This window comes from Crotalus tigris, unplaced genomic scaffold (genome assembly GCF_016545835.1).
Source record: "Crotalus tigris isolate CLP2741 ecotype Arizona unplaced genomic scaffold, ASM1654583v1 scf7180000017601.7605149639:7615979, whole genome shotgun sequence".
NCBI classification, from domain to species: domain Eukaryota; kingdom Metazoa; phylum Chordata; class Lepidosauria; order Squamata; family Viperidae; genus Crotalus; species Crotalus tigris.
In genome coordinates this window covers 3,135,441-3,204,272 of record NW_024096505.1, presented here as the reverse complement: position 1 = coordinate 3,204,272, position 68,832 = coordinate 3,135,441, and the positions used below count along the sequence as shown (strand labels likewise).

The 68,832-nt window shown below is 39.7% G+C and overlaps 2 protein-coding genes across 3 annotated transcripts; both read left to right on the top strand.

Moving 5' to 3' along the window:
• Positions 1 to 18,816: 18,816 nt before the first annotated feature.
• Positions 18,817 to 55,585, top strand: LOC120319961 (beta-1,3-galactosyltransferase 5-like). Of its 2 annotated transcripts, XM_039369365.1 has the most exons (5): positions 18,817 to 18,955; positions 47,269 to 47,308; positions 49,662 to 49,719; positions 50,807 to 50,852; positions 52,966 to 55,585. In XM_039369365.1, exon 5 carries the CDS (start codon positions 52,966 to 52,968, stop codon positions 53,920 to 53,922), a length of 957 nt encoding a protein of 318 aa, XP_039225299.1. In that variant the 5' UTR covers positions 18,817 to 18,955; positions 47,269 to 47,308; positions 49,662 to 49,719; positions 50,807 to 50,852; the 3' UTR covers positions 53,923 to 55,585. The 2 variants fall into 2 exon arrangements, with proteins under 2 accessions (XP_039225299.1, XP_039225303.1); XM_039369369.1 differs by lacking the exon at positions 49,662 to 49,719.
• Positions 55,586 to 59,080: 3,495 nt separating this feature from the next.
• On the top strand, positions 59,081 to 63,452 carry LOC120319255 (beta-1,3-galactosyltransferase 5-like). The gene is made up of 3 exons (XM_039367917.1): positions 59,081 to 59,207; positions 59,584 to 59,685; positions 61,999 to 63,452. The coding sequence occupies exons 2-3, from the start codon at positions 59,641 to 59,643 to the stop codon at positions 62,962 to 62,964; spliced, it is 1,011 nt and encodes a 336-aa protein (XP_039223851.1). The 5' UTR covers positions 59,081 to 59,207; positions 59,584 to 59,640; the 3' UTR covers positions 62,965 to 63,452.
• Positions 63,453 to 68,832: the final 5,380 nt, after the last annotated feature.

Below are 68,832 nucleotides of genomic sequence, written 5' to 3'. Positions count from 1 at the left end.
AGTCGACAGGTTCTAAGACTCCTTGCTGAATCAATTTGTCCAATTCGGTATCAATTTTACCTTTCAAAGCAAAAGGAACCCTTCTTGCTTTAATTCTAATAGGGGTGACAGTGGGGTCTAGTTTTAATGACACAGGGGGTCCTTTGTACGTGCCCAGCTGTGGGCTGAAAACTTCTGCAAATTCTTTTCAGACTTCCTGTAGGTCTACTGTTTGCAAGCTATTGAGACCTGTGACGTGTATTCCCAAGGCCTCAAACCAATCGAGTCCTATGAGACTCGTTCGCTCACCCCCTACTACTATTACATCTAATGGACCTTCAAAATCCTTGTACTGCACGTTAAGGGTGGCCTCCCCCTTAACACACACTCTGGAGTTTTGAAAGTCTGTTAACACAATGTCGGAAGGCCTCAGTTTGGCCTGAAATCCGCTGCCAGAACAAATCTTCCTGAACGTGTGCATGGAAATGATTGAAAGTGCAGACCCCATATCCAGTTCCATAGCCAATGGAACCCCTTGTAACTTCACTTTAAGTGACAGCTTTTTCTTAATGGGCTTGTGTGTGCCTGTCCTATAAATGCTTCTTCGCGAAGCACAGAAACCCACCCTGTTTTGGCTGGGGACCCTGGTACCTTTCAGGCGCAATTCTTCTCGAGGTTGTACCTTCTGATGGCCCAGACACACAGCTGCAATGTGGCCCTGTTTTCCGCATGCTCTACAGATAGCAGAGCAAAATCTGCAGTCGGTCCTCTTGTGACGACCTCCACAACCGAGGCACTTGGGGACAGCTGAAGAGCTTTCCTTCTGCTTCCCTTCTTTTGTGGGGTAGAGATGGTCTACTTCATCGTCAGGATCCTCCTCTGGGTTCCTTTGGACTCCTTCCTGGTGCACGGACACAGCTTCTGGAGTACTTCTGATCGGCCTCATGTTCTTGATGGCGCCACCTGCTGCCTCTTCTGCAGTAACCTCTCTCAAGGCATCTTGGAATGATAAGTCTTCTTTAGCGAAAAGTCTCTGCTGCAATTCTTTATGTCTCAGTCCGCATACAAATCTGTCTCTCAGCCGTTCTTCTAGATCTTTGAACTCGCAGTGTTTAGCGGCTTTTCTCAGCGCAGCAATGTACTCTTTGGCTGATTCTCCGGGCCGCTGATCCCTCTGTTCGAAGGTGTGGCGCCAAGCGATGACGCGCAGCTTGGGCTGGAAGTGTTCCTTTAGTAGTTTTTTGAGATCTGTGTAGTTAACAGATTCTAGAGGTGCAGGTGCTGCTATGTTTTCAGCAATCTCAAATGTGTCTTGACCGCAAACGCACAGCAGGGTGGCGGCTTTTAAACTATCTTCTCTTACTTGATTGACTTTAAGATAGTTTTCTACCCTGGCTACGTAGGACTCCCATCTTTCCGGATGCGAGACGTCGAATTCTGAAAGTCTTCCAACTTTTGCCATTTTTGTAGTACAGGAAGGGTCTATCAGCCAGCTTACCCCCGATGTTCGCTGAATTGGCGGGCAGCTGCTGAGTTTAACGCCGTTTCCTACTGCTCAGGACTCTTGGGTAAGCTTACAACTTGTCTGCGGTCGTTGTAAGGCATCCCATCCTCGTCGCCAGTGTTAAGTCCTCAGCGAAATGGCAATGACGCGAGAAGCAGTTGTAGTTCTCAGGAACCTCTTTATTTCTGTTCAGCATACTGGTTACAAGACGCCGACAACGCCCAAGTCTCCCTGCCCCTTTTATAGGCGATCCCCGGGCCAAACTGTAACATTTGGTGCGCCTGCACCCCGCGCATGCGTGCGAGTGCTGGCGACAGCCAGTCTGGTCCCGGGCAGCTTGCACCTGCCCGGGACCATTGCAATGCCCTGAGCCTGCCTTCACAGGCTCAGGACATAACACCTCCAACCATTCTTCATATGTTTTAGTCTCCAGTCCCTTAATGATCTTTGTTGCTGTTCTCTGCACTCCTTCTAGAATTTCAACATCTTTTTTATATCATAGAGACCAAAACTGGATGCAGTATTCCAAGTGTGATCTTACCAAGGCACTATAAAATGTTACAAGCACTTCATATGTTCTTGATTCTCTCCCTCTTGTGAATGCAGCCTAGGACTGTGTTGGCCTTTTTTTGGCAGCTGCAACACACTGTTAACTCTTAGTTAAGTGGTTGTCTATTAGGACTCGTAGATCCTTTTCACAGTTACTACTATTGAGCCGGGTACCACCTATTCTATACCTGGCAATTATTTTTGAGTAGATGCTTTTTGGAGCTGATTTATATTCCGTTAGTTAAGAGTATTTTTAAAATGTTGCTTATTTTAATGTTCTTTGCCACAAGCCCCTCAAGGTTTTTATTTTAGTTTCTCCTAATAGCTTCCCATTTTCAGGGCAAAACTTATATTCTCACGATTAAAAACTCTTACTTTTTAAAACTGTTTTTTACCCACTATGGGTTACTTGTCATATTTCCATCACCCCCTTTTGTTGACTCCAACCATTAAAAGTTCTGCCTTGCAGTGAATGAGTTTGTATAATATAGTAGGCTAAAATATGGTTTGTGGCATAGTATGTCATACAAACCTAGGCTATGTAGTTAAGTTATAATTCACCATATCAAGCAAATGCAGATTGATAGGTTAATTGCCCTCACAGGTACAAATTCCAGTCCTTTGGGATTTCAGAAAATGGTTTTCCGTGGCAGAATTCAAATTTGTACAAAGATTCTTGTTTACCAATGATGGACAGACTCTATTATCTTTCACTATAACGTAAATCTGAAGCACCGAAAACCACCTGAGACAGTACAAAACCATTTTTCAAAAACAAGGTATCATACAAGCATAATGCTTTTTACCAACTGAGCTTACTAGTCCATTTAGCTCAATATTATGCCCACAGATGTGTGGATAAACTGGTGAGAATTTTCAAGGTTCTACATGAGACACGTTTTCAGTCCTTCTGGGAAAAGATTGAGGCCATCCCTTTTTTCATGCCATGGAGGCATTTCCCATAGCCTTTCTCTTGTCAGCTTAAGTGTAACTAATAAACTTTCCATTTTTCGACCACTCTATTTATGGCATGTATTATTTTAAAGTGCTAAGTCCTAAATATATAGAATCACCAGTGGAAAAAATCTGATTCTTTGTTTCTAAATTCAATTGTTGTTTTTATTACGACAGTTTACTAGTCCCCAGAAAGCTCTACAATTATTCAGTGATTCTTGAACTTCAACTGTTCAGCAAGATTGTCATGATATATATTACCCAGTCATTGTCTGTTTATTTTTCCACTCCTTCTTGTGGATCTTCCATCTGTTCAAGCCATGCTTTAGGCAGTGTTGCTTTCTACAGTAGGTGTTGATGTGAAAATGTGGCTTTGCTACTTCAGTGGAATCCAGAGACTAAAAGGACTCCCAGATAAGGTTGCAAGACTTTGTGCCAATCACCATTTTAGATTTCATCCCTGAAGAGTTAAGACCTCAGCGAACATGACTTTATGGCCCCAAAAGCCAAAGAGGTCTGAGGCAGGCTTTCTCATCTGTGTCTCCATAACCAAGAGCAAGTCACCTTAGTCCATCAAGGCATTATGGGTAGAGAAGTGCAAGCAGCTCAGTACTCTTAGCACTATTTCTTTTTTTCTTCTGTTCAATCATGTGAGCTCAAGAAGACTACTTGGACAAGTCCCTGCAATTTTCTTGGCAATGTTTTTCAAAAGTGGTTTGCCATTTCCCCCTTTCTAGGGCTGAGAAAGTGGCCGAAATTTATCCAGCTGGCTTGTGCCTAAGATAGGACTAGAACTCACAGTCTCCCAGTTTCTAGCTGAATGTGAAAACCACTACTTCAAAGTGACTTTCATTATAATATAGGGCAGTGATGGAGAACCTTTTAGAGACCAAGTGCCCAAACTGCAACCCAAAACCCACTTATGTATTGCCGGGTGCTGGGTGGGCTTGGTCCATTGGATGGGTGTGGCTCATTGACTGGGCGTGGCCCATTGGGTGGGTATGGCTGTGGTGGTCACGGCACACTGGGTGGGTGTGGCCAGGGTGGGTGTGGCCATCTTGATGTTACTCGTGGGGAGGGATGCCTGTGGGGGCTGGGCAGGATTGGGGAGATCCAGGGGGTCTGGCGGGTGGGATGGTGGGCAGGAGGCTTGTCCTGAGGGGTGAGGTGAGGCAGGGGGCAGGTCAGGGGTGCCATTGCCACAGGGCAAGGTAAGGCAAGGTAGGGGCCAGTGCGGGTGCTGCCTGACACCATTGGCCCCTGCACAAAGCAAGCACATGGGAGCCAACTGTGTCCATCAGCAGCCACAGCCTGCCGGGCCCTCGGTTTTGGTACAACATGGCTGTTTGCCACTGGTGGCAGCCATTTGCCGCCTCGCACATCAAACCCAATGCCGCTGCCATGAGGCCACAGAACAAGCCGGGCGGAGGTAAGGAACCGGTATACCGGTTTCTTACCACTGCCTGGCTTGTTCCGTGGCCTCATGGCAGCGGCACTGGGCAGGAGGCTTTCCCCTCACCTGCCCATTCAGCTACAGCTTTTGTGGCTCTGTAGACAGAGCTGCAAAGTTCTCTTCCTGATAGAAAAGAGAACTTTGCAGCTCTGCCTACAGAGCCACCAAAGCAGCAGGTGGAGCGCCGGAGGTTCGGGAAGGGAGGGCGCTGAAGTGGGCGGTCGGGCCATTGGCAAGAGCAATGCGTCTGAGCAGAAAGTGGCCTTGGAAAGAAATCCTCACTCCCCCCAGAAATTGCCTTTCTTTCCTTACCTGACTTCCAGCCCCGTGCCATTTCTCCTTCACAAGCTGCCACCGCCGCCACGTGCAAGGAAACAAAGGAAGGTTTTTTTGGGGAAAAAAGGTCAATGAATCAATTCTAACTTCTCCTGAAAGATTGCAAAGTTGGAAATGATTGACTAACCTTTTTTTTTCTCCCAAAAACCTTCCTTTGTTTCCTTGCATGCGGCGGCAGCGGATTGCAAAGAATAAGCGGCACAGGGCTGGGAATCAGGTAGGGAAAGAAAGGCAATTTCTGCGGGCAGCAAGGATTTCTTTCTTCACCTGCCCCACTTGTTCCAAGGCCGCTTTCCATTCAGACGTGTTGCTCTTGCACATGGCCTGACTACCCATTTCAGCGCCCTCCCTTCCCGATCCTCCGGCGCTCCACCTGCTGCTTTGGTCGGCCTGCCGGCCCCCACCTCAACACCCTGCCCACTGCCGCCCAGCATGGCCACCCCGGGGCTGCAGGGGCTGGCCTGGCATGAGAAGGGCAGGAGCCCCACTCTTTCACCACCATGCAAGGTAAGGTTGCCATGCCAGCACCTGCCCAGATGCCCTCGCCTCCCTCAATTGTTTTTTTTTTTTTACTAACCTGCCTTTCAGCTGCATTTCATTTCTCCATTCACTTCTTAGCCTTTGGCACGTGTTTGTGGGACTATCAGTAAAAAAAAAAAGTTCTGTTAGTCTTTCTAACTTCTTGAGATCTCGCGAGAAGTTAGAAAGTTTGACGAACTTTTTTTTTTTACTGACAGTCCCACAAACACATGGCAAAGGCTAAGAAGTGAATGGAGAAATGGAATGCAGCTGAAAGGCAGGTTAGTTAAAAAAAAATGCTTGGGGAGGCGGGAGCGGGCACAGCAACCTTACCCTGCATGGGTATTGATGCAGGTTGCTCATAAATGGGACTGGCCTAGAACTGGGGCGACAGTGTGCGTGCCCACAGAGAGGGTTCTGCGTGCTGCCTGTGGCATGCATGCCATAGGTTCGCCACCAAGGTATAGGCTCAAAACTGGCTCAGGTTCCTAGGTCAGGTTCTCTCATTGTGTATCTGTGTCAGACATGGGTAATATTGTATCCAAAGACTCCCCTCTCTTATCATTCCCAAGGACCCCTATTTCAATTGCCTTTAACTGGATTTTCAATTTAAACTACAAATGAAATTATGTAGGAATTATGAGCTGCTGCATTAATATATTTAGTACTTTGTAATACAGTTTGTCTATTTACCAAAGGAGAAATAAAATAAAGTGGACAGAAATAATTGCAAATATTATAAGATTTGTATATTTTGGTGAACAATCAGCCCCATGCTTTTACTCCTCATCAAGAGGTATTGAGGAAATACTGCTATTCAGTCTTCTCTGACACCTGGGTGGTGAGGTTCAGATCCATCCCTCCACTATCAATACATGCACTTTCCAAGACTTCATTAAAGGTTTGCAGAGTCTTGGTCAGACTTTTAATGATATGTTAACATTTCCAAGTGAAAAATCCTAAATATACTTATAAACTAGTTTAACAGGAGTGACTTCAAATGATACAATTGTGTTGGCTAATCCATTGCTGACAAGTGGAAAATCCACCATGTTTACCTTTGCCCATCCCATTATCTACAGTAGCTGTTTTGGGGCACAGTGTGTTGTTGCACCGCATGGGAACTGTTCTTTTGCACCCACATAAGCATACAACAGTTTATATATCTATTCCGTGCTATTTCAGCTATCTTTGCATCTTAACAATGAAATCTGTTTGGGTAGGGCTAATCCTCTTTATTAGAACTAAATTCTTTATGAATCCTCAAGTCCCTCTGGCTCATTCATATCTTAATTATGGAAATTCTTGATGCTTTAGTATGCAACTTTTTTATTAGTAGTGGAAATTATGAGCAACAAAGTTTGCCTGTTTCTTTGGTTCAAAAAATTGTGAAGTAAACTGCTGAAATGAACAAATTTCAACTTCAAATCTTTATTCAGTCACAGACCAAATATAGAAAGCATAGTTACTAAAAATAGAATACAAGAGAAAATATACATACTCTCTCTCTCTCTCTCTCTCTTTTACACACACACAAGAATATATCTTTTCTCTTGTATGTGTGTGTGTGTGTGTGTGTGTATGTATTGATAAAAACAGGGGGCGTTCACCAGGAGATAAAACAATACAGTTTTAATAGATAAAACCAAGCTTTCGATGGCTAGGAATCTGCCATCATCATCAGGGTACAAACCAACCGGTAAGAAAACTTGCTTATGAGTACCGCAAATAGGAGGCGGCACACTTGGATCGCGGTTGTAAGAGATGGAGGAATTTGACAGTGAGATCAAGGAAGAACTGCACCCCCCCAAGCATGGTGTCATATACGCGAGGATGAGGGGGGAGGGGAACAATTACCATCGGCATGTAAAGGGAAAAGAACTCCCTCTGCCCCTGGGGTTAACGAGGAGAACATTTATGGTAAAACACGGAGGAGATATGGGAAAACATCATACATTGACGGAGGTAATGCATCTGAGATACAGCACAAACAGCTGGGTCCAATAACACGTTCTAGAAGCCAGATACAGGCTGCTAACATCGTATAAAGGCTCTTTCCCAGGGACTACTTTTAAAACCCTGATGATGTTGGGTGATCCCAACGAAAGCTCGGCTCATTAAATTTTTTACTACTTTCCTCTTGGTGATCGGTATTTATTGGTTTTATATATATATATATATATATATATATATATATATATATATATATATATATATATATGCTAAAATGGCTAAAATATTCAAAAGGGGTTAGAATCAATCCTATGGCATAAAGACCCAATTACTATGCTTGGCGATGGACAGAGAGATAGAATCAGACTGATCTGGTAAGAGCATTTTAAGGTAAAATAAATTAGAATGACCAGGGTATTGAATAAGAAGTGGAAATAATAACTCCTGGTATGCTCCTGCATAGAAGGGACAATAGAGCATGTGTTCCATTGATCCAATTATTCCACCATCATATGGATAGTCTTTGTTTGAAGGGGAGTTTTTGTATCTTTCTTCAGTAAAGGCTATTGGAAGGGCATTGAATCCGGCTAAAGAAAGAACCCTTCTGAATTTTGGGATACTTGGCTTTTTGGAGAGGTGTGCAGAGGGGGTCTAGGAGACATTTCTGAGTAGGATGAAATGAACAAGTGTTTTTCTGTATGAACAAAAGTGTAGTCCAATCTGGAGGGAAGCATATACCTCTGAAAATAGGCTTGCAAACTGAGGTTGCCCACTATCACCACTGTTGTTTATATTATCTCTTGAGGTGTTAACTAGAGTAATCCAGCAAGATGAACAGATCCAAGGTTTAGAAATCAAGAAAGAGACATTTAAAATAAAAGCCTTTGCAGATGATTTAGTCTTTATAATTGAAGAACTACTACAATCAGGGACAAGACTGATGGAAACACTGAATAGATACGGGGAAATAGCAGGTTTAAAGATAAATAAAGAAAAAACTAAAATGCTCGTCAAAAATATGACTAAAATACAGAAAAATGAATTGGTTGACAGAATAGGTGTTCAAATCACAAATAAAATTAGATATTTAGGGATACAATTGACTGCCAAATGCGCTACACTTAAAAGGGATAACTATGATAAGTTAATAGAACAGATTCAAAAAGACTTTGATATTTGGACTAACCTACAGCTCTCTCTTATGGGCAGAATTGCAGTGATTAAAATGAATGTGTTGCCAAAAATCTTATTTTCGTTCCAATGTATACCTATAAAATTAGACAAGAAATATTTTCAAAGCTTTTTACAATACAAGCTTTTACAATAAGAGGTTTCAGATTGCTGCACAAGATGTTATAATTTTAAAGGAGATCCCATCTAAAATTTTAAGAAGAAGAAAAGAATTTGCTTTTTTAGCAGATGAACTTAAAAAAAGGCTGATGCCATTTAGATGGGATATTCCGATTGGAATCGTGGTGAGCCATGTGGGGACACGCTATAGACTTAATACTGTTTCTAAAGCAAAGGAGTTTTATATTTCGGTCCTGGGAGCATGCTCATCACCACCTACAATGTTTAAAGTCTTGGATGGGAAGGAGGTTGAACAGCAGTCTGAAGAAGCTGTATTGATGTAAGCTGGAAAATCACAGGCTGAGTGGTTTCAACAAGCTGAGATGAAAGAGCAAAGAATGACTCGGGCAGCGCATAGACGTAAGGAAAAGGAACAACAAAAGAAAGATGTTAAAGAAATTCCACAAGAATTTGTTTCTGAGCCTGTGGGAGGAGCAAGACCTAAGAGATCTTTGGTACAATCTTCAATGGCAGATCTTTAAGCAGTCTTCTCCAGGCTTTTGGATGAGGGAGATGGTAAAGCTCCTGACATGGAATGCTAATGGCCTTAATTCCCCTCAGAAGAGAAAGAAAATATTTCACTATTTGAAGCAACATAATAATGACATTATTTGTTTGCAGGAAACGCATATTATCTCTAAGGATCAAAAATATTTAGTTAATGCTCGATTGGGATCTCACTTTGTATCTTTTGCTCTTGGGAAAAAAGGGGGTGTAGTTATCTATGTTAAGCAAAATTTATCAGCTCGTTTAGTAGATTCTGATCCTCAAGGGAGATATGTTATGATTGAAGTGGGATTGTATGGTAAGAAAATACTTATAGTAGGTTTTTATGCACCAAATCAACAACAGGAACAATTTTATAGGTTGCTACATCAAAAAATGATTTTACTGGATTATAGATCTGTTATATTAATGGGAGATTGGAATGGAGTTTTAGATACATATAGAGATAAAAAAGGACTTTCTACTTCTTTTAAACAGGCCAAATTACCTAAGGCCTTTTTTGATTTGAAAGAGGACTGGGAGTTGCGAGACTATTGGCGAGAACATAATTTGGAAGACAGAGATTTCACCTTTTTTCGGACAGACATCAATCTTTTTCAAGAATTGACTTTTTTCTGATCACAACGGATTTATATTTTAGGGTAAAGAGAAATCTTAGTAGTAAGGGTTATTTTTGAAATAGAAAGCCTTTCCATTTTATTCCCTTATGAGTCATGAAAATTAATGCATTCCATTTTTTCAGCCATTTGCTATTGCCACAATTCACAGCCTTTGAGAATGATTCTGAAACTGTCAACCGATCAAAGTACTCTGCTATAATACTAAACTATAGCATTAGTACTAGATATTATAGGAGGCTTATACAGGGCCTGTTGCAATCTTTTATACCTTCACTAGGCGCATAACAGAAGGCCAAAATAAGTGTAGGTGAGGCAAAGAAAAATTCAAACAAAGTGATACAAATATATTGGAGAATTTAAAGGTGCTGAGCCAATAAAATGCCAGTGAAATTCAAATAGCAGAGAAATAGGAAAAAGGAGAATGTGGGTTAGACGTTGATCTATATATCAGATGCCAATACACATAAAAGCTCAGTCACCAAACCAAATAAGTGTGTTTTCAGTAGTTAGTTTTTTCTGACTAGTATCCATAGCCTCATTTATTACCGGCTCAATAGTGGAGGTGTTACGCAAATGGAAATTTGTAAGTACTATAGCAAAGAGATCTGGTAAGACAGTGGATAGATAGTTCTGTTAGTAAAACAGTTGCATATGCATATACGTATACGTGAGGCATTCTTTGTATGAAGAAACAATTCATCTTTTTATTCTCTGAACTTATGAGGGCACAATTTACTGTTGTGTAATACACAGTAATCTTGCTTTTTGCTGTATGAGATAAGGCAAAATGATTCCTAGCAGTGTAACTGAGCTCTACAAAGCTTTTTTAAATGATAGCCTTTTGCTGAAGATTAGAGAGCTTTCCAGAACATAGAATCATACTGACCATTCTAATATTCCTTCCATCATCCCAGGCTGCACACAGGTAAAAATGTTACAAGATGTCTCTGAAAAGACTATCACATTGTCTTTATCTGTATATTTGTATCCCAAATGCTGTGCTGCCACATTTCAACAAATAGATATTCTGATGAATTAATTAGGATAATTTTAATATGTGTAAAATTTATACCCTAAACCCATTGAATACAGTCTTCTAAAGAAGGAAGGTTAGGTTAACAATGTAAACAGCTTCTTTTTCTTACAATGTTATGAATTTATATTTTGTACCTAGTCTGGCTTAAATATATTAATGGTCAAATTCCGTAGAATTTGGAAGCATATTAAAATGTTTGGAAGAAATGTTATAGAAGTGATTCAAGAATTCCATTATGGGCTATTCCATGGCATGCAATAGAAGGAATAAGGAGAGGAGTTAAGATGGATACTATTTCTTTTTTTTTATTATTGAAAATTTTTTGAAATTTTACAGAAAAAAAAATTCCCCTCCCCAAACCCTCCCAACCCACCCCAACCCTCCCCCAACCTTCCCAGAGCTGAATACAGGCTTAATTAAAACTTAAAGGAAAAAATTTTAAACACATGTAAACCATAAGCAATTAATTACAATAATTAAACAAATTATAAAATACTTTAAGACCAATATATAAAAAACAGAAAAAATTATGATTACAATCATTAAACAAATTATAAAATACTCAAACACCAATATAAAACTGAAGAAAAATTAAAAAAAAATAAAAAATAAAAAGAATTAAAAAAGAAAAAAAACCAAAGAAAATTTTATAAGAAAATTAAACCACCCTTAAAATATTATAAACAGTATAAATTATTCAAAAAGCTAAACACTATCTAATATCTAAACATACACTACCTATCTAGAATTTTCATTTAATCTCCATAATATCATACTTATATTATATGAAATCTATCCCTATTTCTTTGTCATCAAACTCAAAAATACACATATAAACATTAATTGTACCATTAAAACAAAATATTCTTTTAAATACTCCTTCAATTATTAAACTTAAACTTCTTATCTAGAATTTTCATTTAATCTCCATAATCTTCTCTCCTCTTTGTAAATTATTCAGGAAAAAACCTAAACATTTTCTAATGTCATTCTTATATTATTTAAAGTTTATCCATCATTCTTTATAAACACCCTCAAAAACACACATATAAACATTACTTATAACATTAAAGTTCCCTTATACATATTTAAAACAAAATATTCCTTTAAATGCTCCTTAGATATCTAAACATACACTACCTATCTAAAATTTTCATTCAATCTCCATAATATCATACTTATATTATATAAAATCTAATCTATCCCTCTTTCTTTATCATCAAACACAAAAATAAACATATGAACGTTAGTTATACCATTAAAACAAAATACTCCTAAAATTACTAAAGTTAAACTTCTTATCTAAAATTTTCATTCACTCTCCATAATCTTCTCTCCTCTTTACCAATAACCAATTCCATCCACAGTGAACTGTAATCTATCAATAACCTAAAAACAATCTATACATTCTTAATCAATCTCTCTTATCCAAGAACCTCGAGAGAAGTGCTTGGAAATCTGCCCTTAAAGGTTGCTCCAAAAAGTTTGTAGATCTTGCTTCTCCCGCTGACTCGGAAACAAATACTTGTGAGGCTTCCTTAACATCCTTCTTCTGTTGCTCCTTTTCTTTACATTTATATGTTACACAGGTTATTCTCTGCTCCTTCATCTCAACTTGTTGAGGCCCCTCAGTCTGAAATTTCCCAATTTTCATCAATATAGGCTCTTCAGACTGCGATTCTACCTTCTTCTCTTCCAAAGCTTTAGACATGATAAGTGGCGATGAACATACCCCCAGGACCGAAGTGTAAAACTCTTTTGCTTTGAAAACAGTATTAAGTCTATAATGTATCCCCAGATAATTCACCACCATTCCAGTCGGAACGTCCCATGTGAACAGCATTCGCCTCTTTTTAAGTTCATCTGCTAAAAAAGCAAACTCCTTTCTTCTTCTTAAAATTTTAGATGGGATCTCCTTTAAAATTATAACGTCTTGTGAAGCAATCTGAAACCTCTTATTGTAAAAAGCTTGTATAATTTCATTGCGCAGGGATCTTTTCCCAAAATAAATAACCACATCTCTTGGCAGGTTTCTTTGCTTTGCCACCACAGAGTTAACTCTAAACGTTTTTTCAATTTCACTAAATATTTCCTCTTTTTCTCTGTCCAGAATCACAGCAAAGTCCTTTGCAACCATCTCTCTCCTTGCAGAGACTCTGTCAAGCCTCTAATTCTTAAAGCATATTCCATTTCTCTATATTGAAGCATAAGAATCTCATCTTGAGAATTTTCCATCTCTTTTTCCATACCTTCAAATTTTCCCTCCATGAGCTCCACTTTGTCTTCAACCTCTTCTACACAAAAGTTCAACTTTTCAAGAACAGAGGCAAATCCTTTTAAAGCCAAAACTATATCTTGCCTCAGAATCCTATTATTTTCCACTAAAATCTCTTTCACTTCACCCCTGATTTGAGATATAGCATTTCCCATTATGTCTTGCAAATCCTTTACCATTAATAACTGTGCCAAAGGAGAGGGTGAAGCTATTGATTTAGATTGTTGCACTGATGATATCGCCGAAGAAGAAGCCACCTTAGGAGCTGTGGGAATTACTGGACGCTTTGGAGCCATCTTAGAAAATCTTTACTTCTTCTTAAAAATTATCCAAAAAAAGGAGGGAAAGAAAAGTTAAGCAAAAAAAAAAAAAGGGGGAGATTGACTCCAAAAAATCAAAAATTCCTTCAAAAGGGGATCATTATAATAAAGAGAAAAAAATAAAAAAAAAGAAAAGGAAAGAGAAAAAAAATTAAATAAAAAAAATCCGTTCCATTGTTTTTTAGAAGTACAAAAAACAAAAAACCTCCAAAAAATAAAAAAATTAAACAGAAAGGGAAAATAATCCTCCTAAAATCTAAACCCAACATCAAAAAATCATTATAAATAATCAAATCCATTCCATTCCAATCATTTAAAAAAAAAACACCAAAAAACCTACCGATCGCCATTTTACTTTCCCTTTCAACAAAAGAAGAAAACAAAAAGAGGGAATAAAAGTAAATCTTTAAATTTAAAATCCAAATAAGATCGGAAAAAACAAAATCCTCTATTCAGCTCTGTCCGCTTTTTTTAAAAAACTCACCAGGTCACTTTAATCGCGGAGGTGGTTGCAGCGGCTTGTTTTGTCCCTAGAGACAAAAACAGCTGGGAAGCGGAGACAATCTGAACTCCGTGGGAGCACTCTTTTCACCCCCCAAAAGAAAACCTTGGGGGTGCATAATAGGCTGTATCACTATTCAGATGATACTCTTCTCCCTCCCTCCTTCCTCCCGGGAACGAGATTTTGAACCGCAGAACAGCTGATGTCTGCTGTTCATAGCGGTTCTAACACTTTCCCAGGAGGACGGCTACAAAGTAGCCGCCATCGCGCACGCAGATCCACCGGAAGAGGATGGATACTATTTCTTATACACAATTACTTAAGTGTGATGGTAAAAATTGGCAATTAAAATCTAAGAATGAATTAGCACAAGAAAATATTATTTATTCATGGTTTCAGTATAGACAACTATTGGAAAGGTGGAAGATAGATTATAAGGTGGGCTTGCTTAGAGAGGATGAGAATTTGTTAAAACAAATTAGAGATCAAAGTCGAACCCATATTAAAAGAATTTATGGTGTCTTGGTGGAATTGGATTCAGAAGCAGAGCTAGTTAAAGACTGTATGGTTAAGTGGGCACAAAATTTTGATGAACCAATTTTATTAGATACATGGGAGATTATTTGGGTGAGGAATGTTAAATTTACGCAAGCCCAAAACTTACGGGAAAATTTTTATAAAATGTTTTATAGATGGCACCTTGATCCACAAAAAATGTCTCGTATGTATCCAAACCTGCAGCCTAAATGTTGGAGATGTGGTTGCTTGGATGCTACTTATTATCATATCTGGTGGTCATGTAAAAGTATAAAAGCTTTTTGGATTAGGATATGGTGGAATATTCAAAGAATTTTTAAAAGAAGGATAAAATTTACTCCACAATTGTTCTTATTGGGTATTGTTCCGGATTGTGATGACAAAGAGATTATTTTAATGTTAAATTTAATTACTGCGGCTAGGTTGTTAATAGGGCAATATTGGAAGAAGGAATTTTTGCCTACTTTGCAAGAATGGTTCTTTAAAGTTTCTTACTTAGCGGAAATGGCAAAAATTTCGGCTTTCTTGAAAGATCAATTGCAAGAGAAGTATCTCTTGGTGTGGAAAAGATGGATAAATTTTATACAATATAAGTATAATATAAGAAAATATTATCTAGCTTTTGAATAATTTATATCTAAAGTTTAAGATATTATCTAGAAGTGTAATTATTATTATTTTTTAATTTTTTTATTTTTTTTATCTTCTCTTTTTTTCCCTCTTTTTGTTTTTTATATATAATGGAGTTAAAGTATCTTACAACTTGTTTATTGAGTGTAATTATATTTGCTTAAGGCTTATTTGGGCTTAAAACTTTTTTTCTTTTAAGTTCTAGTTAAGCCTGTACTCAGCTCTGGGAAGAATGGGGGAGGGTTTTGGGGTGGGTTGGGAGGGATTGGGGAAGGGGCTTTTATTGTAAAATTTAAAAAAAAATTAATAAAAAAATATTTTCAAAATTTGAATAAAATGATGTATAAATTCATCTGGCAAGGAAAAAGAGCAAGGATTAAATTAAAATTATTGCAGGACTCAAAGGAAAGGGGGGGGGGATTTGGTCTTCCAGACTTGGAGAAATATTACCAGGCTACAGCATTAGTATGGGTAAGAGATTGGATATTACTAAAAAACAGGAGACTATTATGTCTGGAGGGCCATGACCTACAAATAGGATGGCATGCCATATTATGGGATCATAAATATAAAGTACATAAATATTTTCGAAGACACTATATTAGGCAAGCTCTTATTGATGTATGGACAAAAATCTGGCAACCAAATTATACCCAAGTACCTAGTTGGATCTCACCGTTAGAAATATATGTACACCCAAAATTTACCCAATTAGACAAGACCATAACATATAAAAATATCTTAGATGAAAGAGGGGAATTGAAATCCAGGAAAACCCTCCAGGATGAAGGGATAGAATTAGAATGGTGGGCATACCTGCAACTGCAGACGAGATATTGGAAAGACAAAAAAGAGTTAGGCATTAAATTAGAACCAACAGAATTGGATAAAATAATATTGGGGTCGGAGGATAAAATGATTAAAAAATTATACAACTATTCGTTAGATCAGGCAATGTACGAGGAACAAGTAAAAGTGACTATGTTGAATTGGAGCAAGGACTTTGGTCTTAATTTTGATCTGCACATCTGGCAAGAACTATGGGCAAGAAACAAGAAGCTTACTTTGGCCACCTCTTACAAAGAGAACCTTTACAAAATGTGTTATAGATGGCATCTCCCACCCACAAGATTGGCTAAAATGTGTACCAATGTCTCCCCTAAATGTTGGAAATGTAATTTGACAAGTGGAACTTACTATCATATGTGGTGGGAATGCACGCGAGCTCGTGATTTTTGGAACAGGATTAAAGTATGGTTGGAAGAAATATTAGAGCAAGTGGTAGAACCAAAACCAGAACTCTTTCTATTAGGTTTAACTACGCAAAAGCATGACAAAGGCGTACTTTATTTAATGCTACACATTTTAACGGCTTCCAGACTGGTTTTTGCTCAAAATTGGAGGAATAAGGGAACCCCAACAAAAGAAGAGATCCTGCATAAAATTTTATCATGTACTGAGATGGACAGGCTTACAATGATTATGAAAGACAAGAAAGAACACGAATACTTCGAAATCTGGGGCAAATTTTATCGTTGGTATGAATTAAGGAGAACTGCTCGGACTATAAGTTAATGGTAGAATTAAAAGATATATATAACTGTACATATAATTGTATATATAATTGTATTGTATAGAAGATGAGGCTTATATAGAGGTTAAGAATGATGTATTAAGCTTTTGTACCATGATAGGAACTGATAGGAAAATTCATTCTGGAATGTCATGTTTGTCCATTGTTGTTTTAATTGTATTATGAATAAAAATATTTTTTAAAAAAATAGGCTTGCAAACTGACAGGTGGGAGGCTTGTTATCTACCCTGGAGAATGGACAACTTAAAACAATAAACCAGGAAAAAATGTTGCTATCCAAATGCAGGGCAATGCACATCCCCGACAGCAGAACAGAAACATATGAACTCCGTGAACTAGGACCCCATTCTCGCAAACTTGTAAACTGCTTTCATTTTGTAGAACTGGTTAAGTTTAAAGCAAATTCCAATTGTAATTCTCAGAAAACAAAAAAAATGGTACATTAATGTCTCCTCACCAACATAAGCCTTGGGATATTGGGTTGTTTGCAAAAAAAAAAAAAAAAATGAAGTTCTTTGGAAAAAATTTCCTCAAAGGTTTTATTAGCCTGTCTTCAGGGAGACTCACCCTCTGCTAAATTGATACCATTTGATGCTCCTTCCATGGCAGAATCTCTCTCCCGCTGCACGCCTTCAGGTGACCACGTGTTTCTCCCTCTCCCCCCCCCCCGTCTCTCTTACTCTTGCCTTACAGGCCTAGTGGCTCCGGCTGACTTTGTTCTCATCTTGAGCCTGTTTCTCTACACTTCTCTCCCACTCTCCTCCTCTCAGTACTTCGCTGAGCGCGCAGGCGTTCCGTTCGCTTGCTTTGCCTTTTGGAAGAAAGCAAAACCAATATAATATATAAAACAAAAGGGGTGAAACTTTAACCAGCAAATACATGCTTTCTCACAAACAGGTTTCTCCCCCCCCCCAAAAAAAGCCACCATAAGGCCAATTTAAACTGATCAATCTAAATTCTTGGGAGGTATTTCCTCTATGCCACTTCTTGTTCCTCTAGTCTATGACATCTCCAGGGCATCAGTTAATCAGTTATAGTAACCAGGTGTTACTCCATCCACCCAAGAGCATACTTCTATTCATCCAAGAACCTCCAAGCTCATGGGATTTTAAGAACATGCCTTGTCTGTGAGTTGATTCAGGGGGGAGAGAGTTGCAATTCATCCTCTAGTGAGCAAGGTTCAATATTTAGGAGTTTTAAAAATGTCTCAGCCTCCTTTGAATAAGCTATACTTGCTGTGCTTGAGCATTTTTCATTCTCGTAAGTGCCCCCGAATGTTTCTCTTACGGTTCTTGCCTAGACAGCTGTCAACGAAAGCTCAGTTTTTCCTCGTTTTCTTTATGGCTCGGTTAGTCATAAATTATGACCTCACAGTCTGGATTCTTTAAAAGGTGGTTGACGAGGTTGTGGTTTAGTATATTGATCTGGGGACGTCTTTAAGACTGGAGGTGAGGGATGAAGATGCACAAAAAGTGATTTACAGAGAAACCCAACTTCTGTTTTCGCTTGACTTCTAGACAAATGCAGGATGATGAAGATGCTTTCAGGGAAAACCATGGAATATTGCCTGGCAATAGCTAAAGGTGGCCCACCTTAATCTCTCATTTTTCCCTTGAATACGAAGTGAGAATATTTGCGGGCAGTTGCTAACTCCTCTTTTACTGCCAATCAGAGGTTGCCGCTACAGGAGCTGCTACCTGGGACTACAGACAGCACAGGTTTCATAGCTTCAATTTTATTGTCTGGATGGAGTGGATTTATCTACCAAATCCAATCGGCTTAAAGGGCTGTTCCTGGTGGAATTGGCCCCGAGATGGCACCAGGAGCTCCTGGAACTGAATGTCAAAAATGTAATTTTCTGGTTTTTCAGGTTTGGGTCCTCTTTGAAGAAAAATCTGAGACTAACCACATGAGACTTTATGCAGCATAGGTAACCGGGGATGGGATTGGGGGCCGCATTGCATAAAGAGAAGGGAACAAGAAGCAACCTGGAATTTGCTCCAATTGGTACATGTCTGCCTGTGTTTTGAGAGGTGGTGAAATACTTCAAAGACTGAGCTCTTGTGTTTTCATGTATGTAAAAAGCTGACTCATGCTTTGATTCAAAGGAAACCTGATTCATGCTGAACTTTTTTTTTATTTGCTGAAGAAAAAAAAAGGAATTAATATGCCAGCTTCCTTCAAAAGGAAAGCTAAAATGCTCTAACTGAGAATGGGGGAATTACTAATGAATCAACCAGGAGAGGAGAAACGATCTTTTGTATGAAGAGTGCTGCAGTTTCTGGATTATTATTGGAGAATTCAGAAAAGCTAAACCTGGGAAACATTCTCTCTTCTGTAAGTTATGCAAAGAAACAAGGGCTTTGTCTTCAGGTCTGGCTAGGAAGCACCTAAATCTGAAAAGCTGTTCTCCCTCTTTTCTCCTCCAGCTTTTCAGTTTCTGATTAGGGTTTGTTGAAAGAAAAGTCTTCATCCTGGTTCACCCAAGCCGTGGATAAATAAACAACATGGCGACTGCTTTGGGAAGAAGGTTGCAGTTTATTGAAGAGCCAGACCAAAAGATGGTTCTGGCAGGAAACAGGAGAGAAAAGAAAGGCTGAGCACATGTGGGAAGGAGGTTTTTATACTCACTGAAGCCTTTTGTTTGGAATAGTTTCCTGTTCCTGTGTTGAGGCTTTGTATTCCTGTGTCATGTATTCTGACCTGAGTCTGGGTGTGCTTTCTGGTATTCTTGATGGTGATGGGTTAATCCTATTATGTCCCAAGGGTTATATCTTGCTTCCCTGGTGATGGGGCTAATGACTCCTAGAGTTTGGGTGGGGTATACAGATTTTAGGTATCTTTGTCTTCTTGATCTCCTAGCTGGGCCCTTTCTGATGGTTTACATCTGCATTTGTACAGAGCTGGCTTCTGCTTGGGACAGAGAGACTTGGGGGCAGGGTTGGTTTCTGCTTTTAAAATCCTTTTGAGGAAATATATTTTTCTGCCCTTTTAATATTTCCTTCTCTGGGGAGCTGACTTCCCTCAGGTTGGTCCTATTTAAAGGGCATGCTCATAATTACCAAGAAAGATAGGAACAGAACATCCAGAAATAAATTGAAGAAAGACTAAAGTTTTAGCTTTCCTAGATGCATATTGATCCTTCCTTCACAAAGATTTCTGAGTTGACCAACTGGTTGCCTTTTTGCTCAGGAAGGGCAGAGACTTGGAAATGGTTCATTGAATTTCAGTTGATTGTACTAACTAAACAATCAGTTTAGAAATATCTAAGATATTTGCATACATTAAGGCAGGGGTGTCAAATTCAATTTCATTGAGGGCCGCATCAGCATTGCAGTTGCCCTTGGGGGGCCAGGGGTGTGTGGCCAGGGTAGGTGCAGCTTACTGGGTGGGTCTGGCCTACTGGGTGGGCATGGCCAGCTCTACATCGTTCGCGTCAAGGGTGCCTGTGGGGGCCTGGGCAGGAGTGGGACAGATCTGAGGGTCTCTGGCAGAAGGGGGTGGGACCGGGGCAAGCACCAAGGTATGGTGCATTTCTTCATTCCTCACAAAGGGTGACACCTCCACAGCATGCACCCAGGGGGCAGGGCCAACGCAGCAGGAACTGGTTCCTCACTTTTTCTGGACAGCCTTGTGGAGCTAAGACTGAATACATTTCAGAATAGATGGCTACCACATCATTGTACATTGGCTCCCTGCCAGTCTGGGCCAGAGTCAAGGCAGTGGGGGCCATTCCCTCACTGTTTCCAGGATGGTTTCACGGGCCACATGAAATCACTTCGTGGGCTGCATCTGGGCCCCAGGCCTTGTGTGTTTGACATATCTGCATTAAGGAAAAAAAGGATGTGGGTGTGTTCTTTTGCTGAATAATCTTTATAATATTTTTGTCATCTATACTCATATCCAATAAATATACTGCTTAGCAAAATATAATCAAGATTTCCTGTGTCACGAATTCTGACCTGAGTCCGGGTGTGCTTTCTGGTAGTCTTTTTTTTTTTTTTTTTTTTTGTAAAAAAGTTTTATTAATTTTTTTCCATTTTTATAAAAGCTTAGGACACAACATGGTGGTCAGGGTGACAAATCACTCGAAGACAAAATCATATAAATATAACTCAGATTAATTATAAAAAATTTCCTCTCTATTTCCTAAATATAATGTTGCTTATTAAAATTAATAGAGTTTTAGGTAAAATTCAATCAAGCAAAAATCATCAATCACATTGTGATTATAATAATCTATATCCTGTTTTTAAGCGTTACTAATTACAGTTCTTATACTCCAATTATGTTTTAATAAACATATAGTTGGGATTTCAGGTATCCTTAATGATAGATCATTCCTTGAGACTAATTTTTTTTCCTATCACAAATAGCTCTTCCTCTCTCTCTCTATTACAACATGGTTATCATATTAAAAATAATAATAAAATTCCAACAAATACAAATTTTTAAAAATATATTCTGTCATTTCATCAATCTACATCTGGAAAAAATCTTTTTAACCCCTTTAATAAAGTTTAGACCTTCAAATACTTACCAACTATAATATCAAAAAATTCCCATCCTTCATTCATTATTAAATCAGACAAAATCTCTCTATTACAGCATAATTATCATCTTTAAAATAATAATATAAGTCCAACAAATACATTTCTATTTTTAAAAATATGTTCTATCATTTCGTTAATCTACATCTATAAAATCTTTTTAACCCCTAATAAAGTTTACTCCTAATAAAGTTTACTTCTTCAGCTATGATAACAGTAAATTCACATTCTTCATTCATTATTAGACAAAATCTCTAAAGCCTTTTTAACACATCAAGTAACATTTTATATCACATTTAAACCTAACTCTAGCTTTCTTTCTATGCCAAATTGGTTCCCATATTAAAGCTTTTTGGTTATCAAAATTTGGTTAGAAAAATCTCTGACCAATTCAAACTGAACAAAGTTTTCTTCCCTTTCTGCCAATATCATCTGAGTGTTATATTCACTTTTGTTCCATGTTATAGTTAAAAGTAAGTTATCCGCTTTGTTGTAATTTTCAGAGAATCGTAACTGGATGTCAATCTCTGTTATTTTTGATAGTTGAACTGAATCAATTACGGTGATTTCTTGGTCATCGAAGTTCTCCCTTAGTTGTAGGTAACATCATGTAAAGTTAGTTGGCTCAGTGGTTTCCGCATTTTCTCCCAATGTAAGTTCACAATTGGGTTGTAAGCATAATTCCTCTGTCTCTTTAAATTGTATATCTTGATGTACAGAGGCCTGTTCAGGATTACTCTGCTCTTCCTCTATTGTTCCTTGTTCTATAAGTTGATTCATTATTGGAGGGTCAGTTTGAGGTTCCAAAGTAGCATCTTTAAGTTTTCTCCGAGGTTTCAAATAAGTTTTGAAGTTTTCTGTGAATTCTAATTTTTTTTCCAGTATTAAATCATAGTCAAGGTGTGGATAACTTTCTTCCATTTTGGTGGTAGACTAGCCTATTCCTTTACTGGACTGTATTTAGAAAAAATCCACAAATGTCCGCCTCCAAAGGTCTAATAGCCAGCTTCACCACCCAGCTGTCAAATTATCTTTTCTCTTCTATTACCATATGAAAGTCCAATCCCTCTTCAAATAACAAAGTACAGTTGCAATGTCACTTTTCGCCACCAGATGTCCTCAGTGAACTGTAAAGTACTTTTTCCAAGTTAATGAAGTTAAAGAAAAAAAAATTCTCTTTCTTTAAAAAGTTAACAAGAGAGGTGTCTCCAGCATTATAAAAATTGAAGGTAACAAGATCCCCTTTTTCTTCTTTTCCCCTTAATATCCCTGCCAAAAAATAATAATAATAATAATAATAAATAATAATAAATAATAATAAATAATAATAAAAAAAACCAAGCAGAAAAACAAAAAATTATTAATTTCTTTCTTTTGAGCTCTTTTTCCCATATAGGCAGCCGCTGCTTTCTTAGAAAACGGAAATAGTCAATAACTCTTTACAGGAAGGTAATCAGGACAATGAGAGAAGGGAAAGGTCTCACCCGGATTCACCGCGGTAGTTCTTCATGCTTCGATGGTCTTTTGACTTGCGGTTGGTGCGGCTAGGTGATCGGCTATTTTACTGGCCGATCTTCTTCTATGTTGGCCCTCAGAGTTAGCTCGGACAGCTGGAGGAGCCGCTCCTCCTCTGCAACTGAATGAAGCCTCCTCGATGGTAGTTGCGCCATCCAGGGCGACTTTTGACCCACATAAGGGTCTACCAGCGGAGGGAAGTTAGCTGACGAACTAGAGGCGCCGCGATCCAGAACCAGAAGTCTGCTTTCTGGTATTCTTGACGGTGGTGGGTTAATCCTATTATGTCCCAAGGGTTATATCCTGCTTCCCTGGTGATGGGGCTAATGACTCCTAGAGTTTGGGTGGGGTATACAGATTTTAGGTGTCTTTGTCTTCTTGATCTCCTAGCTGGGGCCTTTCTGCCCGGGACCAGAGAGGCTGTCGCCAGCGCCGTGCGCATGCGCGGGTGCTGGCGCGGGAAAAGTATCGCATTGACCCGGGAAATGCCTATATAAGAAGCTGGGAGGTTTTGGGAGCTGCTGAAGCCATCTACTTGTAAGCTGAACACAGAATAAAGAAAACTGAGAACTACAACTGCTTCTCGTGTCTTGCCTTCCGCGAAGGACTTAACAGTTTACATCTGCATTTGTACAGAGCTGGCTTCTGCTTGGGACAGAGAGACTTGGGGGCAGGGTTGGTTTCTGCTTTTAAAATCCTTTTGAGGAAATATATTTTTCTGCCCTTTTAATATTTCCTTCTATGGGGAGCTGACTTCCCTCAGGTTGGTCCTATTTAAAGGGCGTGCTCATAATTACCAAGAAAGATAGGAACAGGACGTCCAGCAATAAATTGAAGAAAGGCTAAAGTTTTGGCGTTCCTAGATGCATACTGATCCTTCCTTCACAAAGATTTATGAGTTGACCAACTGGTTACCTTTTTGCTCAGGAAGGGTGGAGACTTGGAAATGGTTCATTAAAATTCAGTTGATTGTACTAATTAAACAATCCGTTTAGAAATATCTAAGATATTTGTATACATTAAGAAAAAAAAGGATGTGCATGTGTTCTTTTGCTGAATAATCTTTATAATATTTTTGTCATCTATACTCATATCCAATAAATATACTGCTTAGCAAAATATAATCAAGAATTTAATCGTTTGCTTAGGACTATGTGTATGCATGAACAATATGGTAGATTTTGAACTGAGAGAAGTACCTGGGAGATCAGAGAACAGAATGCTACCAGTATTCAGTAACCAAATTGAGCCTGTATCAGGTGAAGTGCCTCTGATCAATACAGGCATAAGATTTGATAAATATATATAAAGAAATTATTTTTTCTGGAATCAAGGTGCTGTTGCCTTCACTATCCTGGTGCCCATCTGATGTTTTATTGCCCATGTAAGCCTTAATCAAAAGAAGCAGGCTAGTTAGCAACTGTTGGAATCTGAATCCAAACGACCAGGAAAGATCCAGTTTAGCTGGAAGTAAAAACATACTCAAGTCAGGTTTGACCTTAGGGAACTTAATAGACATATCCAGAATAAGTCAAAAAGGGACTGTTGAAAGAAAGTCTTCATCCTGGTTCATCCAAGCCGTGGATAAATAAACAACATGGCGACTGCTTTGGGAAGAAGGTTGCAGTTTATTGAAGAGCAGACCAAAAGATGGTTCTGGCAGGAAACAGGAGAGAAAAGAAAGGCTGAGCACATGTGGGAAGGAGGTTTTTATAGCCACTGAAGCCTTTTGTTTGTAATAGTTTCCTGTTCCTGTGTTGAGGCTTTGTATTTCCTGTGTCATGTATTCTGACCTGAGTCTGGGTGTGCTTTCTGGTATTCTTGATGGTGATGGGTTAATTCTGTTATGTCCCAAGGGTTATATCTTGCTTCCCTGGTGATGGGGCTAATGACTCCTAGAGTTTGGGTGGGGTATACAGATTTTATGTGTCTTTGTCTTCTTGATCTCCTAGCTGGGCCCTTTCTGATGGTTTATGTTATTTCCCGAGCCTTACAAATGGCTCGGGGCGTTTGCAGGCAGTCCCGGGCAGGTGCAAAGCTGCCCAGGACCAGACAGGCTGTCGCCAGCGCCGCGCGCATGCGCTGGTGCTGGCGCGGGAAAAGTATCGCATTGACCAGGGAAATTCCTATATAAGAAGCTGGGAGGTTTTGGGAGCTGCTGAAGCCATCTACTTGTAAGCTGAACACAGAATAAAGAAAACTGAGAACTACAACTGCTTCTCGTGTCTTGCCTTCCGCAAAGGACTGGCGACGAGGACTGGCGACGAGGATGGGATGCCTTACATCACCTGGAAAGGAAGAAGTGTAAGCTTACCCAAGTGAGTCCTGAGCGGCGGAACGGCGTTGACTCAGCAGCTACTCGCCAATCCAGTGCGCATTCGGGGGTAGGCTGGCTGATAGACCCGTCTCCTGAAGATGGCAAAGGTTGGAAGGCTTTCGGAGTTCGACGTCTCACATCCAGAGCGGTGGGAGTCCTATGTAGCCAGGGTGGAGAACTACTTCAAGGCAAACCAAGTGAGGGAAGAGAGCTTGAAGGCTGCCACCCTGCTTTGTGTTTGCGGTCAAGACGCCTTCGAAATCGCAGAAAACCTTGCAGCACCTGTTCCAGTAGAGTCTGTTAGCTACGCAGATCTAAAGAAGCTATTGAAAGAGCACTTCCAGCCCAAGATGTCTGTCATTGCATGGCGCCACACCTTCGAGCAGAGGGATCAACGATCCGGTGAGTCGGCCAAAGAGTACATCGCCGCATTAAGGAAGGCCGCCAAGCACTGCGAGTTCAAGGACCTCGAAGAACGACTGAGGGACCGATTTGTGTGCGGGTTAAGGCATCGAGATCTACAACAGAGGCTTTTCGCCAAAGAATTGTCCTTCCAAGATGCCTTAAGAGAAGTCACCGCAGAAGAAGCAGCAGGCGGCGCCATCAAGAACATGCGGCCGATCAGAAACAGTTCAGAAGTTGCATCCGTGCACCAGGAAGACGTCCAAGGAAACTCCGAGGAGGATCCGGACGAGGAAGTCGACCGTCTCCACCCCACGAAGGAAGGAAATCAGAAGGGAAGCTCTTCAGCTCCACTCAAGTGCATCGGTTGTGGAGGTCGCCACAGGAGAACTGACTGCAAGTTCCGCTCCGCTACCTGCCGGGCATGCGGCAAACAAGGACACATTGCAGCTGTGTGTCTGGGCCGACGAAAGGTACAACCTCAGGAAGAACTGCGCCTGAAAGGTACCAGGGTCCCCAGCCAGAATAGGGTAGGGTTTTGCGCTTCGCGAAGGAGCATCCTCAGGACAGGCACACACAAGCCCTTTAAGAAAAAGCTGTCACTCAAGGTGAAGCTACAAGGGGTTCCATTAACTATGGAACTAGACACAGGGTCCGCCCTTTCAATCATCTCCTTGCATACATTTAGGAAGATTGGTTCCGGTAGTGGAACTCAGGCCTTCTGACATTGTGTTAACAGATTTTCAAAATTCAAGAGTGTGTGTTAAGGGGGAGGCCACCCTTAACGTGCAATACAAGAATTTTGAAGGTCCACTAGACTTATTAGTAGTAGGGGGTGAACGAACGAGTCTCATAGGACTCGATTGGCTTGAGGCCCTGGGGATACACGTCACAGGACTCAACAGCTTACAAACACTCGACCTACAGGAAGTCTGCAAAGAATTTGAAGATGTTTTCAGCCCCCAGCTGGGCACATTCAAAGGACCCCCTGTGTCCTTAAAGCTAGACCCCACTGTCACTCCCATTAGAATTAAAGCAAGAAGGGTCCCTTTTGCTTTAAAGAGTAAAATTGACACCGAGTTAGACAAACTGATCCAACAGGGAATTCTAGAACCTGTTGATTCCAGTCCTTGGGAGACCCCCATTGTCACGCCTCTAAAGGCAAATGGGGACATTCACATTTGTGCTGATTACAAATGCACTCTTAATAAGGCATTGCAGCAACATGCCTATCCTGTTCCTGTGGTCAGTCATATTCTGGCCTCCCTCAAGGGGGGGCGCGTTTTTGCAAAGCGTGACCTAGCTCAAGCGTATCAACAGCTGCCTATTGATGATGATGCTGCTATAGCTCAGACTATTGTGACCCACAGGGGAGCCTTTAAGGTAAAAGGCTACAGTTTGGAGTGAATGTCGCTCCTGGGATTTTCCAAAGCGTAATGGAAAACACACTACGGGGCATACCGGGGGTTTGCCCCTACTTTGATGATGTCTTAATTGCAGGAGACTCCACACACATTCTAGCTGAAAGGCTAAGGGCTGTTCTGTTTAGGTTCAGGAAAACAGGCCTCAAGCTCAAAAAAGACAAATGCAAAATTGGGGTGCCTTCTACTGAATTTCTGGGGTTCAAAATTGATGCTGCTGGGATTCACCCTGCTGAATCCAAACTAACTGCGATTTTAGAAGCACCTAGGCCAAAGTCTAAGGCCGAACTTCAGGCCTTCCTGGGCCTCCTGAATTTCTACAATTCCTTCCTTCCACATAAAGCCAGTGTAGCTGAGCCTCTTCACAGGCTACTAGACAAGCAAGCAGTGTGGCAGTGGTCACAAACACATGAGGCTGAGGCTTGTTTTAACAAAGTCAAGGCCTTGCTCACTTCTAACAGTGTACTTGCACATTTCAACGAGTCCCTTCCTGTGTGCATCGCTTTGATGCGTCCCCTTACGGGGTTGGAGCTGTCCTGAGCCACCTCAGGTCTGATGGAACTCAGGTTCCTGTTGCATATTACTCCAGAACATTGTCTTCTGCTGAGCACAACTACGCTCAGATAGACAGGGAGGCTCTGGCTGTTGTTGCTGGAATTAAAAAATTCCATGATTTTCTATATGGCAGGCATTTCACGGTCTTCACTGACCATAAGCCTCTGCTGGGACTGTTTACCACACGTAAGCAGACTCCCCAAATCATTTCCCCTAGAATGCTTAGGTGGTCTATTTTTTTTGTCTGCATATGATTTTTCTTTACTCCACAAGCCTGGGAAAGAAATGGGCCATGCTGATGGCCTCAGTAGATTGCCCCTGCCAGTAGTAGAAGCTGACCCTGCGCCAGCTGTCAACATTCTATCAATCCAAGCCTTGCCCGAGCTCCCTCTTAGTGCCAGGGATGTTGCCGCTGAAACAGGTACAGATCACACACTTTCACGTGTCCGTTCCTGGGTTTTGTCTGGTTGGCCTGAGCACTGCCCTAGTCCTAAGTTTCAGAGTTTCTGGTCCAAAAGGAACGAGCTATTCATTTCTCAGGGTTGTCTGCTTTGGGGAAACAGAGTTGTCATTCCCACCTCAATGAGGACTAGGGTTTTAGAATCCCTCCACGAGGGTCATCCTGGCATTGTTCGTATGAAGGCTCTTGCGCACAGCCACTTGTGGTGGCCTGGTTTAGATAAAGATATTGAGGCTTTACATCTGCATTTGTACAGAGCTGGCTTCTGCTTGGGACAGAGAGACTTGGGGGCAGGGTTGGTTTCTGCTTTTAAAATCCTTTTGAGGAAATATATTTTTCTGCCCTTTTAATATTTCCTTCTCTGGGGAGCTGACTTCCTTCAGGTTGGTCCTATTTAAAGGGCGTGCTCATAATTACCAAGAAAGATAGGAACAGGACGTCCAGCAATAAATTGAAGAAAGGCTAAAGTTTTAGCTTTCCTAGATGCATACTGATCCTTCCTTCACAAAGATTTCTGAGTTGACCAACTGGTTGCCTTTTTGCTCAGGAAGGGTGGAGACTTTGAAATGGTTCATTAAAATTCAGTTGATTGTACTAATTAAACAATCAGTTTAGAAATATCTAAGATATTTGTATACATTAAGAAAAAAAGGATGTGCATGTGTTCTTTTGCTGAATAATCTTTATAATATTTTTGTCATCTATGCTCATATCCAATAAATATACTGCTTAGCAAATATAATCAAGAATTTAATCGTTTGCTTAGGACTATGTGTATGCATGAACAATATGGTAGATTTTGAATTGAGAGTAGTACCTGGAAGATCAGAGAACAGAATGCTACCAGTATTCAGTAACCAAATTGAGCCTGTATCAGGTGAAGTGCCTCTGATCAATACAGGCATAAGATTTGATAAATATATATAAAGAAATTAATTTTTCTGGAATCAAGGTGCTGTTGCCTTCACTATCCTGGTGCCCATCTGATGTTTTATTGCCCATGTAAGCCTTAATCAAAAGAAGCAGGCTAGTTAGCAACTGTTGGAATCTGAATCCAAACGACCAGGAAAGATCCAGTTTAGCTGGAAGTAAAAACATACTCAAGTCAGGTTTGACCTTAGAGAACTTAATAGACATATCCAGAATAAGTCAAAAAGGGACTGTTGAAAGAAAAGTCTTCATCCTGGTTCATCCAAGCCGTGGATAAATAAACAACATGGCGACTGCTTTGGGAAGAAGGTTGCAGTTTATTGAAGAGCAGACCAAAAGATGGTTCTGGCAGGAAACAGGAGAGAAAAGAAAGGCTGAGCACATGTGGGAAGGAGGTTTTTATACCCACTGAAGCCTTTTGTTTGGAATAGTTTCCTGTTCCTGTGTTGAGGCTTTGTATTTCCTGTGTCATGTATTCTGACCTGAGTCTGGGTGTGCTTTCTGGTATTCTTGATGGTGATGGGTTAATCTTGTTATGTCCCAAGGGTTATATCTTGCTTCCCTGGTGATGGGGCTAATGACTCCTAGAGTTTGGGTGGGGTATACAGATTTTATGTGTCTTTGTCTTCTTGATCTCCTAGCTGGGCCCTTTCTGATGGTTTACATCTGCATTTGTACAGAGCTGGCTTCTGCTTGGGACAGAGAGACTTGGGGGCAGGGTTGGTTTCTGCTTTTAAAATCCTTTTGAGGAAATATATTTTTCTGCCCTTTTAATATTTCCTTCTCTGGGGAGCTGACTTCCTTCAGGTTGGTCCTATTTAAAGGGCGTGCTCATAATTACCAAGAAAGATAGGAACAGGACGTCCAGCAATAAATTGAAGAAAGGCTAAAGTTTTGGCTTTCCTAGATGCATACTGATCCTTCCTTCACAAAGATTTATGAGTTGACCAACTGGTTACCTTTTTGCTCAGGAAGGGTGGAGACTTGGAAATGGTTCATTGAATTTCAGTTGATTGTACTAACTAAACAATCAGTTTAGAAATATCTAAGATATTTGCATACATTAAGGCAGGGGTGTCAAATTCAATTTCATTGAGGGCCACATCAGCATTGTGGTTGCCCTTGGCGGGCCGGGTGGGTGTGGCCTCCCGGGTGGGTGCAGTCTACTGGGTGGGTGTGGCCTACTGGTGGGTATGGCCAGCTCTACATCGTTTGCGTCAAGGGTGCCTGTGGGGGCCTGGGCAGGAGCGGGACAGATCTGAGGCAGAAGGGGGTGGGACCGGGGCAAGCACCAAGGTATGGTGCATTTCTTCATTCCTCACAAAGGGTGACACCTCCACAGCATGCACCCAGGGGGCAGGGCCAACGCAGCAGGGGTTGGTTCCTCATTTTTTCTGGATAGCCTTGTGGAGCTAAATCTGTGGGGTATACAGATTTTAAGTTTTTTTGTCTTCTTGATCTCCTAGCTGGGGCCTTTCTGATGGTTTACATCTGCATTTGTACAGAGCTGGCTTCTGCTTTGGACAGAGAGACTTGGGGGGAGGGTCAGTTTCTGCTTTTAAAATCCTTTTGAGGGAATATATTTTTCTCACCTTTTAATATTTCCTTCTCTGGGGAGCTGACTTCCCTCAGGACCCTGGTGATCTTCTAGTCTCACAGGAGACCCTTTACCATTTCAGAAAAATTGTTGTCCAATCTCTTCTGAAAAATCTCCAATGATGGAGCACCCATAATTTCTGAAGGCAAGTCATTCCAATGATTGATTGTTCTGTCAGGAATTTTCTCTTATTTCTAGGTTGGTTTTGTGGATTAGTTTCCATTCATTGCTTCTTTTTCTGCCTTCAGGTTCACCCCCTTTTGTTTTTGCAGTTGCTTAAATACTGGAACACTGCTATCATGTCATCTCTACTCCTTCTTTTCATTAAACTAGAAATACCTACAACCATTCTTCATATGTTTTAGCCTCCAGCCCCCTAATCATCTTTGCTATTCTCTGCACTCTTTCTAGAGTCTCAAAATCTTTTTTATATAGTCATGACCAAAACTGGATGCAATATTCCTGTTTTATACCATTATAAACTGGTACTAGCACTTCACGTGATCTTGATTCTGTCCCTATATTAATGCAGTGTAGGTCTGTGTTGGCTTTTTTAGCAGTTGCAGCACATTGCTGACTCATATTTAAGTTACTGTCCACTAGGACTTCCTCTCACATTTACTACTATTGAGCCAGGTACCACCTATTCTTTACCTGTGCATTTGTTTTTTCTTGCCTAAATGTAGAACCTTACTTTTCTTACCATTGAATTTCATTTTTTTAGATAGGGCTCGTATTCAAGTCTATTGAGATCTGTCGAGATCTGTTTCTGTCGTGAACTGAACTTCTAGACCCGTAATGGTAAACCTTTTAGAGACCGAGTGCCCAAACTGCGACCCAAAACCCACTTATGCATCGTTGGGTGCTAGGTGGGTGTGGCCCATTGGGTGGGTGAGAAAGAAGAGAGGCCAGGAACCTCTGAAGGGCTGGATAAGCGACCTGACGAGCAGCTGGCTGACAAAGGGGGAAGAAATGCAGCTATAACTAGGAGGCTTGGAAGACCAGCCAGAAGCAGAGGACACAGAAGAGGCAAAGCTGCAGCCAGTAAGTGGGGATGAGGAGGAACTGCCTCTTCTGCTGTATCCCAGGGCACACAGGGCTGAGAGGACAGAGGCACAACGAAGGTCGGTGAGGCTACTCATGGGGAGGCAACCTCATCCCTCCTAATGAGTTGCACCAAGAGGTGGCTATTTAGCCCAGCATGTGGAGCAAAGTGATGCTAGGAACAAGTTATCCATTCTTGCTGTGTCTTTGTTCAGCCATCTTGACTCTTGTCTTGGGGGTTAAACCATGACTGTTACTGGATTGTAGAATTTGCTTCATAGACTTTCAACTTGGATTTTGGACTTGTCTTTGGACTTTGAATCTGGAGGTGACTTTATGGACTTGTTCTGTGTTTCCGGACTTGGGAATTGGACTCATTGGGTTTTGTGCTGCTCCTGTGTGGGGTAAATCCTGGGGAATACTATTTGGGACTGGCAAAGCCTCAGTAAAGACATAAAACCCTCATGATGTGTATGTGTGTATGAGCGGGACATAATAATAATAATAATAATAATAATAATAATAATAATAATAATAACCCAAGTATTTGTAGTACTCTTCTTCATCCAGACTCTTAATGTTATTTTTGTGGGGAATCAAGATGCCCCACAAAAATAACATTAAGAGTCTGGATGAGGAAGAGTACTACAAATACTTAGGTATCCTTCAAGCTGACAACATCAAGCACACTGAAGTCAAGAAAAAGATTAGAGGTGAATACATCAAGAGAGTGAAGAAGATCTTAAAATCCAAACTCAATGGAGGAAATACCATAAAGGCAATCAACCCCTGGGCAATCCCAGTCATTAGGTACACAGCTGGAATAGTGGACTGGACTCAAGCAGAACTAAACGCAATGGATAGGCAGACCAGAAAAATAATGACAATGAATCATGCCCTTCATCCACGCAGTGACATTGATAGACTTTATCTACCAAGGCAAATAGGTGGGCGTGGAATGCTACAAGTACATCAGATGGTTGAAGAAGAAAAAATGGCTTTGGGAGAATATCTGAAGAACAATGATGAAGATGCACTGAAATTAGTATATCAGGAAGGCTTACTGACTACTGGAGAGACCAAACTGGCCTATAAGAAAGACCAAATGAAGAACAGAATAGAGGCATGGGAAGACAAAGCACTACATGGCCAATACATTAAAAAAATAGCTGGGAAAGCAGATAATAACAAGACCTGCAATGGCTAAGAGCAGGAAAATTGAAGAAAGAGCCCGAGGGACTAATTCTGCTGCACAAGACCAAGCCTTAAGAACAAATGCCAAGCCTTAAGGACAAATGCATACAAAGTCAAAATTGAGAAGACAGCAACAGACAGTAAGTGCCGCCTGTGCAAAGAAGCTGAAGAAACAGTGGACCACTTGGTCCACTGTTGCAAGAAGATTGCACAAACTGATTACAAGCAGCGGCATGACAAAGTAGCAACAATGGTGCATTGGAAGATCTGCAAAAAATATCATTTGCCTGTAAGCAAAAACTGGTGGGATCATAAAATAAAGAAAGTCATAGAAAATGATAAAATTAAACTGCTCTGGGACTTCAGAATTCAACAGACAAGCACCTGCAACATAACACCCCAGACTTAACAAGTAGTTAATAGTAGTAAAGTGGAAGGGACCTTAGGATGCGTATCTAGTCCAACCCCCTGCTCGGGCAGGAAACTCCTACGCTATTTCGGACAATGGTGTCCCAGCTCTTTTACAAATTCCAGTTGTTGGAGCCATGTACTGCTCTGGAGGCAAGTCATGTTCCACGATAAAGGTTTCTCACTGTCAGGAAGTTTCTCCTTAGTTCTAGGTGCTTCTCTCCTTGATTAGTTTCCATCTGTTGCTTCTTGTCCTGCCTTCAGGCGCTTTGGAGAATAGCTTGACTCCCTCTTCTTTGTGGCAGCCCCTGAGATATTGGAACACTGCTATCATGTCCCCCCTCGTCTTTCTCTTCATTAAACTAGACATACCCAATTCCAGCAGCCGTTCCTTAGATGTTTTAGCCTCCAGTTCCCTAATCATCTTTGTTGCTCTTCTCTGTACTCTGTCTAGAGTCTCAAACATCTTTTTAAATCGTGGTGACCAAAACTGGATGCGTATTCAAGCGTGGCATTACCAAGGCATTGAAGAGTTGGTATTCAATACTTCACGTGATCTTGATTCTATCCCTCTGTTAATGCAGCCTAGCAGTGTGTTGGCCTTTTTGGCAGCTGCAGCACACTGCTGGCTCATATTTAGGTGATTGTCTACTAGGACTCCGAGGTCCTCTCACAGTTACTACTATTGAGCATGGTGCCACCTATGCTGTACTTGTGCATTTGGTTTTTCTTGCCTAAATGTAGAACCTTGCTTTTTTCACCATTGAATTTCATTTTGTTAGTTAGTGCCCAGTGTTCAAGTCTGTCCAGATCCTTCTGTATCTGAAGCCGGTCTTCTGGAGTGTTGGCTAGTCCTGCCAGCTTGGTGTCATCTGCAAATTTGATGAGTTCCCCATCTATCCCTTCATCCAAATCGTTGATGAAGATGTTGAAGAGTACTGGGCCCAGAACAGAGCCCGGGGCACCCCACTACACACTTCCCTCCGACAGAATGCAGTTCCATTGCGATAGAAAGACAAAAAAGTCCTGGGATAGTGGACGTGGCAGTGCATGGATATAGCAGAATAGAAGAGAAAGGGAACAGGAGAAAGAAAACAAAATACAAAGACCTACAAATAGAAATAGAAAGACTGTGGCAAAAGCAAGCAAGGGTAGTACCAATAGTCATAGGCTCCTTGGGTGCAATCCCAAAACAACTGGAGCACCACTTGAACACAATTGGCATCGACAAATTCGCTATTAGTCAATTGCAAAAGGCGGCCTTATTAGGAACTGCTTCCATCCTGCGACGATATCTGTAAGACCATCAAACATCCACATCTGCCTATCCCAGGTCCTGGGTAAGGACTCGATAGGTAGACAAAATGCCAAATCCAGTCTGAACATCTGGCTGACTGTGCGATGATCCATAATAATAATAATAATAATAATAATAATAATAATAATAATAATAATAACAACAACCCCCAGTGAGGCACTACATTGACGTGGTTGTGGGGCTTGTGTACTCTGAGGAAGATGAGAGCTATGCCAGAGGTTCAACCATACTGGACAGATCTCATCAGAGGAGTCAGACAAAGAGTGTCTCTCCCATAAAAAATATGGTGAGACGTAAATTTCAGAATGCCATACCGGCTCGGACGTCGCCCGGGTTAACAAGGTCCGCACTAGATATTGGAGTTCCTGGATATCTGGTGAAAAATGGGTTACAGGACTCAGGACTGTTGGCTGAGCAACCAGGGCCAGCAGTTGCAGAACTACTGGAAGAAAAGGTGTTTACCCGTCGCAGATACACAGTGATGGAAAACAAAGAAATAATGATCTGTTACTACAGATCAAGTCCAACAAGCCGAGGATATCTAAAACGAATGCACCAGTTCTGGAAAGAACAACATCCAGAATCAGAAATAACAGAACAGAGACTAGCAGATCAACGCCGATTTATAATACGAAATAAAGATTTACAGAACAGAAGTGGACGACTGCCAAATGGTTTACCCAGGCCCAAAGAAATCAAAGCCTTACCATTAGAAGTAATTCAGAATGTAGAGGCAAACCAGGGGGAGTTGGCAGTAAAAGAATCCAGTAGAGCTATACAACTGTTCTCATTTGGAAACCAGGCACCTCTTCCTCAGGAAGAACAAAACCCTCTAACTGAAGAAATAAAAGAATTGAAACAAAGAATAACTGAGCATCTAGAACAGCACAAAAACAACAGAATAAGGCTGCCTGCATTGAAGCTTGTTTCAAAGAAACAGCTAGCACAAGCATTAAAAGATGCAATTACTGCAATAGCAAGTATAAGCACCAATTCACTGCAAGAAACAAACCAACTAATGTACAGCACAGCTGCAGTTATAACTGAATACCTGGGATGCAAAATCAACAAAGAAGAAAAAAAACACAGTGCACCAGAAAAATGGAAGGTTAGACTAGAAAATAAGATCAGCAAGTTAAGATCACATGAAGCAAGCTAGAACAGATGAAAGAAAAGAAGCTGAAGAACAAGAAGACCAAAGAATACATAATCAAGAAATACCACTTAGAAACAAGGAAGATCAAGGAAGCACTGGAAATAATAAAGCAACAAATAACAGCTATAGCCAGGAAAATCAGTAGATATGAAGCTCGAATTGCAAACTATAGGCAGAACCTACAATTTCAATCCAATCAGAAACGTTTCTAACAATCCATCAATGGACGAAGAGAACTGCAAGGAATCAGTCAGTACCTGACAAGGAAGAAAACAGTGCAGTTCTGGAAGCAGATATGGGATAACCCAAAGAAATACAACAAGGATGCGGCTTGGTTTAAAAGAGGTGGATGCAAATAAAACAGAAGTTGAAATGAAAGAACTAGTAATAACAACAAAAATGGTAGAAAAAAGAGCAAAGAAAATCAAAAATTGGTCAGCACCAGGTGAAGATGAACTGCATGGGTTTTGGTTGAAACATCTAACTGTTATACACCCACTCATTGCCAAACAGTTCAACAATATACTACAAGGAGGAGAAATTGAAAAGTGGCTAACAACTGGGAAAACCTACCTAATAATGAAAAATCCAGCAAAAGGGGCAACACCAGGTAACTACAGGCCAATTACCTGCTTACCAACAACTTTCAAATTACTAACTGGTGTAGTAGCTGATGCAGTGCAACAGCATCTAGTTGAAAACAATCTCTTTCCACCTGAGCAGAAAGGAAACCGCCCCAACAGCAGAGGAACAAAAGATCAACTCCTAATAGACAAAATGATCTTGGAAAACTGCAAGAGAAGGAAGACCAACCTGAATGTTGCATGGATTGACTACAAAAAGGCATTTGACTCTCTGCCACATGATTGGATAATAAAGTGCCTAGAAATAACAGGAGTCAGTAGAAACATCAGAAAATTTGTGCAAAGATCGATGGCACAATGGAAGACACAGTTGCAGATCAATGGTGAGAAGCTGGGAGAGGTTAATATCAAGAGAGGGATATTTCAAGGAGATTCATTATCACTATTACTATTTGTTATTGCACTGTTTCCTCTGTCAACAATACTGAATAACTCTGGACATGGCTATCAAACATCAAAAACATCTGCTAGACTATCCCACCTCCTTTACATGGATGATCTGAAGCTGTATGGAAAAACATCATCTGAAATAGAATCGCTGCTCAACACTGTCCGTATATATAGTCAAGATATTGTTATGGAGTTTGGCTTGGACAAATGTGCCACACTTACTATCAAACAAGGAAAAGTAGTGAAAACTGAAGGAATCAAGATGCCCACAAAAATAACATTAAGAGTCTGGATGAGGAAGAGTACTACAAATACTTGGGTATCCTTCAAGCTGACAACATCAAGCACACTGAAGTCAAGAAAAAGATTAGAGGTGAATACATCAAGAGAGTGAAGAAGATCTTAAAATCCAAACTCAATGGAGGAAATACCATAAAGGCAATCAACACCTGGGCATCCCAGTCATTAGGTACACAGCTGGAATAGTGGACTGGACTCAAGCAGAACTAAAAGCAATGGATAGGCGGACCAGAAAAATAATGACAATGAATCATGCCCTTCATCCACGCAGTGACATTGATAGACTTTATCTACCAAGGCAAATAGGTGGGCGTGGAATGCTACAAGTACATCAGATGGTTGAAGAAGAAAAAATGGCTTTGGGAGAATATCTGAAGAACAATGATGAAGATGCACTGAAATTAGTATATCAGGAAGGTTTACTAACTACTGGAGAGACCAAAGTGGCCTACAAGAAAGACCAAATGAAGAACAGAATAGAGGCATGGGAAGACAAAGCACTACATGGCCAATACATTAAAAAAATAGCTGGGAAAGCAGATAATAATAAAACCTGGCAATGGCTAAGAGCAGGAAAATTGAAGAAAGAGACCGAAGGGACTAATTCTGGCTGCACAAGACCAAGCCTTAAGGACAAATGCATACAAAGTCAAAATTGAGAAGACAGCAACAGACAGTAAGTGCCGCCTATGCAAAGAAGCTGAAGAAACAGTGGACCACTTGGTAAGCTGTTGCAAGAAGATTGCACAAACTGATTACAAGCAGCGGCATGACAAAGTAGCAACAATGGTGCATTGGAAGATCTGCAAAAAATATCATTTGCCTGTAAGCAAAAACTGGTGGGATCATAAAATAGAGAAAGTCATAGAAAATGATAAAATTAAACTGCTCTGGGACTTCAGAATTCAAACAGACAAGCACCTGCAACATAACACCCCAGACTTAACAATTGTCGATAAGAAAGACAAAAAAGTCTGGATAGTGGATGTGGCAGTGCCTGGAGATAGCAGAATAGAAGAGAAAGAACTGGAGAAGATAACAAAATACAAAGACCTACAAATAGAAATAGAAAGACTGTGGCAAAAGCAAGCAAGGGTAGTACCAATAGTCATAGGCTCCTTGGGTGCAATCCCAAAACAACTGGAGCACCACTTGAACACCATTGGCATTGACAAATTCGCTATTAGTCAATTGCAAAAGGCGGCCTTACTAGGAACTGCTTCCATCCTGCGACGATATCTGTAATACCATCAAACATCCACATCTGCCTATCCCAGGTCCTGGGTAAGGACTCGATAGGTAGACAAAATGCCAAATCCAGTCTGAACATCTGGCTGACTGTGCGATGATCCATAATAATAATAATAATAATAAATTAGTCAATTGCAAAAGGCGGCCTTATTAGGAACTGCTTCCATCCTGCGACGATATCTGTAATACCATCAAACATCCACATCTGCCTATCCCAGGTCCTGGGTAAGGACTCGATAGGTAGACAAAATGCCAAATCCAGTCTGAACATCTGGCTGACTGTGCGATGATCAATAATAATAATAATAATAATAATAATAATATAAAGTTGGAAGGGACCTTGGAGGTTATCTAGTTCAATCCCCTGCTCAGGCAGGAAACCCTACATCATTTTGGACAAATGGCTGTCCAGTCTCTTCTTAAAAACTTCCAGTGTTGGAGCATTCACTGCTTCTGGAGGCAGGTTGTTCCACTGGTTAATTGTTCTAACTGTCAGGAAGTTTCTCCTTAGTTCTAGGTTGCTTCTCTCTTTGGTTAGTTTCCAGCCATTGCTCTTTGTTCTGCCTTCAGGCGCTTTGGAAAATAGCTTCTCTGTGGCAGCCCCTGAGATATTGGAACACTGCTATCATGTCCCCCCTCGTCCTTCTCTTTGTTAAACTAGACATACCCAATTCCAGCAACTGTTCCTTATAAGTTTTAGCCTCCAGTCTCCTAATCATCTTTGTTGCTCTTCTCTGTACTCTTTCTAGAGTCACAAAATCTTTTTTACATCGTGGTGACCAAAACTGGATGCAGCATTCCAACTGTGGCCTTACCAAGGCATTGTAAAGCGGTATTAATACTTCACATGATCTTGATTCTATCCCTCTGTTAATGCAGCTTAGCACTGTGTTGGCTTTTTTGGCAACTGCAGCACACTGCTGGCTCATATTTAAATGATTGTCCACTAGGACTCCGAGATCCCTCTCACAGTTACTACTATTGAGCAAGGTGCCCCTATACTATACCTGTACATTTGTTTTTTCTTGCCTAAATGTCGAACCTTACTTTTTTCACCATTGAATTTCATTTTGTTAGATAGCGTCCAGTGTTCAAGTCTGTCCAGATCCTCCTGTATCCTAAACCTGTCATCTGGAGTGTTGGCTATTCCTGCCAGCTTGGTGTCATCTGCAAATTTGAGGAGTTCCCCATCTATCCCCTCGTCCAGATCGTTGATGAAGATGTTAAAGAGCACTGGGCCCAGAACAGAGCCCTGGGGCACCCCACTACATACTTCCCTCCATGTAGATGCGGTTCCATTGAGGACCATATGCTGAGTACGGCCGGTCAGCCAGCTACGGATCCATCTGGTGGTGATGCTGTCTAACCTGCATTTTTCTATCTTCTCAAGTAGTAGCTTGTGGACTACTTTGTCAAATACCTTACTGAAGTCCAAGTAAATTATATCCACAGCACTCCTCTAGTCCACTAATTTTGTCACTTGGTCAAAGAATGCAATAAGATTTGTCTGGCATGATCTGTTTTTGACAAACCCGTGTTGGCTTTTAGTAATGACTTTGTTTGCCTGTAGGTGTTCGCTGATTCGTTGTTTGATTATTGTTTCCAGAATCTTCCCAGGTATTGAGGTCAGGCTGATAGGTCTGTAATTTCCTGGGTCCTCCCCCCCTTTTTTTTTGAAGATGGGAACTACATCAGCTCTTTTTCAGTCCTCTGGTAGTTCCCCAGTGCTCCAGGATCTTTGAAAAATATAGTTCAGTGGTTCTGAGATCACATCTGCCAGTTCCTTGAGAACCTTGGGGTGTAATCCATCTGGTCCTAGGCTGGACAGGTGTTCACTTACCATTTTCTTGCCTATCTTAACTTGTATTTCTATTTTGTTTTTTATGGCACTATTTTTGATAGGTTGGTCTGTTTTTTCCCTTTGTGTAAAGACAGATGACAAAAATGTTCTAACAGTTTCTTCGGGATTAGGACAAAAGGGGGAAAAATATCCCTGCTCCCAAAGTTCCACTGAGACCAGCCTCCTCAGGCTTTCTAGATTGCTTTTTACACAATAAAAATGTGACTAATCTGCCTTTGGAAAAGTATAATTTGCAATTCAGAGTGCAATTTAGTCTGCAGAGTTGTAATTTCTTCTTTGTTCCTTAAATTGGAAGAGTGAATCTATCAGTATCAATTTTGCTAAGCTTTTTTCTGTCTTTTTTAATTATTTGGTATTGAGTTATTTCTTTATCAGGCTGATATTAAAAAATATTTGCACTAAAAACTTTATTCAATGTGCTTGTATGTCTTCTAATACAACTTTTTAGCAGACATTTCACCCACTAATATATATATATATATTCCTGCTATTATATTATATTATTATATTAGGACTTTTTATATGTAATTTTTTCTAACATATATTATTGAATATGTTTTTTTGACCTTCAAACTGCATCACATGACTCAGAAAACTGTGGATTTTAGGCCCAAACTGTGTTCTGGTTTCTATGGAGTTTTGGGAAGTACAAATTAGAGAAGTTTATATTACTGCATAGTACAAACCAAACACATTTCTCTTATTTCCCTATATCCAGCTGAAAACTCTTGTCTAAATTGTAAGTTTAGAAAGATTAGCAAGCAAACCAAAAAAATATAAATCAAATAAAATGTCTCTCTAGCCAGTTTTGTATTATAGAAGCATTTAAAGAGTATGTAAATTCAGATTAAGAATTGATACATTTTTTTCTCTTCTAAGGATAGAATTATATAGGGTGTTGATTCAAATATTTTCTGTAGCACATATTTTAAGCACTATGCTTTGAACAACCAAGTACAAAATTGGGTACCAGAATTGCTCTAAGACAGAACTCTCACCCAGGAGGTGAAATATGGCAAGTTGCTTTTTCACTTACCATTATATCCATATGTTAGAAGCTTTTTCATTCACATACACAAAAAATCCACATTTTCAAAAAAAAGTAACTACCTCTTTTCTTACCAAAGCTTGGTTTCTTATATGACAATCGGAAACATGAAGCAAAATAAGGATTAAACTTGGCCTAGAATAAGTTACTGAAATAATATGGTGATAAATATTTAAAATACGTTATGACTCTTAAATTTATGCTGCAAAGCTCCCAATAGCCACTGGGTGGCAACAGAGATATTTAAAAAATGAAACCTTTTCCTACCACCTAGTGATCAAGATTTTAGAAGCTCAGATCTGGGAGTCTTTTTAGTGCACAAATATAATTTTAGACCTATATTGTTGTTCATTTCCATCACATAACAGAAGGCTTCTCAAACTGTGGAAACAAAAACTAATGAAAATTAGTGTAGTTCTCCACTAAAATTACAAAAATTGTTTTTGTTCCTATCAGTAATTCTTCTATTCTCTAGAGTACAAAACAGTTCAACAGTTAGAGCATGTTTTCATATAGCAGTACTACAAAATGTTTTACATCTTATGGCAATCATGAAAATGCCAAACAGTGAACCTCAATCATTCTGTTCCAGTTTTTCACTTACTAAGAGGAACAGAATATTTACTTAGTTGTGATAACAACTAACTGATTAACAGATTTTATTAGAAATATTTTCATTGCTGTACTTAAACCTCACATTTTGGCAATACTTGTGTCAACACTGCTAACATCGGATGTTCTTGCTTTGACAACAGATGGAAATGCAGCCATTTTCTCTATTGCTTTTAGAATTAGTTGCTGCTGGGAGAGGAAATAGGGATGAGAGTCCAGCTAGTCATAACAATAATAACAGTCATGGGAACCCAAGGACATTGGGCCCAGAGCTGATAGTGTTTTGGCCTGGCTGGAGAGCTGGGGAGAAAGCCTGCACTTCAAGCTAATTGTGATTTATGACTGTTTATTGGAGGAGGAATTGCACTTTGTTACCTTGTATCCAGGGGAGGGGAATTTAGTTTCTGGTTTCAACTATATAGTGTTGATACTTTGTTTCTTGAATAAAAGATTCTTTAAGGTAAACAATGACACAATGCCTCAAAGATCTTTTGAAGAGTTTCATCTGTCAGAACCATGGCAACTTGTTAATTATTAAATTATAATGTGCAGGACTGTGGCTCAGATCATGAGCTTCTCGTTGCAAAATTTAGGCTTAAATTGAAAAAAGTAGGGAAAAGCACTAGGCCACTCAGGTATGAACTAAATCATATTCCTGATGAATATACAGTAGAGGTGACAAATAGATTTAAGGAACTGGATCTGATAGACAGAGTGCCTGAAGAACTATGGATGGAAGTTCGCAACATTGTACAAGAGGTAGCAACTAAAACCATCCCAAAGAAAAAGAAATGCAAGAAAGCAAAATGGCTGTCTGAGGAAGCTTTGCAAATAGCTGAGGAAAGAAGGGAAGCGAAAGGCAAAGGAGAAAGAAAAAGATACACCCAATTGAATGCAGAATTCCAGAGAGTAGCTAGAAGAGATAAATGAACAGTGCAAAGAAATAGAAGAAAACAACAGAATAGGGAGGACCAGAGATCTCTTCAAGAAAATTGGAGATATGAAGGGAACGTTTCATGCAAAGATGGGCATGATAAAGGACCAAAATGGCAGAGACCTAACAGAGGCAGAAGAGATTAAGAAGAGATGGCAAAACTACACAGAAGAACTATACAAGAATGAGCTTAACATCCCAGATAACCACAATGAGATGGTCATTGACCTCGAACCAGACATCCTAGAATGTGAAGTGAAATGGGCCTTAGAAAATCTGAGCAACAACAAAGCTAGTGGAGGTGACAGTATTCCAGCTGAGCTATTCAAAATCTTAAAAAATGATGCAGTAAAAGTGCTACATTCAATTTGCCAGCAAATTTGGAAAACTCAACAGTGGCCACAGGATTGGAAAAGGTCAGTTTACATTCCAATTCCAAAGAAAGGCAATGCCAAAGAATGTTCAAACTATCGCACCATTGCACTCATTTCACATGCTAGTAAAGTTATGCTTAAAATCCTACAAGCTAGACTCCAGCAGTATGTGGATCGAGAACTACCAGAAGTACAGGCAGGATTTCGAAGAGGCAGAGGAACTAGAGATCAAATTGCCAACATACGCTGGATCATGGAGAAAGCTAGGGAGTTCCAGAAAAACATCTACTTCTGCTTCATTGACTATGCAAAAGCCTTTGATTGTGTGGATCACAACAAATTGTGGCAAGTTCTTAAAGAGATGGGAGTACCAGACCATCTCATTTGTCTCTTGAGAAACCTATATGTGGGTCAAGAAGCAACAGTGAGAACCGAACACGGAACCACTGATTGGTTCAAAATTGGAAAAGGAGTCCGGCAAGGCTGTATACTGTCACCCTGCCTATTTAACTTATATGCAGAGCACATCATGAGAAAGGCAGGGCTAGATGAATCAAAAGCTGGAATTAAGATTGCCGGGAGAAATATCAACAACCTAAGATATGCAGATGATACCACTCTGATGGCAGAAAGTGAAGAGGAACTAAAGAGCCTCTTGATGCGGGTGAAGAAGGAGAGTGCAAAAGTTGGCTTGAAACTCAACATTAAGAAAACCAAAATCATGGCATCCGGCCCTCTCAATTCCTGGCAAATAGATGGGGAAGAAATGGAGGTAGTGACAGATTTTATTTTTCTGGGCTCCAAGATCACCTCAGATGGGGACTGCAGCCAAGAAATTAAAAGACGCTTGCTCCTGGGGAGGAAAGCTATGGCAAATCTAGACAGCATACTAAAAAGCAGAGACATCACCCTGCCAACAAAAGTGCGTATAGTCCAGGCCATGGTTTTCCCAGTTGCAATGTATGGCTGTGAAAGTTGGACCATAAGAAAGGCTGAGCGCAAAAGAATTGAGGCCTTTGAACTATGGTGCTGGAGAAGACTCCTGCGAGTCCCTTGGACTGCAAGGCGTTCAAACCGGTCAGTCCTAGAAGAGATCAACCCCGACTGCTCTTTAGAAGGCCAGATCCTGAAGTTGAAACTCAAGTACTTTGGCCACCTAATGAGAAGGAAGGATTCACTGGAGAAGAGCCTAATGCTGGGAAAGATTGAGGGCAATAGAAGAAGGGGACGACAGAGAATGAGATGGCTGGATGGAGTCACTGAAGCAGTAGGTGTGAATTTAAATGGACTCCAGAAGATGGTAGAGGACAGGAAGACCTGGAGGAACGTTGTCCATGGGGTCGCGATGGGTCGGACATGACTTCGCAATTAACAACAACAATGTGCAGGTCAATTATTAAAAATCAATCTGCACTTTGGTTGCAGGTCCAGGCCTCATCTAATAATGAAAGAAATAATTGCAGCAGTCATACAGAACATGACCACGATACAGAAGCTGAAATATTTATTCACGACCTTCCTATTAAACTGTGAAGAGAGACTGAGAAATGTTCAGAATATTTGATTGTGTGTCTGTTGAAACAGCTATTATATGGAAAAGATTATAAAATAGGATAGAATAGGATAAGATAGGACAGGACAGGGCAGGGCAGGGCAGGGCAAGGCAAGGCAAGGCAAGATAAGATAAGATAAGATAAGATAAGATAAGATAACCTTTATTGTCATTTTCTTTTACTGTGGGCACAACGGCACACATCAAAAATGAAATTTAGTTGCCCGCTCTTAAAGTGAAACACATACATGACACACATCTAAACACTGGAAGTTTTTAAGAAGAGACTGGACAGCCATTTGTCTGAAATGGTGTAGGGTTTCCTGCCTGAGCAGGGGGTTGGACTAGATGACCTCCAAGGTCCCCTCCAACTTTGCTATTATTATTATTATTACTATGTACAACATATGTATAGACCCACACCCTTACATATACATAGCAAATAAATATTAAATACTGTCCATCTTGAATATATAACGGAAGGAGGAAGCTTGAGAATTCATAAGGTTAATGCTGTATGGAATGAATAATCTCATTGTTAATCATTCCATCTCTGTATTGCAGTATTTTTCTGATTATTTCTTCCTCTTCATTTTTCCAATATTGTGCAAAGATTATTCTTGCTGCTGTAGTGACGTGTATACCTAACAGGAAAAGTTCAGGTTTAAAATCAACATGTTCTTCTAATATTTTTTCTAACCAAGCATGTATCTTTTTCAAGTAAGCCTTTGCTTTGCCACATGTCCACCAAACATGATAGTACGTGCCTGAGTTATGCTTACATTTCCAGCATCTATCTGACATATTTTTAAACATTTTTGCTAATCTTGCTGGTGGGAAGTGCCATCTATAAAACATTTTATATAAATTTTTTTTATAAGAAGTTGACATTGTTAATTTATAATTTCTCTCCCATAGCTTTTGCCACTTTTTAAATTCTATATTATAACCAAAGTTTTTTACCCATCTTATCATTGTTTCTTTAACTTGTTCACTTTCCATTTCCAGAATTAACAAAAAATTATACATTTTCTTAATTTCTCATCTGAGGTTAACAAAATCTTATCAAATACAGTTTGATCTTTATAAAATCCATTCAGTTTTACGTCTTTTTCATATATATTTTGCATCTGTAAATGTGCCCACCATGACAAGATGAAACCCTGATTTTCCAGTTCTTGTTTGGGTTTTAAATTCCCATCAATATTTAGAATATCTCTATATGTCCAAATTTTTTCAAAGTCTACCATATTTGTATGTACAAATGCTTCCATCGTTGATAGCCACCCTGGAATTTTAAAATATATTTTAGCTTTAATATTTTCCCATACTATTAACAAAGCATTTCTTACATAGTGATTTTGGAAATATTTATGAGCTCTATTTTTCCCATACCATAAGAAAGCGTGCCATCCCAATTGTCAGTCATGCCCCTCCAAATATAACAACCTTTTATTTCTAAGAGTTATCCATTCTTTCACCCATGTTAAAACAGATGCTTGATAATACAAAACCCATTCCGGTAACCCAAAACCTCCATTTTCCTTAGCATCTTGTAACATTTTCATCTTAATTCTAGCTTTCTTTCCTTGCCAGACAAACTTCAAAATTAATGAGTTTAAATCTTGGAAGAATTTTTTCTCAAGTTTTATCGGAATTCTTTGAAATAAAAATAACATCTTTGGCAAAACATTCATTTTCATTATAGCAATTCTTCCTAATATTGACAATTGCAAATTCTTCCATCTTTCCAAGCACATCTTTATTTGTTTTAATAATTTTATATAATTATCTTCTTTTATTGTTGAGCATTTGGCCATAGATATGTGCCCAAATATTTAACCTTTTTCATTTTTTCATTTTTGAATTGTAGATAGCCTTTCCCATCTACTAAAGTGTGTATCATTTTCTTCTCTTTCTGTTTTTTAAGTTTATAAGCTAACCTTCTTCCTAGCTTATTGGCATTTTCAAAGAAATTCTGTTTTATTCTTTGTATCTGTTCTGCCACTTTTTCTGAATCCAACAGATTTAATTTATGTTTTATTATTTCCATTTTTCTTTTCAAAGTCTTTTTCTGTGGATTAATTCTGTTTCTAACTTTCCAAATTTTTCTTTTAGTAATACATGTTGCTGTCTTCTCTGTTTATTTTTCTTTGCTGTATACATTATAGCTATGCCTCTATATCTATTGGCCAAATGTCTCTACAGCTTTGGCTGTATCCCATAAGTTTTGTACTGTTGTATCTTCTTCTTTGTTTTCTTTAAAGAAAAATTCCATTTCTTTTTTCGCTAACTCTATAAATTCTTTTTCTTTTAATATAGATTGATTTAACGTCCATCTTGGGTTTTTTTGTATTCCTCTCCATGTGACTTTTAGAGAGTTATGGTCTGCCCATGTGCCTATTTCTATCTCAATTTCCTATATATCCCTCCTCAGTTCAGATGTCATCCAAACCATGTCAATTCTTGACCAGGAGTTTTGGCTGTTTGAGTAAAAGCTACATTGTAGTTTTTGTGGATTAATTTCCCTCCAGACGTCTTGTACATATTCCAATTTCCTGTGCCAAAATTTATGCTGCAAAGTTCCCAATAGCCACTGGGTGGCAACAGGCCTCATCTAATAATGAAATAAAGAAGTAATTGCAGCAGTCATCCAGAACATGATCAGGATACAGAAGCTGAAATATTTAATTACGACCTTCCTGTTAAACTATGAAGAGAGAGACTGAGAGATGTTCAGAATATTTGATTGTGTGTCTGTTGAAACAGCTATTATATGGAAAAGATTTTAAACACGATGTTCTTTTCTCCATAAAGACAGTCCAACTTATCTAAACAGTGATCTTCAGCTAAAAAGGTAAGTTAATTATTTGTATTGATACACTTAATGGTTCATTTTTTCCTGCTGGAGGAAAAAAATCTATGATCACCAATTATTATGTTCAGGAATAGAAATTACAAAATCAAAATTAAAAAAGCAAGCATTCCAGTTCTATCAGATTGATTTTTTTTTACAAGCCATTGCACCCTACAATGTTATGCATGTTTTGTTTGCAGAAAAACTTTTGAGTGTTTAGTAGGGTTGACTCTACTAATTCCTAATTCAATGAAAGCATTTTTTTTAGAGTAATTGATCTGGGATTATTCTATTAGCCCATAGAATAGCTTGGTAAAAACAGTTTGAAAAGTTATACACCTACAAAAGTGTTCCCTAATGTGCTGGAAAGGGACAAAGAAAATAGCAATTCTATATGCAGTATAGAGTCACAGACATGGAGTAGGGCTTGAAGAATTTGTCTCTCATCTGCAGGTTGTGTATTCATCTTATACAATTATTGATTGCCAATAATTATGTATGCAATATTTACTGATCATTGGAGATCTTCCAAGTACCACATTCAAAAGTCTTATGCTGGTCTTTATTGTGTCATTTGCAGATGTGACTGAGTTTATGTCTTTTTATTTGTTATTCAAATATATGTAGTTGTCCTTCTCACAAAAACAAGTGATTCTGGGCAGCATACAACAAAGTTAAAAAAACAGTCAACAAACACCCCAAATAATTATTATAATTACTTAAACATTAAAAACTACAAAATATTATTTTTTTAAATCAACTCCTCGTCTGAATGTAGAAGGCACTGGGAGAACTAGACTTTGGACCTCTGAGGCATTTGAACTGATCATATACAAGTGATCAGGCATACAATGTTTGCTCAAACCTTCACTATTCTAGAAGGAAATGAAGTATATCATCCAATTTCTGTATTTTTCTGGTCCACCTTGAAAGGCTACTGATTTTGTATAATATCATAGATACCGAAAGTAAATGGGAAATTTTAAAATATGCAGATTTAAAAATATAAATTTTAAAACATTCAAATAAGTATTTTTTAAGAAGTTGAATTGTTATAACATTTGCAGATATCTTATTTGTCAACTCTTCATTGAAAAATATTCCATTAGCAGTTAGGTTTTATGGCAACAGATTACTGATCTGAAAATATAACATGATTTTGTTTAAGAGAAGCCTTTCATATTATGGAACCTTGGCTTCTGAAAGAAAAAACGAGAACTTTAAGGTTCAGAAACAGCTGCAGATTCACCCAGTCTCACAATGGACACTGAGTTGTCAACTTCTGCTTTGGGACCGATGTTTCAAGTGTACAGAGCACATGTATGAACTGATTTCCCATTTGGGGGAACTCTATTTTACACCACCTCTGGTTCCTGGGGTCTAACAACCACCATTCTTTCTCTTTCTTCCCATCAATACACAGCTTCATTTTCTTGTTTCTGGTTCTTATCTGTAGATGTTGACTGAAATATAGCTGCCCTGCTTAACTATCAAGCAGTATGCAACAATGGCTAGAAATATTAAGAAAACACTTGGTTTCAAATAGGCAAATAAATTTCCAGCACAACTTGGAAACGTTTTTAAATGCAACAGAAAATTAAGTCTTTGTAAACAGAAAATGTTATTTCATAACAATAGATTTATTTATTTATTTATTTTTTACAAATGACCAACTTTATGTGCTGTTAATTGAGAACCCTGGGGAAAATGGGGCTAATACTAGGAATTTATTTCAGTTCTCTTTCATTCTGGAATTATGAATTTTCATTGTTCCAGAATCTTCAGGAGCTTATATCAGAGGAGGGCCCTGACTGGTTGACATTCTTTAGTTGTAGGATCAGCACTGACTGGCTCCAGAGTTCACTATCTGTGTTTTGAAGCCACCTGAAACTTAAGATGATCACAAAGTGGCTTCAAACTATTTTGAGAGAGTCTGGAGCAAAGAAAGATGGTGTGGAAGAACTCTTGGCTAACACACCATGTTAATATGTGGTCATATCCATGTTTTATCTTTATACGGCACACATTTCTCCAGTCAATTGAGGGTATTTATTTACTATTAGAATACTCTTGTCTAGAATTGCAGGATGGGAAAGATTAATAAGCAAATCCAAATCTAAATCAAATAAAAATATCTCTCTAGCCAGTTTTGTGTTATAGATAAGACATAATAAAAATGTAGGAAAAGAAGCACATAAAAGTTTTGTGATTATACCCTTCTGAGTCATGCTGATTAGCCCATGTTTTATTGGCTGTCATGATACTGAGAAAAAAAACCCGTCTCACCTTTATTCTTGTACCATGACAACAACTGCTGCAAATTTTAATTGAAGCTTTTCATTTCTGCTATCAGCATATGAGGAACCCACCTGGTACAAAACTTCCAGTACTGAAGCACATCACAAACATTGGTAAGGTGACATTCCTGTGAAATGCCAACATAGCAGTTTCCCTATGAGAAGAAGAAATAAGTGATCTTCCAACTGTCCTTAATCAGTTCATCAACTTTTCTCATGTGATATCACTTTGTACATTTGAATATCAAGGCCAATCTTGAATATGCAATTCAGTTCCTTCTGATTTGCATTTTCTGGCTCAGGGACACCCAATACTCAATAATCTTCACCATAAACAGCAGGCATTCAACAGTGAATTTCAGCTGAAGGGACTATCTCTCAAAAATTCAACCATGACATATTACTGAAAGAGCATGGATGATTACTCACTGCAAGCTTCCATTTCAGCACAATTTGTCACAGCAACGTCTTGCCAACTTAGCTGAAAGATACCAAAGTACTGCCATCAATACTGCCATCTGTTGGTGATTTATAACATTGGAGGCATTGCTTTTCATCCATCCCTCATATCTCCATGTCCTGCTTCTGCACAGTGTCATTGCCACCCACATTCTTTGGAACTGCCTCCTGATGGAGTTTTGATTGCTTTAGGAAATACAGAAGCTTTCCTCTTCCGTTGGTATAGAAGGAGGGTATTTTATAAAATGCAGGTGGGGTTTGCAGCATGTATGTTTTTTATATGAATTTTTGTTCCCTCTGTATTTAGATTTATGGTAAAAAAATGCTAAAGCTTTGGGAGTCTGCGGCATAAAGTATAAGAAACAAACAAAAATTCTGTAAATGTATTAGAATTTTACATCTGTTTACAATATTGCGGACAACCCTTTCTTTTATTCATCCTTATTCATCCATTTTGGCAAGGCTTATACTCAACACTGAAAAGAAAGCCACTGCCAATGTCTGCAGTACCTTTATTTTCTAATAGGCCAGGGTGCTTTTGGATCTGCAGATATAAGAATGCTAGATATATGAATTAGCAAATATTCTAAAATTACTGCATGATTAGAAACTATAAGACATACCTCTGAAGTGGTAGCTTTTGTTTTGTTTTTTGCTTGACCATATTGATGAGAAATAGAATTAAAACAATAAAATTGACATTCAAGGTTTGAATATTCAAACTATTATTATTTTTCCATAGGCTTGTTGAAGAAGTAAGAATTCCTGGGAAGTACTTTGTCCAAAAGGTACTGGATTTTATATAATGTGGCATTCTTTTATTTCTTTTGCTTACCCAGCACTGTTTTCTTCATAGGGCAGTGATGGCAAAACTTTTAGAGACCGAGTGCCCAAACCGCAACACAAAACCCACTTATTTATCACAAAGTGCCAGAGCCGCATCAGCATTGTGGGGCCCTCAGAGGGGGTGGGGGTATGGCCCACTGGGTGGGCATCGGTGCAGTGGCCATGGCAGATTGGGTGGGCATGGCTGAAGCGGGCATGGCCACCTTAATGTTGCTCATGGGGGGGACATCTATGGGGACCAGGCAGGGTTGGGGCAGATCCAGCGGGTCTCTGGTAGGTGGAGTGGTGGGAAGGCTCATCTTGCGGGGTGAGGCCGGAGGAAGGTTGGGGGTGCCATTGCCATGGGGCAAGGCAAGGCAAGGCAGGGGCTGGGGCAGCTGCTGCTTGACATCGTCGGCCCCTGCACACACAGACCAGCAAATGCATGGGGGCCGACGGTGTCCGTCAGCAGCCACAGCCTGCTGGCCCCTCGACCAGTGCATTCTGGGACTCCACAACCTGCTGCCAATAATGGGTCAGCTCTCTAGTGGCAGGTGGAGTAGGGGAGGGGGAGGCACATGATGCAGACCGCTGGATGCACCTACTCTGTCCCATCTGTTTTTGCTTGCGGTTGGAGAGCAGGTCGCTGCTGGTCATCTCCTCAGCCCCCTTGCAGATCTTGCCCTTGGTCTCCATGAGGAGCCCGTTCCCCTCACACACCCGAAGCATCTTGGGCCCGCCTTGGGCCGCCACTGCCAGCAGCTTGTGCAGGTCCATTAGGCCGCCACTGCCACCTAGAGTAGCAGCCATGCCCAGAACAAAGGAGCAAAGCAGCTGGCTAGTGAGCTTGAGTACAAGTGGTAGAGCATGCCCATGCCCAGCAAGCCAAAGGCCACCCCGAGCAGGGAAAGTTGGATCTCCATCGGCTCCATACCCCCCCAGTCCCAGCTAGGATTGCGTGTCTCCCCCCCATCTTTGCTGGGCCTGGACTGGTGGCTGCGGTAGGTACCAAGGTGCATGAGGGGAATGCACTCCACCCGTGGGCCAAGATCAAGACCCTCGAGGAGACTGAGGAGATGGGATGGCTTAGTAGTGTCTGGCGGTCCACATCACGTGCTCCCCCAACTCTGTGTGCTGCTGGAGGGCCAGCCCAGTATTCATGGCAGGCTACACAGCCCCTGCTTCCAGATGCTGTTGGCCCCCATGCAGGTGGAGTGCATTCTTCTCATGAATCTTGGTACCTTCTGTGGCTGCTGGCCACTCGTACAGGTCCATTAGGCTGCCATCCAGAGCTAGAGGGCTGCCCAGCACGAAGGAGGTGAAGTGGTCGGCTAGGAAGCCCTGCGTAGAGGTGGTAGAGCACGCCCAGAGCCAGCAGGCAAAAGGCCACCCTGAGCAGGGAAAGCCAGATTCCCATCGGCGTCATGACTATCCAGGCCCAGCAGAGATGAGGGGGGAGGCATGCAATCCTAGCTGGGACTGGGGGGTCATGGCACTGATGGAGATCCAGCTTTCCCTGCTCAGAGTGACCTTTGGCTTGCTGGGTGTGGGCATGTTCTACCACCTCAACTTGAGCTTACTAGCTGGCTGCTTCGCCTGTTCTGGGCAGGGCTGCTGCTCCGGGCAGCGGCAGTGGCCTAATGGACCTGTGCGAGCTGCTGCCAGCAGCAGCATGCATGCCCACAGAGAGTGCTCTGAATGCCACCTCTGGCATGCGTGCCATAGGTTCACCACCACTGTCATAGGGTATGTCTGTTTTTCCTCCAATTTGCCTTTGTGTAAATTTCTTGCTTATTGCTCCTTATTTGCTAAATTCAGTCCCCAATTTGTTGTACACCCAAACCTGTAGGGAAAACACTTGGCTCAGATAAAGAGGATACACTCTTTTTATTAATTGAAGGACCTAATTCAGGAATGAGAATCCATGTCCAAATTTTCCTAAGCATATAGTTCTCAACATCAGATTATCTGATTATACATAGAATTGTAGCGCTGCATCAGCTTTGTTCATCTTTCTTTTATATCAACATAAGAAATTAATATTTTCTATGTAGCCCTTTTTCTTTTTTTCCCTAGATGGCTTCCAAGAGACTCAGACAGATATTTTTTTTGACAACCATACTGGTCTTTGCTGGGTTATACTTTTTGATCAAGTGGACTTCAGTTGGAGAATGCATCTTCTGTCAGACCAAAACTGAGGACATATTTTTAAAACAAGGCAATGGACAATTTTTATTGGTACCTCATTCAGACTGTAGCCAGATCCCTCCATTTCTGGTCATTCTTGTAACTTCCTCTCCTACTGATTTAAAAGTTCGTGTAATAATCCGTGAGACCTGGGGCAAAAAAAGATTAATAGCAAATAAATTGATTGTAACCTATTTTCTTTTGGGAATTACCTTGAATCCCGAAGAACAAGTTGCTGTGATTAATGAGAGTCTGAAATATGGAGATATTATCCAGAAAAGTTTTGTAGATACCTATTATAATTTAACATTAAAAACTATGATGGGCATTGAATGGATTCACAAATTCTGTTCACAGTCTAGCTTTGTAATGAAAGCAGACTCAGATGTGTTTGTAAATACCTACTATCTGACTGAACTCCTTCTAAAAAAAATCCAGAAAACCAGATTTTTCACTGGCTTTTTAAAACAAAATGACCATCCAATACGGGAAATATCCAGTAAGTGGTATATGAGTAAAAATGAATATCCAAGAAATGTGTACCCTCCTTTTTGTTCAGGGACTGGCTATGTTTTCTCAACAGATGTTGCTAGTCTGGTGTATAGAATTTCTGACAATATTACCTTTGTTAAGCTGGAGGATGTATTCATTGGCTTGTGCCTTGCTGAACTTGGTATCAAACCGGAAAACCTCCATTCTAAGCAAACCTTCTTCCCTGAAAGGCTTAAATTTTCACCTTGCCGCTTTAAGCAAATAGTAACCAGCCATTTTGTGAAACCTCATGAGCTGATGATCTATTGGAATGCACTGGAGAAATCCATGGATGAAAACTGCCCTGATGGCTGAAATCCTCCTGAACTGGGGGCAGATGGCTTTGATGAGGAAATGTGTCAAAATTATCTTCAACTAGGCCACCAGTAGGCAAAAATCTGAAATACTCAAACTGTTTTTTAGAGATTTCATAGTTCATTTAGCCTGATGTTTCCCAGTCTCTGAAAATGTAGAATGTGTGGACTTTAATTCTTAGAATGCTTAGCAATGGCTATGCTGGCTAGGGATTTCTGGGAACTGAAGACCACCCATCTTAAAGTTGCAAATTTGGGAAACATTGATTTAGCTAAAAGAGTTTTGACTACACTATTTTACACACCAATCCTGTGTGCGTTGGCTAAGAAGCAAGTCTTATTTAATTGGCTTATTCCCTAATTAAATTGCATAATGTATGCCTTTGAGGTTGCAAATTGAAAATCTCGTTTCCTCTAATGACATTGCCCTTTTGAATTTATCAACATTTTGTTATTTTTATCAACAAATATTTTCCACCACTGTTACTAATGATGTTATGTAATGGTATGTGGGAAGGATCTTGGGAGAGAGGGCAAGGAGATGCTGTCTAGGGAATGATCAGATAAGAGACATCATGATCTACAGTGATAAGGAGGGGTAACAGGCTCAGAAGAGACCCTTCCTAATTTCTTCGAGGGTAAAGAAGGTGGGAAGAGAACTGTACTTTCAAACTTGCAAGATTCTGTTAATGTAGTAGAATTAATTCTGTTAATAAAGTAGAATTAGTTGATCTGTTTACTTTGTATGGTAAGGCTGATATATTAACACCAATCCAGGATACTGTAAAGTTCCCATTTAGTAATATATGTTAACTGCATTTGTAGTTATTTTATACAGGTAGTCCTCGACTTACAACAGTTCATTTAGTGACTGTTCCAAGTTACAGCAGCATTGAAATATTACTTAAGACCATTTTTCACACAACTGTTGTAGCAACACCATAGTCATGTGATCAAAATTCAAACGCTTGACAACTGACTCATATTTATGACCATTACTGTGTCACTTTTTGCGACCCTCTGACAAAGTCGGTGGGGAAGCCAGAGTCACTTAACAAACATGTTATTAACTTAACAATTGCAGTGGTTCACTTAACAATTGTGGGCAAGAAAGGTTCAGTTAACAAAATGTCTCACTTAGCAAGAGAAATTTAGGTTCCAATTATGGTTGTAAGTCAAGGACTACCTGTATTTATTTGATATAAATAATATTCGAACATTTACTGGATAATCATTCTAAGTCAAGGGTGAAATCCAAGGTTTTCCAGGGATAAAAGTTTCTATTAGCAGAATCAGGAAGGAGAAGGTATTGCTTTCTCCTGAAGCCTGTCCCTGCCTGCCATGTATAAGACTTCTCTGGAGGATGGGAGAAAAGTTCCAGCAGTGGAAAGCAACCTAGGGAGCTGTTAGGCAATAAGAAGAGAAGAATGCTTCCTCTAAGGATTGGGACAGGGTCGAGGACTGTATCAACTGGATATAATGGAGAGGGTTGGTTGGGGTATTAGTTTTTTGGTTTCAAATCTGATAATGTTTTTATTACTATTGCTGTTGCTATTGCGAGTCGTCTAGAGCAGTGGTTCTCAACCTGTGGGTCGGGACCCCATTTGGGGTCAAACGACCATTTCACGGGGGTCGCCAAACCACGCTGTCCGCCATTTTTTCCCTTTTCCCTAGCTGTCCTACTCCCTCTTATTGGTGGCCACACCCACTTGGGGGTCACCACAACATGGGGAACTGTATTATGGGGTCACGGCATTAGAAAGGTTGAGAACCACTGGTCTAGAGTTTGTTGGATGGTTATATAAATCTTTTGAATATATAAATGAATATGTAGAAATATAGGAAAAAGCAAAGAGGTTTATTTTTTTTTTTTGAAATGTCCCAGTCATCTGGGGCAATTGAAACAGTGCATTTAGAATTCAGATGTAAAGTTCTTCAATCATTGCACATAAATGAATGATTCTGTTGATTCAGTAAGATGCTTCTGCAAATAATTTACATTTTTAACTGCCAAATTTTCAATATCTTTTTAATTTTTATCCAGTGAAGTGCTGTAACATCTATTTTTTAAAAACAAAACACATGGTTGAAAATTAAATACTTGTAATTCCACCAAACATACTTCCAAGCTGGCCCTTGGATAGAATTAGCTGTACAGATATTTGTGATGTACGAAAGATTTCTTTCTTTAAATGAGCATGTCTGTTTGACTGACAAAGAAGGAAGTTTATGTGAATAAGGAAAATATCTGCCCTTAACATTCTCAAACATGTAAGTGTTTGCTGTTAACATGTTTCAGTATTGGCTTTCAAGCTAATTTGATTTGAAACGTTCAAGAGAGCAATAAAGCTGGTGTCATTCAGAGTCGATGCTGATTTACAGGAACTAAAATCCAAAGTCTCCATGTTGGGGGGAAAGTGTAATAAATATTTTAAGAAGCTATATATTTTTAAAGGTTTAATGTGGTTCTTGACCGTGTCTAACTGCAGGCATCTAGGGCAGGCCATGTTTATAAGAACTCATGAAAAAGAGACTTTAATTTTTAAAAATAATTAACTGTTTTCTAAGATTGGACAAGGATTGACTAGTCATAAGTATTATGGACATCTAAAGTAAACTAACAAACAATTTAAATAGAAAGTCTATTTTATATACATAAAAACATCATTTGCAAATATTCATATCAGAAGCCTATATTACATTGTTTATAAGAAACATACATTCCATTATGTAAATATAGAAGTTGTAATGTTTAAAGTATTATATTAAATAAAATGCTTTTTCTATTCTTGGATATTGCATTGTATTGCTTTGGACTGCTTATATTTTCCTCAAGCATTTAGTTGATACTTGTGTTTTGCATTTTTTTTCACATCCAACCTATGTATTTTACATAATTCACAACCTCATTATAAAATTCTTGAAAATAAAACCTCTAATGATGTACCTGGATCCTAAATGTGATTCCCAGGAGAGGGATTAACAGCAGTTACCCTGTCTAATTTAATTTTTCAGATTTGTTCCATTAAACAAAGGAATTATGCTTTATTACAAAATCTCTATCCTAGTGTGTTCCAAGGAAAAAGATCTTTTTTCAGTGGGTATAAATGATTGAAATGACATCTTTATCATTCATACATCAATATTCTTGATGAGAAAGAATAGCAGTTCTTCCTCTTATCCTTCAAGGCCATTCGCTCTTCCTGCTACTTCCAGGCATCTATTCTCATGCTTCATCTCCTAGCCTTCTGCAGAAAACCAAAGTGCACACTGGGATCAGTGCATAGGGAGAGGCTCTTTCAAACTGGTGTTTGAGTAAGGCTGGGTTCCATTAAGGCTGGCCAATTTCTTCCACGAAATATTTCTATTTATAGAATCAAAGCTGCACTAAGATCTATAAAGACAGTCATCTTATGAGAATTATGAGATATACTTTGAAACAACTTACCCCCAACTTTTCTACCAATTGTCACAATCAGACTGATATACATAGAGACACAGATAGATTGTCAAGCCCCAGATAAGGTCAGTTACAGGCAGTCCTTGCTTAACATCCATTCATTCAGTGACTGTTTGAAGTTATGAAGTTATGAAGCTGGAAAAAATAGATTTGTGACTGGTCATTGAACTTATGACTGCCATAGCACTCCTATGGTCACATGATAAAAATTTGAGCCATTCGTATTTATGATCACCCCACTGCCACCTCAACCATCCTACTAACTGATCTTCAATTCCATCAGTTCCTACCTCTCCCTCCCGCATCCTGCCCATGCATGGAGAGGCACTGCGCTCTGAACTTCTCAAAGCACTGTGACTCTACAGCTGCAAGGGGCCCTCACACACCCTTCCCACCCAGCAGCAGCTCTTCTGTGCTTGCACCTTACCTTGCCACCCAACTGCACATGTCTGCACACCCTCCCCCACCTGGCAGCAGCCACGCCTAGCCATGCCGTGTCTCACTGGCCACTTATACATGCTCCTTCAGCCCTGCTGCACTCAGCCTAAACCTCACTGGCCACTCGCACATTCTCATGCATCACCTTCCACTCGGCAGCAGCCACTAATCTCTCTGCTGGTTTACATCCTTGCAAACCATCTGGTACTTTCAACTTCCAGTTCGTTTCCCACTGACTTTGCTTGTTGGAAGCCAGCAGGAAGTTGTGAGTAGCTCCTTGATTAATGATCTGCAATTCTCAGTTAATAATGGCAATGGGGACTTCTAAGATTGCTGTTGCTAAACAATGCAGTCGCAGTCATGTGACATTGCCCTTTACAACATCATTGATGTTGTAGAGCTAGAAATTGATGTTCCAATTAGCACTGTTAACTGAGAACTACCTATAATGTGATATTCAGAAATATCAGACTTGGAAATTATTTGAAGGGAAGAATTCCATGAAGTTATACAGTCTATAGATTAGGGAAACTGAAAACAACATCTCTGAATTCAGTGGCAAACTACTCTTACAATCCTCTCTCCACAATCCTCTACATGTATGTATGTATCCATCAGCATATGGATTAGCAGAAACTGAGTTCAGATCAAAGGAATATTTATTGTATGTTGAAAGTATTTGTATTTATGAACTTTATTATGATGTTATCACCTGGAATTTTAGCTTTATTATTAGCCTTTTAATAAAGATGATATAAGCATTTTAGCATGCCACACATGCTTCCTCTTGAAGTTCAGAAAACCATCTCTTCTTTTTAGCCAAAGACATTTTTTAAAAATTGTGCAATAGTCAATTCATAAGCTAAACAATAGGGAATAGTATTCTGGAGTCCTTGAGTGTTGCAAGCATTAAATAAATAAGCCTGGACAGGAAACATAATTTTAAGAGTGTCTGTCTTTTTTATGTCTAACTCATGTCTCTGTTATTTGATTTGTTAGTTTCTGACACATCACATATATCATATATTGTTTCTGTACCTTATGTAAAAACTTGACTTCCCTTAATAAACAATTTTTGTTTTACCTGAATTGGAGATTCTTATTTTCAGGGGGGTGAAAAGATTCTTATCAGGCTCTTATCAGCTCCATGCCAACCTTAGAGTGCCTCAGTTTCTACGTAACAATGTTGGGGTTATAATCCTATTTAGGGGTCTCCATGAAGGAATGGGAAAGGGTCAAAAAATCAAGATGGTAGCAATGATGTTGTGATGGAAACCCAGTCTTTTTTTTAAAAAAACAGGTTCTGCATGAGACACTTGCAAAAAAAAAAGGGCAGGGATTTGATCACCTGTATATATAGGTTTCTGGTGTAAATTGCCAGTTTGGAGGTAATAATAATGGAAAACACCAATAGCTAGGGTGGAACGTAGCAGGTTAGAAAATACATTAATGTAGCTTAAAAGCATTTAACTCTTGTAAATCCCAAATATTTTGTATGGAATTAGGCACTGTGCAAAGCCTGTATAGCATAGGTTTCCCATATTTTAAACAGATCTATGGATGAAAACTGTAATAATGTATAAAGATTTCTTTTTCTTTGCCATCTAATAAGACTCCTTTCCACTCACCATATTTGACCCTCTTTTTTTCTTCTTATTTTGATAATGTGCTTTTTAAAGAAAAAAGAAAAAAAAAGAATATTATTGTGTCCTGAGTCTGGAGAAACTATTTTGTGCTGACACAAGCTTCTACCCACTATTTTAGGCTGCCAGGCCCAGATTTCCCATCAGGAGGCTCTTCTCTTCCTGGGAGAGGAGAAAGATGGCTTCCCCTGTCCTGAAGAGACTTAAAGCGACTACAAAGAAAGTGGGTCTTTCACTGTCTGAAAAGCAATGAGCAAGACATTAGAGTGTAGGGACAGATTGTGAGAAGCAAGGGTGGGCCGGGACAGAAGTAAAGGCTTAGTAGCTTGCAGAGATGGGGCCTACTGTAAATAGGCCTGAGGGGAAAAATTTATGGAGCTAATCTTCTTGGAAAATTTTACTTAGAATTTCACTGAAGAGAATCAGGGGGAGGAGTGCAATTGTGGCCAGTATCTTCTATAAAAGAGATGGTAAAACTATACAAATATTCTGTTTTCTTTTAATGTTCAGGGTGACAGGTAGTCCTTGATTTACAACAGTTCATTCAGTGACCATTCAAAGTTACAATGGCATTGAAAAAAGTGACTTATGACCATTTTTCACAATTACAATCTTTGTAGTATCCCCAAGATCATGTGATCCAAAATTCAGAGGCTTGGCAACTGGTTCATTGCTGTGTCTCAAGGTCATGTGATCATCTTTTGCAGCCTTTTGACAAGCAAAGTCAATGGGGAAGCCAGATTCACTTAACAACCAGTTTAATTAACTAATCAACTGCAATGATTCACTTAACAACTGTGAAAAGAAAGGTCATAAAGTGGGGCAAAACTCACTTAACAAATGTCTCACTTAACAATAGAAATTTTGGGCTCAATCATGGTCATAAGTCGAGGACTACTTGTGTATTCCTTTCTGATATTTTTTTTCTTTTGGGGGCTTGTTAGCTTCATTTTAAAGCCAATTGTATCTTGTCAACCATTGAAAACTACTAAAATTAAACCTTTACATTTTTTTGGCACAGTTTTAAAGCTATTCATTAAGGAGGAGGATGAAAAATTCATGTTTGCATTTAAGATGCAAGTTTTAAATATGCAGATTGTTTCAGGATGGGAAGGACAATATTCATATACATGCAAGGGATTCTTGTAATTATGTTTTTCTGGTATATATGAAAATATATGTTGTGTGTAGAATACAGACATTTAAATAGAGATCCACCTTAAAAGGCCTTTAATATAGAATAGAATAGAATAGAATAGAATAGAATAGAATAGAATAATCCAGTTACTGTCCAGTTTCAATCCACTTACTCTAAAATTGAAGGAATCAAGTTTGGCTATAGCTCCCACTATTGGGATAAGCAACTCTTGTGCTCAATAAAACTTACTGAACACATTGATTTATTTTATGTTTGTGTGTGTTTTGTTTGAATCTAGCAAGACTCAACAGTGAGCTATATTTTCTTCTTACAGTAAAAATGTTAAAACACAAATATGTTATAAGGTAACTAATTGTGGTATAAAATAATAGCAATAAACATTAATAAGAAGGAAACTTAGGCCATTGAAACAGTACTAGAATATCTTTTAGAGCTTTCTTCAGAAGCCAAGTTTTCTCCTAAAACATAACATGGTGGAAACTAGTCTGATCTTGTGTGTAAGCTATTACAAAAAATGGTTCTGTTCTGTCTGTGTAGAGAAGGGACCTGGAATGAATCTATTATGTGTGATCTCATATGAAGGGCAGAAGACATCTTTAAAGCCATATAAAGCTTTAAAGACAACAACCAGCACTCTGAATTGCACTTGGAAGCTGGCTAATAATGATGGTAGTCTTTCACTTCTGTTGCTAAGCTAAGTTGTTAAGTGAGTGACTCCTGATTTTACAATTTTTTTAGTTGCTAAGCAAATCACTTGAGTCATTAAGTGAATTACATAATCGCTAAGTGAATCTGGCTTCTGCCATTGACTTTGCTTGTCAGAATCTGACTGGGAAAATCCCAAATGGTGATCACATTATCCTGAGATACTGTTACCATTATAAATACATGTTGGTTGCCAAGTGCCCAAATGTTGATTTCATGACCTTCCGAATGCTCTAATGGTTATAAGTATGATTACAGGTTGTAAGTTACTTTTTCAGTGCTGTTGTAACATACCCACACACAGATACCCACACACTTAAGAATGGGCTTTCTCTGTACCCCATCCCCACTCCTGTCCTGTTCTCTGACATTTCCCTAATGATGCGATTCTAGCACCATATTTTGTTATTTTTTAAAAATATTTATATTCTCATAATTCTGTTAATATATTGCTTTGTTTAGATTTCAAATTTCCATATTGCAATAGCATTTTTAATCAATCTGTATATACCGTCCATGTTTTTATTGTTTAACTTTACATTTTATTGACCATTTCATCACCATCAGGAAAATGGTTTTGAAGAGTGACAATTAAAATGGTTTTAATTAATTAATAACAATATATGTATGTATATGTATATGTGTGTAAATATTAATTTTCTTCTTTTTCAGATTTCTTTCAAGAGACAGTTTCATATTTATCTTCTTTCATTGGTCCTGGCTTGTTTGATCACAATCATCCTCTTGAATTGTTTTGTCACATTTATTACGAAGAAAAGCTTTTTGGAATTGCCTGATATAAATTGCCATAGGAATCCTCCATTCCTAGTAATATTGGTGTCATCAGAACTTGGTGAGAGAAAGGCTCGGATGATAATTCGTAAAACGTGGGGAAAAAAAAGAGTATTAGCTGACAAACTGATTTTAACTTTTTTTCTCTTGGGAAATAATTTCTGGCCGTATAAACCATTTAATGTGACTGTGGAAAGCTTACATTATAAAGATATAATCCAAAAGAATTTTATAGATTCATATAATAATTTAACATTAAAGACTTTAATGGGCTTTGAATGGATTCATAAATTCTGCCCACAAGCTACTTTTGTGATGAAAATTGATTCTGATATGTTTGTGAATGTGTATTATCTGATAGAACTTCTTCAGAAACGAAAGAGTACTACCCAGTTATATACAGGTTCTATAAAAATTAATGAAAAGCCAATAAGGAATCCAGACATAAAATGGTATATAAGTGAAGAGGAATATCCAGAAAAAATTTACCCACCCTTTTGTTCAGGAACTGGTTATGTTGTCTCCTCTGATGTTGCTAGTCAAGTTTATATAGTTTCAAAACAGATCACTGTTCTTAGGTTGGAAGATGTTTTTATAGGTATGTGTGTTGCAAAACTTAAAATCCAACCTGAAAAACTTCATTCAGAACCTGTCTTTTTTCCAGAAAAAGTTATTTTTGATCCTTGCCACTACAAGAAAATTGTTACAAGCCATTTTATTACTCCTAGTCAAAACCTTATTTATTGGAATGCACTGGAAAGACATATGGATGAAAAATGTTCAAATGATCAAAAACCTTTACAATTAGTGTATGAGACTTATGACAAAACAGCTTGGCAAACTTGATTAGAAGCATGCTGTAACTCACTTGCACAATGGTTCTGTTTAAACATCAGTCCCATTGAGTTCATTTGGATTGCCACCTATAGTTTTGCAATATTACTGCATGTTACAGTTCCGATTGATGAAAGGTTCGCTTACTATAAAGATTATAAACTGCGTTCTATATTTATTTAAATAGCACCATTGCTGCGTACACAGAAAAGTTTTTCTTTTAAGTATTTTGAAATTTTCCAGTAGAAAGACAAAGTTTTATTTTCACTGAAGCTTGTAAAGAAAAATGTCAACGGGATAGGTATTGTTAATTAAAGTGTCAGCAAATGTAGAGATTACCAACATTTTAGCAGAAAATGGATGCAGACATTGTATAAGGTAATACAGAAAATGAAATTAGTGTTTTGCATGAAACCACCAACTATTTCAGAATTTTGGGTTAACAATGGCCAAGAAATTGTGATCAAAAAAATTATAACCAAGATTTCATAGAAGCACTGTTGTTCCATGTTTGTCAAGTTCTACATTTTTGTGTTATTATAATATGCTTCTGTAGAACTTAAAATAAATCAAATAAACAAATAAAGATTTATTTATAAACTGAGACTTATTCTTTGCTTTATGTATAAAATTGTGTAGCTTTTTCAAATGATGTGGCTATACTCTTTATTTTTGGAAGTATTTTTCTTCAAAATTAAAATTAACATAGCTAACCTTTTATCTGTTTGTCAAATCAGAGGTTTTGGATAGCAGATGTTCACTACACTGAGATCTCTTGTTCTTTCAAGAAAAAACAATGTTGAAAAACAAACCTTCCATTGACTGTAAGTAAAACATTCCATACAGTTTCTTCATATCCTTTGGAAGCAAAGAGTTCTATGCAGATATTAAATCATAAGAGCTCAAGTAAGGAGTGTGTCTCTCTCATATAACTCACTTTATGTCTTTGACTGATATCTAGCAATTAAACCAGTACTCAGGAACACTTTTCTGAGTTTCTGCTTTTGGTAGCCTAACCTTATTAGCTGTCCTACCTTATTAACTGTCCCACCTTTCACTTTTGTCTTTAGCAAATCTAAAATATGATTAGGATATTGACCTAAAATATTTTAGGAAATCTCTAACAGATGTGGATCCCAAATTTTCCAGAAACCCCTACAGATACTGTATTTGTTTAACTCAGAATATCTCTACTAAATCCAGCTCCAAAGTGTCAAGAAATATATCTTACAAATTTTTCTTCAAGATACCTAAATTGATTTTAACAGAATTATCCCTATTTAACATTGCACAGAAGATTTCTATCTTTACTAAGATTTGCTCCAAGATATCTTAAAATTATTATACTTTACTCAACTTGATATGGTTAAGCCACAAGATTCAAGTAGTGCTCCTCTAAGTTTGGCAAGCTGTTGACTTATTCCTCCCTAATCCTGTGGGATGCTAGGTATAGTAAATGTTTGCCACCACATCCTATTGCATGAAGAAAAACCAGACAAGAGTTGATATTTACAGTACTATAATGTTGGTAGATGATTTGTAAAACAAACAAAATAAGAACTTGTTTCTTGTTAGAATCTGGCTTAAAATTGGTTACAAATTTGAAGTTGATTAGAGGGTTAAATGTGAAAAAATTGACAATCTATTACCACTCAAGGGAAGGAAAAGGGGAAGGGAAGGAAGGTTTTTGAATCTTTCTCTTGTATTTGAACTTGTCATACCATCCATTGTAGAATTCTTTAATATTTTATCAATCTCACAAAGAGTGGACCAAGAAAAAGAAAGATGCTGAGGAAAGCGGAAAGCACCAGGATACCCTGACTAAGTGAAGAACATCATCTATTCTCCAGCATGTAGAGGAATGTAGACTCCAAAGATGGGTTGATTTAGTCTTCTAGCCCAATCAGACCAAACAATCAAAGTTGCCACGCCTCTGCAGGGTCTGACCATGCCCCAGTTTCGTTTGGTCTCAGCCCTGAAGAGACATGAGAATTTGGCTCCTAATTTAGATTCAGAAAGGTAGTTATTGCCATTCGTGGTTTCTCTATCCTTTTTTTCCTTCTCCGTGAGTTTCCCTTCTCCGTGAGTTTTTCAGAGGCAGACAGCTGATCGTAGATTGCTGCCTCCTCATTACAATCCACCTCCTCCACCCTCTCCCAGGATCTTCGCTGTGAATGCGAAGCTTTAAACTACTAATTCTCAGCTGAAAACTGAAATCACCTTCTTAGGTTTATTACCAATTCAAACAACCTGCGGGTGCCATTTTGAGCCTCTAGAAGGCTCGATCCTCACAATACTCAAGTACTTTCTTGTTACTGTTGATTGTCAGCTGTAAATTACCCCCCCCCCCCAAAAAAAAACAGCAGGTGAACTGTTTGACTAAAAGAGCTTATTACCAGATTACTTGAAGGAGAGGATCTTTTCTCTCAGCTTGTTTTATCTCTCATTAGATCGTCCCGGCCGCCATTTTGGGCTCCGCCCGATCGCACACATTAAATTGACTGCTTTGTCCTAATTACAGCCTTTTCAGTCACAAAGTAACTTATTTATTTGGTGATTCTCCCTAAGTGGGGGGGGGAATAGGAGTTCTAATTACATTCCTTTAGATCTTCATTACCTCGTGCTTCAGCTGCTTAATAGGCACCATCTCAGGTTACCTAGTGGACATAGGGAAAATACCTTGAGTCTCTCACTCCATTTTATCTGGTAATATTCCAGACTGTGTGACTTATCAGTACCATTTAAATATCCAGTGCCAACAGATTGGACGGCTGCTTGCCTTGCCTGTTTTCCGCTGTCTGCATAGTGGTCGGCACTTACTGTCCTAGCTGTCACTAAGTGAGACACGAGGGTCAAAAATAAAAAATAAAATAAAATAATAAATAAATAAAAATCAATTAAAATAAAACAGAATTAAAATAAACAAGATATATATCTATATTCATATATAGACTTATCTTTAATTGATATTTGATACCTTTTCGGCCAAATTGTCTCTATTACAGTGGGCCTGAAAAATTGAACGGGGAGGACAGCCCCTGAGCGTAGTGCGGCTTATATCGCATAGTGACTCCGTGCTTAATGGCGGGCCGGACCTCACAGACCCTCGTGCAGGCCTGTACCACCCAGGTGGGCCGTGGCCTTCCTTTCTCCTGCAGATCAAGGGCCGATCCAGGGATCTCCTGGTGAAAACCTGCCCTTTCTTCTCCTGCAGAACAGGACTGATCCAGGGATCTCCTGGTGAAAACCTGTCTTTTCTTCTACTGCAGTACAGGCCAGATCCAGGGATCTCCTGGTGAACACCTGTTGTTTATTTCCTATTGTTTATTTCAATATGGCGGATAACACCGTTTCACAGGCTTCCACCTCCAGTGGAAATATAAAACGCAAGCCATCCAGTCTGGATACACCTGCAAAAGCCAAGGCCAAGGTCAAACGGACCTCTAAGGCTGATGACAAGCAAGCAGATAGCAGACATAGGGCGCTGGAGCAACAATTCTCCAAAGCCCAGCGGCAGACAGGAGAGACGCAGCTTATCCCCTCACCTCCTCTTGCATCCACATCAGGGGAGCATCGACCTTCCCCTTTTACACAGGCTTGGTCTCCCGAGCAGACCCTGGACCAGGGTTCCTTGCTGGGATATGAACGGGACCATCTGTCCCTCTTTGACCGAAAATTGAGATTACAGGTCCAAGATTCAATTCCAGCTGCTGAGCTAGGACCTTCCTCAGTGTCTTGTGGGTCTCAGGGGGAGATTACTACAGTCGTCCCTCCCCCAATCCCTTCAGCATCTTTCACGCTGATGGCGGCGGTCTTCGGGGCCCCGAACATCCTTTATTTACTGTCCAGCTCCAAGCCATGATCTCACAGGCGGTGGCTCAGGCAATGGTGGCTTCAGGGAGGACCATTCTGGTCCAAGGACCGTCAACCCCCCCTACGCCCACGGAAACTAGGCATCCCAGGGAGTATGTGATCTCAGATCACAGTTCTCCACCTCAATCTGAAGGGAGCGAGATATCGGATTTTTCCGCTCAGATTCCGGAAGAAGGCATGTGGTCAGATGGGGAAGACATTCAGGCGGAGGCTACTCCTATGGTAGGGGTGTTTAATCCAAATTCCTTCTATCCTCTTTTACAAAAGGCCTATGTCACTGGAAAAATTGAACCCGTGAAACCACAGACGACCGATCAGGACTCTGGACAGAGTTCTGACCCACTGTTTCTGGAACCAGTCAAGAAGAACCTACAGATACCTTGCCCCCCTATGTTTCTCAAATCCATTCAGGATCAGTGGGGATCTCCTGGAAGTTTCTCTGCTCTTGGGGGATTAGATCGTAAGCTCTTAGATACGGTCCCTTCCCTCAACGATGTCCTCGAAGTTCCGAGTGTAGACGAGGCTCTCGCCCCCATACTGTCAGACACCAAAATCCCAGGAGATATGTCGGAGGCCCTTAAGGCTGAGGACAAGAAGTCTGAGATTTCCCTCAAAAGGACCCATCAGGCATCGGCTTGGGCTATAAGAGCCTCAACATCTAACTCCTTTTTCGCTAGAATTGCATTAATCTGGCTCAGGGAATTACAGGCCAGATTATCCCCAGACGAGGTAAGGGTTCACCAGGATGTCACTAAACTAAGGGCCGCACTGGAATACATGGCGGATGTATCTCTGCAGTCGACCAAATATTCGGCTTGGGCCATAGCTTCCAATGTGGCCGCACGCCGGTTGTTCTGGCTAAAAAAATTGGAAGGCTGATACCAGGCACAAATGGAGAGTAGCTGTGGCATCGTATCAAAAGGGTCGCCTTTTTGGAGAGGCTCTCACTCCTTATCTGACTGAAAACAAAGAAAAGTTGAAAGTACTAGCTCATGTTGTCAAAAAAACGGGCAGACGTTTTTCTCCATACAACCGGCGTCCGTTGTTCAAGTCTGGCTCAGACCGAACTACATGGAGCGGGTATCGGCCCTTTCAAGCAGGGCCAGACTGCTCATCAGACCGGTCCGGCTACAGAGACAAGCCAAAGCCACAATTCCAGGCTAAGCGGCCCTTTCGCGGCAGAGGAGCTCGTCCTTTCCGAAAGTCAAAGTGACTTGAGGCGGATTCCTCCCATTGGCGGAAGACTGGCACTATATTTCCACAAATGGGAAAGTACTACCACAGACAATTGGGTTCTAACCACTATCAGAGATGGACTGTCTCTGGAGTTCCTCACACTCCCCCCTCGGCACTTCATCTCCTGCCCCCTATCCAGAAATCCCATGAAACAAGGTCTCATGGAGGAGGCCATTTGTCATCTGTTAAGCATAGAGGCAATAGAGCAGGTACCCCCAGATCAATGGGGACTGGGTTTCTACTCCATCCTGTTCGTGGTATCAAAACCCTCAGGAGGATGGAGGGCGATCCTAGACCTCAAGGCTCTAAATCGGTACCTAATTTACCAAAAATTCAAGATGCAAACTCTTCATTCTATTCTGAGCAGTATTCGGCCAGGGGATTTTCTTACATCCATAGATCTGACAGAAGCTTACCTGCACGTTCCCATACATCCAAATCACAGGCGTTTCCTCAGATTCAGGTATTCCAACCATCACTATCAGTACAGGGCCCTGCCATTTGGCCTATCATCAGCTCCAAGGGTTTTCACCAAAATCCTGGCGGTTCTCACTGCACAGCTCAGGTTGGTACCAGTCCGCGTTCAGTGCTACTTGGACGATATCCTAATCCAGTCGTCCTTGACACTGAACGCCCATTCAGACGTGGCACTGACGATCAAGACACTCCAGGATCATGGATTTATGATCAACTTCCCAAAGAGCCATCTGATCCCAACAAACAGTTTGCTCCACCTAGGCACAATAATAGACACCGGCCAGTGCCGAGGTT

Bases quoted from the DNA above. Each gene is read 5' to 3' on its own strand.
- LOC120319255 (XM_039367917.1), top strand. From the start codon at position 59,641: ATGGCTTCCCCTGTCCTGAAGAGACTTAAAGCGACTACAAAGAAA. The intron at 59,686-61,998 runs GTGGGTCTTTCA...CTTCTTTTTCAG, and splicing joins TTAAAGCGACTACAAAGAAA to ATTTCTTTCAAGAGACAGTT.
- LOC120319961 (XM_039369369.1), top strand. From the start codon at position 52,966: ATGGCTTCCAAGAGACTCAGACAGATATTTTTTTTGACAACCATACTG.